Raw genomic sequence first — 53,592 nt, forward strand, 5'->3', positions numbered from 1 at the left:
CCCTTGCCCTCTCTTCTGGGAAAGTGCCAGTTTGGCAAGGGGAGAATGAGCATGTGAGGGCCATGTCAATCTGGCTTCAAATGCCAACTCTGCTCTTGAGTCTCCATTTCCTTATCTATAAAATGGGGATTTGAATAGTCATTGGGAGGTCATGGGCAGGAGGTGCAGATAGGGGTGAATTCTGTAAGATGATCTATATCAAGCGTGATATGTATAAAGTGCCCAGGACATAGTAGGTGCTCAATAAATGCTGGTCGGGTTGACATGGGAAGGCAGGACCTAGCTGGACTGTGGAAGCAAACAGATAATTACCAGATGCATTCAACAAACCTGTTATGTTCCAGGCCCTGAGCTGGGCACTGGGGCCTCAAATTAAAAATAAAGCAAAAACCAAACCAAACGCCATCCCCTCCCTTCCCTGAAGATGCTTGCCCAATACTGGAGACGCATCAACAGCCAGTTTCAAGTCAGTGTGAAGGGCGCTGGGAGACACAGAGAGAGGAAGTAGGGTGGAAAGGAAGGAACAGGGTTGCTAGTTACCAAAGGATAATTTTAGTCAAACGACTTTCCCTCTTTAAGATTCAGCTTCCCCATCCATAAAATGGGTGTAAAATAACCACCTTACTGGACTGCCGTCCACATTCAGGAGGTGTTAGACACGTACGTAGCCAAGCTCACCAAGCAGAAAGGACGATGATTCTGGTGCTGCCGCCCAGGAGGTGGTCCCTGGGCCCCTTTCTCCCCTTCTGAGCCTGCATTGGGAAGGGTCTGAGGATATGTGGGGTGACACTGCCTACTTTCAGGGCGGAGCCTGAGGTTTCCTCACTAAGAACCCGGTCCTGTGGACCGCTCAGATCTCAGGGTCAGGGTTTGGAGCTGGGACAGATCCTCTGGGATGCACTTGTCTATCTCCAGCCTGGGTTTGGGCATTCCTAGTGAGCACAGACCTGGGGAAGTAGCAGGGATGTACTGACCCTTAGCAGAGCCCATTCTGATGGGACAGGCATAGCCCCCTGCCCCAAGAGCTCCCATTCAGGGGGGGAAGGCCACATAGCAAGTCACCCTCTCAGCCTTTTCAGAATGTCAGAGCTGAAGACCTGTTAGAGATGTCTCTTGAGTCACCAGGAGCTTGGCCTGGAGGGACCCACTCAGAATCAGAAGGGTGAAATTGGTTGGCATCGGGGTAAACTGGAGCCCGCACACCGGCTGCAGGCCTTGCCAGTCAGAGTGTGACAGTGGGCTCAAGTCAGACAAGTCCCTGTCCCATCTCCACACTTCGGTGGGTCAGTTGCAAGCTCCTGGTGCAACCTTCCCTTTTCACAGATGGGGGAACTGAGACCAGAGCAAGGAAGTAGTTTTCTAGCTGTGAGACCTGGTGCAGACCCACTGCAGCCTTAGCTTTCACGTTTGTAAACAGGGACGAGTCGCCCTTCGGTACAGGGTTGGTATGAGGACAAAAGGTGATGAATGCGAAGGAATCAGCCCAGTGCCTGGCACAGAGACAAGCCTCCGCCAATGCTAGCTGTGATGACGAAGACGACGAGGATTAATCATTACTGATACAGCGAGGCCGCCCGGCGACTGAAGACTTTCTGGAGGAGGTGAGTGTTAACCGCTGGGACAATGGGTTTGGGGGATGGTGGAGAGAGGGGCGGGGCCCGGGCTGGCCCGGCCCAAGGGAAGGAACATGCAAATATATGCAAAGCGCGCAGGGGCTTTCGGGTCTGCAGTCGCGCCCCAAGGCCTCCACTGTTTCCATGGCGACGGAGGCCGCGGCCCCCAGGGCCTGGGACCCTTTTACGAGGCGCGGAGGCGGTTCCTGGCCGCGGGGAAGGGGCTTGGGCCCCGCCGTAAACCTCACGCGGCGACCCTCAAAGGCGGCACCTGCGGAGCCGGAAGCCGGGGGGACCCGGGTGCGAGACTTGGGGGGTTGGGGCTGACACTGGGGGAGGGGCCGCCCCGCCTCCCTTCCTGTTGTCGCCTGCTCGCGCCTCAACAAAGCGCTTCCCGCCCGGGACCCTGGGTTCACCCTGGCCGGCTCCCAGGGCAGGTGGGGCGCTCCGATCCCTGCCCCCCACCTCTCCCCCGGCCGGGCGCCCTCCCCGAGTGTCCTCCTGTCCCGCTGCTCTATTGTCCTGTGCGGCCCATCGCGCTGCGCTGCCTCCTCCCATCTCTCTCCTCCACGTGGCCTGGGCCCCTTCCTGGGCGCTTTTCTGGGCTGCGAGCATTTTCCGTCTCTCTGTGTCCCTGTCTCTCCGTGTCTGTCTGTCTCTGCCTGTCTCTTGTCTCTCAGCAGCAGGAAGAGGAGAGGGAGTGCTGATGGGCCCTTCGGGAGAGGGGGGATGGATGGCTCTAAGCAGGGATTTCCAGGGCTTGGGGTGCCTGGGCCCCCAACAGTGCTGGGCATCAGGCTGCTCTGAAGGAATCAGGAGATAAGAGTGGAAGCTGATATTTCTCAAATTATGTATTTATTTTCCAGTGAGCCATCTATGCATATGGTGACAAGTGCAAACAGTACTTAGGAAGAATACACAGTGAAGCAGCCACCCCTCCTCCTGCCCCCGTGAAGGTTCCCAGTCTACACACACACACACACACACACACACACACACACACACACACGCACGCACTTACGCAGTCACACACACGTTCACACGCAAGAGCTCCTCAAGGCAGGGCTGTGTCCAGGTCTCTGGTCCTGTGCTCAGCACAGGATCCGGCACAGCACATGCTGACGGTCATGGGTATCTACAGACATGACCACACACACACACCCTTACCCGGTGCTGGCTGAGGAACACTGGGGTGGGGGGGGCAACTAGGGAATGTGTGAATGGTAGCAAGAAAGGACAAGTGGCCTGTGGCATGATGGATGGGCTGGCGGACGGATGGATGGATGGGCTGGTGGACGGAGCTGCCAGGAGGTGGCTACCTGCCTGGGCAGGGCTGTCTGGGAAGTGACGGATGGGACACAGTGCTGAGAGGGGATGAGCGGGGGTGGGGGGGGAGGAAGAGTGGATGGATGGACAGACAGACTGACAGATGAAGGAGACAGCTGAGGGGGTGGAGGATGGATGGATGGGGGCCTGGATGAGTGATGAGAGACCCTGCTGAGAAAGGGGACAGGGTCTCGGTGGGGTGGCGTGGCAGAGCTGATGGACAGGACTGGGTGAGGATGGATTGCTCACTGCTGGGCTGGCGATAGGCAGATGACAGACAGATGGACTCGTGCACGGATGGGTGGGTGGGTGGACGGAAGGGGAGCTGGGAAGGACTGAGCAGGGCCCTGGTGGGACTGGTTGATTGAGATGGATGGACAGAGGGAAATAGGACAGGAAAGGGGAGTGGGGAGGGAGCCCCCATCCTTTCCCAAGGTGGCCCCTACAGAGGCCCCCCCGCCCCAGGAGACCTGGCTGTAAGGAAAGCAGATGTTTCAGGATTGTTGCTCGTGGGCACTCATGTGAGTGTGCATGGGCAGGGGTGTGTGTGTCTACACAGACGTGTGGGTGCTCTGGCACAACTGTGTTCCCAGCACTAGGCCTGGTGATGGGCGTGGGGCTAGGAGCCTGGAGTGCAGAGTCCCTCCCCTTCTCTCAGGGGCTGGATGGGGTCCTGGTGGGTTTATCCAGGGAGCATGGCTGCGAGGGCCAAGGGCAGATTTCCCGGTGAATGGGGCCTGTGTGTTGGTGCTGCAGGAGGGGAGGCGGGTAGGGTCAGATCAGGAGGTTCTCAGAGGCAGAAAACAAACAGAGCAGCTTCCCTTACCCCTTCCTTCCTTCTTCCTTCTGAGCCTCCACCCAGGCCAGCAGCCAAACTGTCAGGACACAGGAAGGGGCTGGCACATGGCAGGTACCATGCCAGCCTGGGGCCCCCGAATATAGTGTCAATGATAAAAATAATCCCAGCTGACATTTATGGAGAACTCGCTTTGTGCCAGGTTGTTCCCGCTTTCATGTCTCCCCCGCCAGATGGGTATTTTATTATTTTTATCCCCACTTGACTGAGAAGAAAAGCTCGGAGCAGGGAAATTCCTTATCCACGTCTCGCAGTAAGTGGTGGCCATGGGAACTTAGAAATGCACCTTCAGCCTCTGGCCAGCTACGGCTGGGTTTTCCTCTCCACATCTGCCCAGAGGACCCTGGTTGTCAGGCTAGACACTTTGGGCACGGTGCAGGAGGAGGCCAGGGCAGAGGAAAGACAGCAGGGAGCTCTGGAACCCCGCAGTGAGCACCAGGGCCATGCCCAACAGGCCTGGATTCAGGTCCTAGCTTTGGCACTTCCTGGTGAGACTTTGAGCAGGTCACTTCACCTATGTAACCTCAGCCTCAGTTTTGTTGTCTGTGAAATGGGGAAGAAGCCTCTGACAGGGGCAATGGTGAGGAAGAAATAAGAGAATGTAGGGAAAGCACCTGGAAGGTTGGAAGGCCCAGGGCCGCAGAGCAGGATTCTGGAACTCAGATAAGGCCTTTCCTGGGGTCCCCTGGACACCCGTCACCCCATCTGCTGCAGCAGTGGGAATCCCCCATTAGTCATCATCTCCGGAGTTTGTCCTGGACCTCTGGGCATGATGCCATGCTCTGTGCTTGGCATATGGTAACTTGTGCCATTGTCACACCCTTCTAAGAGGATGAGCTACTGTCATCTACCAACATACTGATGAGGAAAGCGAGGGAAAGAGCAAGTAGCCAGTCTGATCATGCGGTGTGAGTTCTCATCACCAGTCTGCCGGGAAGCCACCACATTGGCTCATTCAATTAACAAGTGTGCATGCCAGACTGGGGAGGGGCACCATGAACAAAGGAGGTAGCAACCCTGGCCCTCCTGGAGGTGGGGGGGTGGGGGTGGGGGACAGATGATAAACAACAAGGAAGGGAGGCAAGGAGTCCAGGGGTGGGGCGTGAAAATTTGGGAGGTAGGGCCAAAGCGATCCAGGCAGAGGGAACAGTAAGTGCAAGAGCCCTGAGGCAGGACTGCTCTATTTCTGTACTGCAAATTCGCTTATTCCAAAGGTCCTGATGAAACACCTTCCATGCTGATGACGGCCTTTGGGGGTTGCCATGGGAGGGCCAACAGGCACAAGAGAAGTGATTAACTGAGAAGGTGAGAGCACTAAGCCAAGAGTCAGGAGGCCAGGGTGCTAGTCCTCACACTCTGTGACCCCCACAAATCCCTTCCCCTCTCTGGGCCTCAGTGTCCTCCTAAGAAAAATCCAGGGAGTGGACTTCATCTCCTAAGGTTCCCCACCGGTCCCGTGGGGTGTGGGCATGAGGGATGGGTTTCAGAGCAAGGGCTTCGGAGACACTTCTGCCCCTTCCGTTTCCTGACCTTCAGCAAGCCACTCCAAGTTCTCCGAACCCGAAAGTTCCCTGCGGTGAAAGGGGGATGGAATCCGCACTTCTCAGAGGCTTGTGTGCCTGAGATGAGGCCATGCTGCAGCGCTGGGCACAGAGCCTGGCACGCAGTCAGGGCTCGACAGGTGGGCACTGCTTTTACTGAGATTTTTGCAAACACCTGGCTGAAGACTGGCACTCGGGACAGGGACAGGCCTGAGGTCCGGGCGGGTCGGGGAAGGGCGTGGGGGTCTAAGCTGAGTTGGGAGAGAGGAGGATGTGGCCGGATGGGGCAGGACAGTCGGAGCAGAAAGATGGGCGCCCCAGGGAGCCGGGGGCTGGAGGAAGGCTGCTGCTGGGCCGGGCGGGAGGGGTGCGGAAGCCGCCGCAGCGACCCGGTGGCGGTAGCCCCGCTGCGGGCCCAGGCGGAGGCCCCGCCCCGCCCGGAGGCTCCGCCCCTATCCAGGCCCCGCGGGCAGGATTTGCGCAGAACCCACTTCAAAGGCTCCCAGGAAGCGCGAGCGAGCCCCAAAGGAAGCGGCGCAGCCTCTAATCCGGCTTTGGGGGTGGGGGAAGCCCGGCAATTATTGGGGGCCTTCCTCCCGCGTTACCTCCCCTTAAAATCCGGGAGCTCACATGTAAGTCCCCCGTTCCCACCTCAAATCGCCCTATTTGAGGCGGGGGAATGAGGGCGGCGGGGGTGGGGAGGTGAGTCCGTAGCAAAACTGTTCAGGCAGGCTCACCCCAGAAACCTCACCTGAGAAGCTAAAAAGTCTCACTTTGCGGCTGCAGTTGGGGAATATGTTCTTCGGAAAAGATGGGCCCCAGTAACCACATGTGTGTGTATCCCACAAACATTTACTGAGCACCTACTGTATGCCCAACGCCATTGGGAATGGCAAGCTGGAATAAAACTGGGCCTCTGACCGGCAAGGCGCTCCCTGCCTAATGGGAGGGAATTAAAACACCCTGTGAGGGCTCTGGTTTGTTCCAGGGGGAAACTATTTATTTGGCCCCGAGGAGCCCAGACGGCTTTTCAGCAGTGACTTTTGATTATAAAGGTGGCAATAGCTAAGATTTAACGCACATTCACTGTGTGCCAGACACTGTGCAAAGGGCTTTAGATGCATGATCTCGTTTAATCCCAGCAGCAGCCCTGGAGGGTAGAAACCACTATTATGCTCATTTTACAGACCAAGTAGCTGAGGTCACACAGCTCCACTAAGGCCTCACAACTGGTTACATGGCAGAATCCAGGTCTGCTGGACCCATCATTCATTCATTCATTCATTCATTCATTCACCAAATCTGTTGTGGGCACACGCTATAGACCAGGCACTCTCCTACCCTTTGGGCCTCCGTTGTCCTGCGCTACACCAAGGTAGGTCTTGAAGAATGAGTAGGAGTTGCCCAGACGGAAGGGGCACCGAGGCAGGGTGCAGCTTGGACCTGAAAGCATGTGGTGTGTTCAAAAAGGAGCAGCAGACGGGGCTCTGGGGGAGACACACTTAACTGTTTAGTTCCGCCTCCGCCATGTACTAGTTGTGTAACTTTAGTCAAATTGGTTCTTTCTGACCCCCTCTTTCTTCCTCTGCAGAAATGGAGGCAATGTTAGTTTTTCTGTACAGGGCTAGTAGGGGGATTAAATGAGTCCACATAGGTGAGGTGGCCCTGCATATGGCAGGCTTGCAAGAAACGTGGAGGGGACTGATTTAGAATGTAACCATCACATGTGGCATCTACTGACCGGCTCCTGTGTACGGGGCACTGTTCCGGCTGGTGCCGGCAATGCAAAGGGGTGTCAGATTCGTCCCCTACCCTGGGGAGCTTTACAGTCTAGTTGGGAAGACAATTCACAGGCTCTGAAAGACAAGAATGAGTTCAGGCCGGGCGCGGTGGCTCACGCCTGTAATCCTAGCACACTGGAAGGCTGAGGCAAGAGGATTGCTTGAGCTCAGGAGTTCGAGACCAGCCTGAGCAAGAGCGAGACCCCATCTCTACTATAAATAGAAAGAAATTAGCCAAACATCTAAAAATAGAAAAAATTAGCCGGACATGGTGGCGCATGCCTGTAGTCCCAGCTACCTGGGAGGCTGAGGCAGGAGGATCTCTTGAGCCCAGGAGTTTGAGGTTGCTGTGAACTAGGCTGACGCCACGGCACTCTAGCCCAGGCAACAGAGTGAGACTCTGTCTCAAAAAAAAAAAAAAAGAATAAGTTCGGTTGGCTAAGACCAGGGTCCTGGTGGGCACGTAGCGTAGGGACTCCAGCGGCTCCAGGGAGGGCCTGATCCCTGGGGGCTTCCCTGAAGAGGTAGTATTTAGACATGAAGACCCCGGCTGCAGAGAGTGGGCACATCGTTCCAGCTTAGGGGAGCGTTCTCTGGGTTCTGTGGGATTCAGAGGCGGTGGATGAGAAAGGTACCCATGAGGGTGCGTGCCGGATCCAGACTGCCTGGGCTAGACTCCCAGCTCCAACTTTTACGAGCAAGTTCACTCCTCAGTGCCCACCTCAGGGCGCTGTCATGAGACTAAGGGGTCAGCATAGGCAAAGTCCTTAGAACCGGGCCCGGCACATAGTAAGCACTTTATAAGTGGTGGCTATAATTATTTTTTCTGATGCTCTTGGCTAAAGGCAGGTAGGGCGGGTGAAGCTACGGCTTCAACATTCATCTTTGGCGTCTGCTCGCCCCCAGCCCCGGCAGTGTCCTAGCAAAGTTGGGCACCTGGGCAGGCTGGTGGGCTGGAGGTGGGGATTAGCAGGTGAGGCAGCCACACGCAAACACACACTCAGGTTCCACCCAACCGTACTGGATGTCTTGCCTACCGCAGTGGCACTCAGGCCCTGAGGGCTCCTTGGGACCTTTATGGGGTAATTCCATCTCCATTAGGGCTGATTATGTCACTATAAATACCATGTTTCAGTGCCGCTTTGTAAAACTCACTGAAGAACTTTCCACGTTAGCATCCAGTCACCCAAAGCGGGAAGAACTCTGAATCAGGACAGGAAAAGAGGGAAGGGCGTGTCACCAGGTGGGTGACTAAAGACCAGGCAACTGTCCTCCCCTCCTGCCACCTCATATACCACTCCTTCCCACAGGCCTGTGCTCACGTCACTTGCTGCAGGTGAGTGACACCCTGTTCTGTGCTCTTGGCCCCCAGCTTGGGCACATATGGCCAGGCATATGACTCACTGCCTTCAGGGCCTGCCTGCACCCCTGCCATGTGCTTGGGTCCACCCTTTTGGGGCCACACATGGAAACCACACTTGCCACCCGAAAGACCAACCAACACTATATACGGAGACTTTCCTGCAACACAGAACTTGCCAACACCTTGAACTCATTAGTTCAATGAACTCAATAGTTCATTCATTCTGCACAGGTTTGCTGAGTGCCTATTGTGTATCTGGCAAACATCCCTGCCCTCCTGGAGTGTATCTTCCCCTGACACATCGAATATATGGATCCTGCAAATGACATCTAACACACATGTACAACCAGGCTCTTCCATACAACTTACATGGAGTCTTACACACACCACACAGTGTCCCTAGCCTAGAGGGTCCAATGCAACATGCAAAACGCTCATCCATACCACGTACTACACACAGGCCCCACTTATCCGTACACCCCACATGCCCATGCACAGAGCCCTGTGTACACCACATGTCCTGCCATCCGAGAAGCACTTCCTCTTGCTCAGTTGCGTGTGACCCAGTAACAGCTGAGATTTGATGGGTGCTTCCTGGAGTCCCGGCCCAAGTGGTTTACATACATGACCTTATTTGATTTTCATAATAACTTTCCAAAACAGGTTTTTACATCTGCCCAATGAGCAAACTGAGGCTCAGAGAAGTGAAATAACTTGTCCAGAAACTCACAGGCTGACTTCACAACCACTGTGAAGTATGGCACATTCACATACGCACTCATACACAAATCCTCTCACATCCATACACACACATGTTCATGCACACATACATCAACACTCTCATGTCTATACACACATACATCAATACTCTTCATGTCTATACACACATGCACAAACATGATCTCACACACTCACACATGCATTCCCTCCCATGGGCGCTTGCACACCACTCTCAGAAGACCAAGCCTCCCCTCCCATCATCTTGGTCAAAGGCCTTAATTAACCCCAACACCTGTAATTAACCCTTCCTCTCCTCCTCCAGGGGAGATGTCTGGACCCGCTTCCCAAGGGCAGGCACCAAGGCTGAGAGGCCAAGATGTCCACATCTGGCAGGGAGGACCCAGGTTGCTGAGTGAGCAGGTCCAGGGCAGTGGAGGGGAGGATGGGGTCAGAGAGAAGGTGGGCCTAGGAGGCCTGGGGCCTCCCAGGAAATCAGGCCTGCCACAGCTGCTCCTCCGGGACTGGCCATATGGTGATTGGGCAATAGGCAGCCGTGGGTGGCTGGGCAAGCCAGAGAGAGAATATTTCCCGTTTGTTTTACTAACACCAGCCGCTTCTGTCAGGAGGGAAGATGAGCTCACGTCTGAGGAACCTTTGGGAAGAGGCCCCTTGAAGGAGCAGGTGGGAGGCAGGTGTCCTCCAAAGGGTCAAGACGTACCAAATGATTCTGCCACGCCAGGGTCAGGGGCTAGGGACAATGACCTGCACAGTGGCCCCTTGCCCACCCTTCCCCAATATGGAGCAGTGGTTACAGCAGAAACCACCAGGATTCAAACCCTGCCTGTATTACCGGTGAGCTGTGCACCTTTGTGTGTGTTGTTTGAGCTCCTGGAACCTCAGTTTCCTCTTCTGTAAAATGGGGATAATGACACCTGCCTCTCAGATGAGAATGAAATGAGATAGTGTATGTCTGATCCCTTCCTTAGATTACAGTTGGCTTGGAGGTTTCTGAACCCAGACGCTGTCCTTGACCATCAAGATTTGGGCCACCCTTCAGAGGTTCCAGGAAGAGGAGCCTCTTTCTTCGCGGCTCCTCTCCCAGGCCTGCTGCTAAGGAGGCAACTGCTTCTTGGACCCCCAACCCATTTAAGCTCAGGCCTGCAGGCCAACGTTGAACTCAGTCTGGGAGGACAAAGAGTGAGAGTGGGAATGGCTCAGCGCAAAACCATCCCCTCTTGTGGGTGAGGATCCCGGGCTCAGAGGGTCCCAGGGAATAACCCTTAGGGGCGCTGGCGCTTTGAGGTGCTCAAACTCGGGAGGGCCTTGGGGGCGCCTGTGAGTCCAGAGGACTCAAGGTCCTTCCCAAACCCCTCCGGACTTTCCCTCCCTCCCCTCCGGGTGCCAGCCCGGCCCCTTTAAAGACATTCCGGAGGGCGTGGCTTTGGTGACGTCAGCGCGGGGCATGAATGAACAGGAGCCCGTTCTCACCCAACTTCCATTAAGGACTCGGGCGGGAGGGGCAGAAGTTGCGCGCGGACCGGCGGGCAGGAGCTGGTCACCGAGGCCAGCGTGCGGGCGTGCGGGAGCGGGCGCGGAGCTTCGGACCGAGAGCGAGGGGCGCGGCATGGAGCGCCGGGCAGCCCGCGCCTGGCTCGCCCTGCTGTGGGGCTGCGCGCTGGCCGCGGCCGCGGCGGCACAGGGCAAGGAAGGTGAGTGCGCGCGGCTGCCGCCCGGGTCGGACCCAGCCGGGCCGCCCGAGCCCGGGACCCCAGCGCCTCCCCGAGCCCGGCGCGCCTGGACGCGCGCAACTTTGGAGACCGACCCGGCGCCGCCTGGTCCAGGCGCGCTGGGGTCCGGAGGGCGTGCGGGCTGCGATCCGGACGAACCTGGGACACCCTCCCGGGGTTATGGGAGCTCCAGAGACGACTAGGGTTTCGGCTCCGGTGCGCGGGGCTCGGAGGCCGCAGAGAAGGGGACGCGGCGCACGCCACGCGGTTGCAGCCTCGACAGCGGCTCCGGGAACGCATCCCGGCGCGGGACGTGGGGGTCCCTTGGAGAAGGGGGTTCTGGGGGGCTTTCCGCGGGTTCAGCGTCTTAGCGACCTGAATTCACTAATTCACTTGCCCAAGTTTTGCAGAGAAGGTGTTTCTGCGGAGGCCCCGCATTTTGGGGAGGGGGCTCTTCGGCGGGCAGGGAGCCCCCTGCCGAGGCTCCTGCTCCCTGAGATTTTCTCCACGCCCCCCTTTGCCTCCCGTCCCCGGGGAGGGCGTGGGGGGAGGCTCGGGCCGGTCCTGCCCACGCGCGCCTTTCGCCTTCCCTAGCCGCCCTCCCGGCCTCCGGGGCAGGTTAGGGGCCGCGAGTGCGGACAGGAAGTCCCAAAGTCGAGCGTTCTGAGCAAGGGGTGACTCAGAACGAGGAAATGCGGCAGGTGGGGGCGCGGCCCGCCGAGGTGCGGAGCCGTCACCCCAGGGCCACCAGGGAGCCGGGGCACCCCGGGGGTGGGGGACTGAATCACCCTCCCCCGCCCAGCGTTCCCGGAGCCGCGCTGGCCGAGGGGCCGCTGACTTCGCTCAGGGCGGGGCGGGTGTGTGGCTGGGGGCGTCGCCCCTCAGCTAGGGTCGCGGGGAGGATGGGGGCTCCTGCCCTTGGCCGAGCCCTCCCTGTCCAACCAGCTGAGGCCGGCTTCGGTTTCCAACGGTGAGAACAAGCTTTCCCCCGGCTTCCGCAGGCTCCACGAGGGGGGAGTGGAGGAAACCTTGGGTGGGTGAGAAGTTTCCTTAAACCTTGATTTCTTTTTCCGCCTCCTAAACTGGTCGGAGGTATTGCTAGTCCATGTTGGGAGGAAAAGAGGCCAGAGCCGAGACCTTGGGGGGCGGAGGGTGTTGTTGGGGTGGCATCCTGTCCCAGTCCCTGGAGCAGACAGGCCCTCTGGTGCCAACCCGGAGCTCTGGTTGCAGGGAAGCGCGCATGGCAGGGGTTTCTGCGACCCTCAATACCACCCCCCATTTTTGGTCCTCCCCCTTCCTGTGGGGGACTGTGGTTGGAGAGAAGGGGAGAGACAGCTGGAATCACTGCAAGCCTTTCTCCTAGGCTGCCCACGGGGGAGGAGGGGGGATTAAGCGGTCGCTTTGCCGCTGCAGCCCTAGCCGCCAGCCCGCAAGCCTGAGCTGCCTTGTCCCATGTCCATCTGTCCCCAGCCAGTGTGATTATCTCAGACCCTATGCCCGTCCCCCCACGGGATGGAAGAGGAAAGACTTGTGTACTGGGTAGTAGAACAGTTTTGCTTAGGCTCCAAAAGTCCCTGTGAGTGACTCCCAGGGAAGTGTGCCTGGATGGGGGTGGCAGTGATGGCCCAGCTGGCAGCTGCAGGTTTCAGCTCCTGGGGTGTGTGGCTGGATGTGGTGGGTCTGCCTGGGGGTGGGTTGGGTGGCAGATAGGACACACATGCCCTTTCCACCCCTAACCTGGGTTGCTGCAAACTTCTCTTCTCCTTTCCTGCCCCCTCCCCCACCTGCCCTGCTGTATTTGGAGACTCAGGGGGAACCTGTTAGGTCCTCAACAGCTACTGAGTCTGCCCTCTTTTTACTAATGGGTAAATTGAGGGAGGCCTGAGCCCTCACCAGCCAAGGCCCTCTGCACAGAGAGGGTCAGACCTGAGCATCTGGCTTCTTGGGCTGCCAGAGTCAAGGGCCCCTGCCTTGTAGTTGGCTTCATAGAGGATTTTGGGAGGGGGGCATGCCTGGGCAGGGGCCTGGGGGTGGGCAGGGGGTGCTGAGCTGGGATGCTGCTGGGGGTGGACAGTGCCAGCAGGCCTGGGAAGTCCTTGGCTGCTTGATTCTGCAAAGGCCCAACCTGCCCTCTGTCCCCTATCTTTTTTCTCTCTTCATGTTTCCCCCCCACCGAGTCCTCACCTCCCCCTTTCTTTAGGTATTAGCTAGTAATGGTTAAAGAGGGTTGGAGGAGCAGGGAGGTGACAGTAGGGAGTGGGTGGTAGTCTTCCATTTGTGGCAGAAGCTGTAAAGCAATGTGGACCCATGGAGATGACATTTATGGTGGAACTTCAGGCAAAGAAGGAGGATTTTTCCAGGGATGGGCTGGTGAGGGGACAGAGGGCTCATGCATAGGCCTTCCCTTGCCCAGGCCTCTCAGTGAAGCCGTCTGGGGCATCTGAGGAGCTCCCAGGCTCCTACTCCTTGCGGGGAAGCAGGAGCCTCTGCCCTGGGAGAACTCAGGGAAAGAGCCGCACCCGCGTCGGGGCGGAGGGACCAGGGCTGGGCGCCTCCTGTTCCTGGTGGTTGGTTCTAGGGAATTTCCCGGGGAGGGGGCCGTGGCTAGAAGCCCCTGGGGGAGGCTCCTTCCTGTGTGAGGGCTCTTTTCTTCTCAGATTGAGCCCTGTGCTCCTTCCAGAGCCAGGCCCAGGCTGGAAGGGGAGGGCCTTCCTGGGAGGGGCTGGGGGAAATCCTCCATGCCAGGTTAACCCTTCAGAACCAGGAGGATGAGCCCCTCTTCAGGGGCACAGACCTCAGCTTCCTGCCACCCTGCCTGTCCCTGCCAGGGGTGTGTGTGCAGGACTGTGAGGAACACTCACCTTTGTCCTCCTACCCACCCTGCTAAAGCCAGGAGCCTCCAGATTCCTTCCTGTGTAGCCGGAACATTCCATTTACTAGTGGGGTTAGTGAGTTTTCCAAGCCGGGGCCCTGGGCATGTCCGAACAAATCCCTGCCCCCCTCCCCCAGTCACCTCCCCTATCCCCACAGCTTCTGCCATGGGGCCGGTGCCACATCGGATTTCCTTTTCTCTGTCTGGGCAGCTGGGCCCTTCCTAGAGAGATTTGGCCCAGGTCAGCGGTCAGGGTAGCAGCGCCTCACACCCAGGCTGGGGCCTTCAGCCCAGGGAGGGAGGCCATCTAACCTCGGGAGAGGGCTTCTAAGACCACCTTCAGAGCCCACCTCCATGTCCCCAAACCAAGCCATCCATCCCTGCTCCCAGCCTGCCTGGAGCTGCAGCCTTGCCCCTGCCTGGCCTTGAGGGATGCTGCTTCTTGAGGTCAGATTCCTCATGCTCCAGGGCTCAGAGGAAGCGATTACTTGGCCCCTTCCCTCGACACCTAGGACTTTATCCTCCAAATCTTGGGACCTTGCATAGGTTCTATGCCTCAGTTTCCCCACTCTTCTTCCCCTCCAAGGAAGGTAGTGCTTATTGGCAGCTACCTGGACTTTGCTTGGAAATGGAGGAGGGGCAGAACCTGTGGCCACTGAGCCTGGCAGAGGACCAGAAGTGGACCCATGGGAGATGCCTGAGGGCAGAGCGAGGTCTAGGGAAGCCCCTGGCAGTGTGTCCCTTCGCCAGGCTCCAGATGACTCTCTGAGGACCTTGTGGTCCTGGCACCTGGTCCCTCTGAGCCTGGAAAGTCCCCTGCAAGGGTTTCCATCCCTGGTTTCCCGGGAATCCCTGGTACCCCTGGCAGGGCAGTGGCCAGGGTGTGAGGGCAGGGGGCGGTGGAAGCGACTTTCCCAGGGAGGGGACCTTGCCAGCTGTGTGTATCTTTGGGCCCCTCTTAGAGGCCCCTGTGGGTTCAGGGCTTTATCCTGCCTGCTCTGTGGATTTTGTGGTGGGAAGATCAGTTTCCAGAGACCCCCCTTCCCCCCTCCCCTGGAGCTGTTCCCACCTGTTAACAGCGCTCTCTTCTTGGAGTGCGGGAGACACATGTGTACATACATGTGCATATGTGCGTGCTGCGCGGCCCGAGCAGGGTTGGGGTGTTCCATGCTGGGGGAATGGTGCAGAAGCAGATAGCAGCGTCCTTGGGCCACCGTCCCCAAGGCCCACGTGTGTGTGAAGTGCTGTGAGGGGACTTGTTCAAGGAAGCAGACGGGGCGGGGTGCTGCCACTTAATACCCCCCCGCTCGCCCCAGCACTCTGCCCAGCTGCCGTTCTCCCGCTGGGCTGAGCTCCCGGCCTGCCCTGCCCAGCTGGGGGCTGGCTGAGGGGGGCGGCGTGGCGGGAGACAGGAGGCCCAGTCCTGACCTCAACCTGCTGCGTGGCTTCGACTGGGTCCCACGCCTTCTCTGGGCCTCTGTTTCCCTATTTGTGGAGGGACGGTTTTCTTGGCTACGGTGACCCTGTGTAGTCAGGTCTCTCTCTGTCTGAGAGCTGAAAAGGCCATCAAGGCCTCTTGGGGTTCCAGGAGGGACTCCCACGGTTTCTGCCATGGTCCGACTCGTGGAGGCGCCCCCCAGCTCACCCGGCCCCCCTCCCGTCTCTCTTCCAGTTGTACTGTTGGACTTTGCTGCAGCTAAGGGGGAGCTCGGCTGGCTCACACACCCGTATGGCAAAGGGGTACGTAAGCTGTCAGGACGGGGCTGGGGTGGGAATGGGGCGGCTGGTCCCCTCCTGTGCAGATGGGGAAACTGAGACCCAGGGAGCGTGGGGCCTGGCTTCGATCCAGCAGCTCAGCCAGGGTTCACCCTGGGGCTGGCTGGGGGTGGGAAGGTGGGGAGGGCTGAGAGGCAGGAGGAGCTGGGGGGACGGCTGGAGGCCCTGGCAGAGTGGGAGCCTCGGTGCCCCAGAAGGGCCAATGGTCACAGGGACCTTCTGGCTCCCTCCACCCACCTCTTGGGAGGGAAGGGGTTAAAGACTCCCCCATCCTGAGGTCTCAGCCCAGGAGGTGAGGGGTGAAGGAGAGACAGGGCACAGGCAGGCCTGATCAAGTTCCTTCCTGCCGGGGCCCCTTTCCCGCTGCCCAGCTGTTGCTCCCCTTCCTGCTCCTTCCCACCCAGGGTTCCTCTCCTCCGACTGCCCTGCTGTGGCCAGGGCTGGTGGGCAGGGCCCTGGGGTCCTTCCCCAGCTCTGCATGTGACTCCTGTGTGATCTTGGAGAAGATACTGCTGCTCTCTGGGCTCGGTTTCTCCCTCTGTACAATGGGTCCTTGCCGATTTTGTCCTGGGGTCCTGAACTGGGGAGAGGGGTGTCTCCAGGGGGCTTCTTGGAATGGAACCCATAGCTGGCCAGATCTATGTGAGCCAGGTGCCTGTCTCTGGTCACTCTAGCTCTGGGCAGGCCTGGGATGTAGCTCTGAGCGGATTTCTAGGATCCGGGAATGTCCAGCTGGGAGGGAACACAGATTACCTCATCCAACCCAGTCATTATACAGAGTGGGAAACTGAGGCCCAAGGGCATACAGGGCCCTGGCCAATACCACACAGTGCAACACAGGCCTCTCTCCTCCTCTCCTCTGCTTTCATTTGTTCATTCGTTCAACAAATACTTCCCTGAGCATCTGCTCTGTTCCAGGTAGGCCCTGGGGATACAGAGGCGAACTAGATACAGTCCCTGCCCAAGGAGCTCAGAATCTAGTGTGGGAGCCAGACGTAGGCGTCCCCTGTGCCACGTGCTATGATTGCGGGGACATGAGACTGGGAGCCAGAGGGAGACACTTGGCCCAACCATGGCCCCACTTGGGAAGTTTTTCCAGAGAAGGCCAAGCTATGTTCCGAGGGAAGAACACACGTTGATCTGCTCCAAAGCCAAATCCTGAATGTTGGAGGATCAGCCATTGTTTTTGAATTAACCCTTCCCCTGCCACTCACAGGTATATGGACACCCGCATGCACAGTGAATAGCAACAATAATAATACCACGGCCGTATGGCTGTTACTTTCTGCCAACCACTGTGCTTGGCATTTGTAGACACTATGTCATTTATCCTCACAGCAAATCTACGAGGCAGGGGATCTTGCTCCCATTGTACAGATGGGGACATTGAGACTCAGAAAGCTTAAGTGACCTGGCTGAGGTCACACACAGCCCCCAGACTCCATCCCTTTGTAATATCAAGGTTCAGACATTGGGGCCAGAAAGACTAGGGGACAGATTCTGCCTCAGTTGCACCTCTCCGGGCCTCAGTTTCCTTCTGTGTAGAATGGGGAGAGCAAGAACTGGAATGCGTCTTCCTGATGCCCTACTCTGCCACCTGGGCCTCAGTTTCCCCCAGGGCACCTGCCCACGCTGACCTGTGGTTTCCCCACACAGTGGGACCTGATGCAGAACATCATGAACGACATGCCCATCTACATGTACACCGTGTGCAACGTGGTGTCTGGTGACCAGGACAACTGGCTCCGCACCAACTGGGTGTACCGCGGCGAGGCCGAGCGCATCTTCATCGAGCTCAAGTTTACCGTGCGCGACTGCAATAGCTTCCCCGGCGGTGCCAGCTCCTGCAAGGAGACCTTCAACCTCTACTATGCTGAGTCGGACGTGGACTACGGCACCAACTTCCAGAAGCGCCAGTTCACCAAGATTGACACCATTGCACCCGACGAGATCACCGTGAGCGGTGACTTCGAGGCGCGCCACGTGAAGCTGAACGTGGAGGAGCGCTCCGTGGGGCCACTCACCCGCAAGGGCTTCTACCTGGCCTTCCAGGACATTGGCGCCTGTGTGGCGCTGCTCTCTGTCCGCGTCTACTACAAGAAGTGCCCTGAGCTGCTGCAGGGCCTGGCCCGCTTCCCTGAGACCATCGCCGGCTCTGACGCACCCTCCCTGGCCACCGTGGCTGGCACTTGCGTGGACCATGCTGTGGTGCCACCGGGGGGCGAAGAGCCCCGCATGCACTGTGCAGTGGATGGCGAGTGGCTGGTGCCCATCGGGCAGTGCCTGTGCCAGGCGGGCTACGAGAAGGTGGAGGACACCTGCCAGGGTGAGTGACAGTTCCAGGTGGCAGGGAAGGGGTTCTGGGGCGGGAGGCGGCATTCCTGGGTTCCAGTCTCAGCTCGGCGACCGTGGGATCTTGGTAGGCTCATCCCTGCTCCGACATGCAGTGGTTCTGTGAAGGGACATGATAGCGCCTCCCTGGGCTTCGGTTTCCGTATTTATGACTGGATCCACTCCTTCATCTAGAAAAGTGAATAGAGAAACAGTATAGTGGGGAGGCTAAACTTGAGGACCCTACAACGAGAATGCCTGAATTCAAATCCCAGCTCTGCATTTAGCTGTGTGACTTTAGGCCCTTTCCTTAACCTCTCTGTGCCTGGGTTTGCTCATCCGTAAAATGAAGATGATTGTAGTGTCCATCTCACAGGGTGGTTGTGATAATCAAATGACTTAATGCTCGTAAAATGCTTAGGTCAGTGCCTGACACATAGTACTTTTAAGGGTAGCTGTTATTTTTGATTCATCCCACAGATGCGTCCTGAGTATCTACTATGCACCAGCACTGTGGACACGTGGTATAGTCCCAGGAGCTAGTTTCCTTTCTGTTAGCTCACTGTGTGCCCTTAGGCAAGTCACTTAACCTCTCTGGACCTCAGACTCTTTTGTACATGGAGGTGATTGAACTGGACTCAGAGTACTTTTGAAAAATGCCCGTGTTGGGGGAGAGGTGGAGGGAGCATCAGGGCCCGCCCCAGTTTACTGATCCACATTCTTCCATGGGGGCTTCTGCTGATGACAAACTGAGCCCAGAAAAGGGGCGGATTGAATCAGACTCTCGCTGGGAATGGGGCCTGGGCACGGCGAGCTCACGCTGAGGAGGCCGTGGCTTGGTGCGGCAGGGCCTGTGGCAGCGGAAATCTCCACAGCAACGTGGATTTTTCAATGGGTGACTTTTTCTGGAAATGGCCACGGGGCAGGGCATTTGTGGAATGCGGGCCGACCTTTGGAAGGCCAGCTCACCCCCTCTCTCTGGGAGCTTCTTTGCTGAGATAAGCGGGTGTTGAGAAATTGAGGGTTAGTCTCTGCAGTTGCACACGCCCGCCGGGCAACCTTGGGTGAATCCCAGCTCACCTCTGGCCGTAGGTTTCCTGTGAGCGAAATGAGAAAATTCAACACCAGCAGACTGTACACTTGGTTTTTAGCCGTGGATCCTGCAACCCATGAAGGGGTTGAGGTGTTGGAGGACCCTGAAGCCTTTGCCAATGGGCCCCACTTACCTCCCACAGCAAATCCTCAGAACCCTGCTTAACACAGTCTGTCAACCCCTGGATGAGAAGTTCCCTAAGAGGCTTCCTGGCCATAAGCCTGTGGTGTGGTCTCCGCTCTGACCCTTCCCATCACCCCCTTGTGCCCCCAGCTTCCCTGTGCGGAGTGAGCCCCTTCCCCAGGCAGCCCCTGCTTCTTCCCCAGGCGGCCCCTGCTTTAGGTGACCTCAAACGCACACTCCCAGTTTCAGACAATGACTGTGGGGTGGGGGGGGGCGAGGCAGCCCAGTGGGGCGAGCAGGCCCCTCCCACATGACATCCTCACACAAGAATGCGGGGGTGGGGGTGAGGGGCAGCTGAAAACTTTCCACAGGCTGGTGATTCAGGCCGTGCAGAGATAAGTGGACGGTTGGAATGGGGGGGGGTCTCTCCAGGAAGGGGGGCAGCCTTCCCTCCTCTGGAGATGGGGGTCAGGGTTCTGGCAGGCTTTGTTTGCAGAGGGCTGAGCAGTCCCCTCTTAGGAAGACTCAGCCCAGCAAGAGGACTAGTTTCTGAGAGCGAAACTTCTGACTTAGCTGGCGGGACCCTCTTGATTGCCAGCCGCCCATTTACTGCCCTGAGTTTTCCTCCTGGGGACCCCCACCCAAATTCCTTTCGGTGTGGGTGGGCACTGGTGTGTGAGATGCTGGGACCCCCAGCCTGGCTCGTCTTTATGTGTCCCTGATCATGATGCTCATGGAGATAATGACAATCACTGCCATGGACAAGTGCTTTCCCAGGGCACTGAGCTAAGCAAGTGCTTTAACCGGACGCTCTTGCTGAATTCGCGGCACTTTCTTTCAAAGCAGGGACTATTATCATACCATTTAACAGATGAAGATACTGAGGTTCAGAGAGGTGAAGAGACTTGCCTGGATTCACATGGCTAGGATGTGGCTGCATCAGAATTTTTTTTTTTTTTCTTTTTGAGGCAGGGTCACTCTGTCACCCAGGCTGGAGTGCAGTGGTGTGATCTAAGCTCACAGCAATCTCGAACGCCTGGGCTCAAGCATGCATCAGGATTTGAATCCAGAGGGTGCAGCAGCGCCCAGGCTGCAGGATGGGTCAGGAAATGGGGTGGGAAATGACCAGTTCCTTTGGAATCCCTGACTCAGCTCCTGGCCCTGGGATGGGCTCTCTGGGCAGCCCTGGGATGGCAGGTCCTGCTGCAGGGTGTTTTGGGCTCCATCAGAGGTAGGGGTGAGCGGGAGACCATTGCCAGGCACGTTGAGGGAGAACTGGAGGGAGGTGCGGGGTTTGTCAAAGACCCAGATTCTCCCACTGGGGCTTCTACGGATGACAAACTGAACCCAGAGAGGGGCCAGGCTACCCTGAGGTCACCCAGCACCTTGTCCGGTTTATTCCGAGAGTTTGTCCGTTTCTCTTCAGGGCTCTTTCCCCCGGAAGCCCGGAGCTCAGGAAAGAGTTAAGTGGGCAGCGGAAGGGAGGCACCTCCCAGGTGCTGTGCTGGACAGGTGGGCACGCTGCCCAGAGAGCTCCCGTGAGCTATGTCAGGAATGAGCCAGCTTCCCTCTGGGCCCCTGCCCCACCCCCCCGGGCCTGCCCCGGGGACAGTGGAGTCACTCAGGCTGACCGTCGTCCCCCCGGGGCTGCTTTGTCTCCCTGCTTGTCTCTGCTTCCTGCGCTGGCATCGGCAGCTGAGCTGGCGGGGCCCCGGCTGGCGCCTCGGCCGGCGGATGGCTGGCCAGGTGAGCAGGTGGCCAGCGGCCTTGGCCAGAGGCTGGGCCCAGCAGCTGGGAGGCCAGAGCTGGAGGCGGGGGCTGTGGGGGGCCCGGAATTCCCTCCCAAGAGGCTCTTGCTCCCTCGGGGCCCAGCTCCTTGGGGATATCCCCTCCCTACTCGAGTTTCATTATCCCCCAGGTCACAGGGACTCCCCATTCCAGGTACCATGATACACGTTTCATAAGTGGGGTTTCCTTCAGTCCTCACAAACAACCCAGAGAGGATGAGGACTTTTCCCCATTTTACAGATGAGGAAACGGGGGCCCAGAGAGGAAACAGTGACCAGTGACCAAAAGAACCAGGACCTGGCCTGAGGAGGGCAGTGTCCTGTCCCCAGTTGCCCCTGGCACGTATCCTTCCACCCACAAGCTGTGTGACCCCGGCAAGTCCGGCTGGGCCCCAGCCCCCTCACCTGTAAAACAAGTGGGTTGGACCAGTGTCTCTCAAGGACCCTGCCGACCTGGTGCCCAGAGTCTACCTCCTGTCACTTTCTGCTGGGGCTCAATCTGAGAACCTGGCAAGCTGTTGATCATGTGACTCACATGTGTGGCAAGGAGGGGATCCCAGTGCTGGCATCCCGAGCCCAGTGCTGGCATGGCCTAGCCCAGGGTCCATAGCTGACGGGGAAGTGTCCCCTGGGCAGGGGGTGGCCCTGGTCTGGGTGGTCTCTAGGCAAGGTGGCCTTGGGCTGTGGCAGGGGCTGCTGGCAGGTGTCCTGCCTTGTCAGGACATGGCCGATCCCCAGGCCAGGGCCCCTGTGAGCTGTTCACTGTGGCTCTCAGACTTGTCCCCTCCCTGGGGAATGCTACCAGGCCCTATTTCCATGGTGCTTCCTCGGTCTTGCCGGGTGGGGGGAACCACAGTGGCAGCACCCCTGGGTGGTGGCTCTGACCTCTGTTCCCTGCCCGCCTCGCCCTCAGCTCACACTGGGGGCAGACCTAGGTGCTGGCAGCTCTGCCAGCCCCTCCCTGCCTCGCCGGAGGTAAGTGGGTCCCCAGAACGGAAGGAAGGAGGCCAGGGAAAGCAAACAGAAGATAAAAGGCTGGTGCTAGGGAGGGAGCAGGAGCGGGGCTGGCGGGGAGCCGTGCTTATCTCGGCTTGGTGGAGGAATGTGCCCGCAGATAATTCCCCAGGGTGTGTGTGAAAGGGGCAGGGTGCTGGCAGCAGTCGGCGGCCGTGGAGACGGGCCGCCCTTCTGCAGGGCGACAGCCTGCTGTGGAGTGAGAAGCCACCAGGGTCTGGAGTTATCAGTCCCCTCATTTGCTGGGTCAATAGTTCACAGGCTGCTGTTCCCGGTCCGTCAGGGCCAGGAGACACAGTCCAGTCCGCACATCCTTGGGCTGAGGTGGCACCTGCGGTCGCTGGGCCAGGCTTAGGGAGGTGACTGGCCCCAGGTGAATTGCTGTTTGACCTCTTGACACCTGGGAGGTGGCTGGGCCTGGGGCAGATGGGCTCTGCTGGGGGCTGGACTTGCGTCAGAAGAGGGCGTCTGTCCCTGAGTCACTCTGTGCTGCCACCTGAGGGGCGGGCATCGGGAACTGGAAAAACTGGGGTGCAGCCCTAGGTGCAGCCACCGTGCCCCAGTTCCCCTGCTCGGAGTGGCCCGGGCCTGCCAGGCACCTGGGCCCAGAGGAGCCCTCCACAGGTGTGCCATGGGTGTGCCAAAGTCAGGCTCTCGTGCCAGGCAGGTGGGCGTCCCGGTCATGGGGTCTTCCTAGTCGCTGAAATGCTGCTCACTTCCGTGGCCCCAGAGAGTATGTTTAACGTGCACTTGGGAGGTTTGCCCTCCGCTCACTCATTCATTCACCTGTCCGTCCATGCATTCCACAGACTGCAGCTGAGCACCTACCTACTTCGCGCCTGACCCGTGCTGGGACACAGTTAAGTCAGACCCCAGCCCTGCTCCCCAGGAGCTACCAGCCTCGTAGGTGCAGAAATAATTTCAAATGGAGCCTGAAAGCCAGGCTGTGAACTCCCCTGGAGCTGAACGGTGTTTATCTGTCTCACCGTCCTGTCCCAGCACCCAGCGTGGTGCCAGACACGTAGGAAGTGCTCATTTCTATTTGGCAAACATAAGATTGAGTAATAGATGCCCTGATGGGGCACAGGGGGGTTAGGAGTTGGGCAGTCTGGGAGGGCTGTGTAGAGGAGCTTGAGGGGTTTTGAAGGATGCATAGGAGTTTCTGGTTGGCTAAGGGACAGTGGGTATTTGGTCTTTGTGGCTGTGTTTGAGTATGTGTGGCCCCTGTCCCCACTTGCCTGCCCAGAATGCAGGGAAATCCAACCAGGGAAAGTCAGGAAGACACGGGAGCTTGCTGGGGTCTTACTCACGAACTCCGGGCCCCCTGAGCACTTGCAAGCTCTGGCAGGGCCCCAGGGACAGCCCCCAGTGGCTCTGTGGTTGGAGGAGGGGTAGCAGAGCTGTCAGGCAAGCACTTGTCCTGTTGACGCTGCCTCTCCACTGTATTATCTGGCACATCCGCAGCGGAAATCTCTCCAAATTCCCTCTTTCCTGGCGGCAGCGGGCGGGCCACCTCCGGGCTCTGGGGCCAAAGAACCCATCTCTTGCCCCACTTCCTCCTCTTGGTATAGGGCTGAGGGGCTTGGGAACAACCACATGGTGGGGAGTCGGCACATTGTGGGGGTTTACAGGTGGCTAAAGCCTTCAGTGCACCCAAGTCTGAGCCGCAGGGCCTGTGGCCCGCTGCCCGGCCTGAGAGCTGGGCTGGGCAGGGCAGATGTGACCGTGGTTCCAGGGACCGGACCTGCCTCCCCTGAGCGCCCCAACTCTGCCAGGCCTGGACCACCTGGAGCCAGCGCTCACCCAGGGCTTAGGCCCCTTGGCAAGTTAGGGCATCTGGGGGACTTGAAACCCCAGGATAAGCCTGAACCAGCTTTCCAAAGCCTCATTTTTACTTGAAGATTTGGGGGCGGAGAGAGCTATTTTTGTACTATAGCAGATATGTTATGGGGAGGAATGCAAAATACACATGGATTTCTTAAATACAATGGGAGACTTGAAAGACATTTGGGGCTTGAGGGAGACCACCCAACCTCCTGGGCTGGAGTCTACACTTTTCTTCTCACAGACACGAATGTGCCCAGGTTGAGAAGATCCGTGTTGGGGGTTGGGGCAGACACACTGCTCCAGCTGCTCTGAAATTCGTCTTGGGATTTTCTGGCTGTTGAAGCAGGTCAGGACTCATTGTCTTCAGGCTTGTCTCAGAACACTGAATTCTCTTTGCTCTAAATTGAGGTGTTGCTAAGCACAGAGGTGGGAAGGGACAGAGGCTCAAAGTGAGGCATCTTCAGTCCAAGTTTTGGTTTCCTGTCTTAGTTGCTCGGACACCCTGGACGAGCTGCTTTGCCTCTGAGCATCTGTTTCTCCGCCTCCAAAGCGGAATGGGTGTTACTAGCACCCGCGCAGGACTGGTTTGCTGCAGGGACTAAATGAATGGCAAGTGCTGGGCCTGGGCCCTGCACACGGTAGGTGCTTATCGGAGGTCACTGTCACTAGGGCTCCAGGCTCTGCACAGAGCAGGAGTCGGTCCCTCCTCTGTCCTGCTGCGTGACCCTGGACGTGCCCTCTTCCCAGTGGCGCGGCGCCTGCCCGAGCTCCCGGGGCCTGTGTGGAGGGTCTGGCGAGGCAGCATGGGCCCAGGGCGGGAGAGAGGCCGTTTGTGTGGCCCTGGGGTCAAGGTGGGGAGGGGACAGGCATGCAGTCTGACTCCGTGGACAGAGTCATGAACAGGAAGTCACTGTCCAGGACCGTACAGAGCTGGTGTCCTTTGAGCCCTTGTCCCCGACTCCCAGTCCCTTTCCACACCTCTGGTCACACAGGCCTGGACAAAGAGGGTCTTGGCACCAGACTCCAGGCTTGAAGGTTAACAGACCTGGCTTGGTCAGAGGTTGGCTTGGGCCAGGGCACTTGAAATTGGCTTCCCTGGAGGGGGTTGTCCTCAGACCACCAGGGGCCAGGTTGCCCCTGGCTCTTTCAGGCAGCCTTTGTCCAAGAATTTTTCCTGACAGTGCAGATCTGACTTTGTCATTGTTTCCTACACCAGACCTTCAGTGGCTCTCCATTGCCCTCCCCCCGATAAAGTCTCATCTTCTTGGCCTGGCATTCAAGGCCTTTCTCAACTGCCTTATTGCCTGCTGTTCCCCCACATTTGTGCCCACAAAGCCACTAACACTTTCTGTGTTAATCATGTGCTTTCTCATTCCTAACTCCCTCTCCTGGTATTTCTGCCCTGCTGAACTCCTACGCAGCCTCTAAACCCTAGCTGAAATGTCCTCTCTGTGACTCCGCTGGCCAAGGTTGTTTCCCCTTCTCCCTTTCCCACCCCTTCGTTGTAGACCTGGTCAGATGCTCAGCTCCCTGACCTTTGTCCATGGCCTTTGTATTCATCTCAGTGCAGGCCCAGCAAGGGGCCAGGCACGGGGTAGAGGATCAGTGAGTGTTTGATGAACGTGGCACTGAGGTAGGAGGTATCTGAGGATCCTCTCCTCAGAATATGCTAAAGAGGGTAATGGTAGGTTGTAGGGGGAGGTCAATAGGAGACCCCAACCCACCCTGGCCAATTTAGTAGCTGCCCAAGCCTAAGACAGCCCTGCACATTGGGCCTTGTGTCTGGGCAGCTTCCTGCCTGTGGGTCCAGGAAGGGGCTTGGGGCAGAGGCAGGATAGGGTGGTGGGAGGAAGAGTGCCTCCCACCGGACACCCACCGGAGTCAGGTGCCTGAGCCCCAGCCGGCCAGGACAGGACCGGCCACTGGGGGAGGAAGAGCCACATCCTGGCTGCCCTTGTGAGCGGCGGAAATGACTAGGCCCTGGAAGCAGAGCCAGAGAAAATGCTGGGGGCCTGGCCTTTCCTGCTTTCTGGTCGGCCAGCCCCGGAACGGGAAGGCGGGCGGGTCCTCGGGTTGCAGAGGTGGGGGGGCACCCGCAGGGGTGGCACCCTGAGCCGGTGAGGCCGGCTGGGAATCGGGGTGGTGGTGATAGTCACCAAACAAACACTGTCAAGGAGACGCAGCCATGGCCCTGGGCAGCTCACAGCCGCCCAGATGGGGACCCGACAGTCTGGTCTGCGCAGATTCGAGGCGATAAGGCAGGCGGGCAGCGAGCTCAGTGCTGAGCCGCCCGCGATAGGGTTCTTAGGAAGCTGGAAGGCGAGACGTGGCCTTGAACGCCAGGCGCAGGGGCGTGGGGCGCCTTGCGAGAGCAGCGGGAGTGGTGCGAAGGCGTGTAGCGTGAGGGCGAGGCACTTCCCGGTGCCCAGCGCACGCCGCTGCTTGCCACGCATTTCCTCAGCACGAGACGTTTCCCCGATGAGAAAACAGGCGCACAGGGGCTTATCGACTCGCCGGGGCTGGGGGTGCCCCCGTGAGGGTGTGTGGCACAGTCGGTGGGGGTGGGAGCAGATTGAACCGATGTCCCTGTGTCCTGTCTGTCCCGCCAGCCTGCTCGCCTGGGCTCTTTAAGTTCGAGGCGTCTGAGAGCCCCTGCCTGGAGTGCCCTGCCCACACGCTGCCGTCCCCCGAGGGTGCCACCTCCTGCGAGTGTGAGGAAGGCTACTTCCGGGCACCTCAGGACCTGCTGTCGATGCCCTGCACGCGTGAGTCTTGCCATGGGTCAGGGAGGGGTGACCGAGGGTGACATGTCCAGGGCCACCTGGGTCCAGTGGAGCACTGACCTCTGCCCCCTGTGCAGGCCCACCCTCTGCCCCGCACTACCTCACGGCCGTGGGCATGGGCGCCAAAGTGGAGCTACGCTGGACACCCCCCCAGGACAACGGGGGCCGTGAAGACATCATCTATAGCGTCACCTGCGAACAGTGCTGGCCTGAGTCCGGGGAGTGTGGGCCCTGTGAGGCCAGCGTGCACTACTCAGAGCCACCGCACGCGCTGACCCGCACCAGCGTGACCGTCAGTGACCTGGAGCCCCACATGAACTACACCTTCGCCGTAGAGGCCCGCAACGGGGTCTCGGGCCTGGTGACGAGCCGCAGCTTCCGCACCGCCAGTGTCAGCATCAATCAGACAGGTGAGGCTGGGGGTGGCGTCCGCGCCCTGTGTGGCCTGCCCAGGGAGGACTTAAAGAGGACAGCCACCCGGGCTCAGCTGTGTTCAGAGAGAGGCAATAGAGCATGTGGTTAAAAGTGTAGTCTCTGGGCTGGGCCCAGTGGCTCACGCCTGTAATCCCAGCACTCTGGGGGCCGAGGCGGGAGGATCGCTTGAGTCCAGAAGTTCAAGACCAGCCTGAGCAAGAAGGAGACCCCGTCTCCACTAAAAATAGAAACAATTAGCCAGGGATGGTGGCGGCGCCTGTAGTCCCAGCTACTGGGGAGGCTGAGGTAGGAGGATTGCTTGAGCCCAGCAGTTTGAGGTTGCAGTGAGCTATGATGACACCACTGCACCCTCGCTGGGGTGACAGAGCAAGATTCTGTCTGAAAAAAAAATATAGTGTAGTCTCTGGGGCCACTTCTGAATACTGTAACTGTGGTCACAAGTTATTTAACCTCTCTGGGCCTTAGTTTTCTCCCCTATAAAGTGGGGGCAATAATCGAGAAGATGTGAAGTATTATATATCAGGTTCTTAGAACAGGGCCTGGCCCATAGAAGGGATTCAGCAAGAGTCAGCTGTTGCCTTATTTTTATTATCTATGGAATTGTAAATACTCATGGGGCACTGCTGATGTGCCAGCCACTGTGGTGGGGCCGGGGCGAGGTCTCGGGGCTCTGTGCTCTGGAGCTGGAAGTTTAGGATCCCAGGTTGGGGTCCAAAGAGCTGGGGCTGTGGGGGACTGGCTCTGGGTCTGCTTGTGACCCCTCCCCCACCCACTGTCCTGCCCAGAGCCCCCCAAGGTGAGGCTGGAGGGCCGCAGCACCACCTCGCTGAGCGTCGCCTGGAGCATCCCGCTACTGCAGCAGAGCCGCGTGTGGAAGTACGAGGTCACCTACCGCAAGAAGGTAACTCCCAGAGGGCCAGGTCATGTGGCGGGCTGGGCACCACACAGCCGTCTGAACACACTCCCTTCTGCAGATGGGGAAACTGAGGCATGGGGTCTCCCAGAGAGTTACAGCCCGGCAGAGATTTGTAGGAGAGAAGGCACTGGGTTCTGGATCTTGGAAGGCTCAGTCAGGGTGGGGACAAGAAGCAGGGTCTTTGAGTCCTGGGTCATGTGTCCTGGGTCATCAGGCATTTATGCATTTGCTGGTTCTGCCCTCGAGTGAGTCACTTCACCTCTCAGCCTCAGTTTCCTCAGTCTCCTCTGTAAGGAGGGCCTCAAGTTTGCCGACTTAGGCGAGCCGTCCTGCTAGCTGGGGTGGCCAAGCCGAGGCCCCGCCTGCTCTCCTCATTGCCTGCTCCCCTGCCCGCCCGCCACCCACAGGGGGACTCCAACAGCTACAACGTGCGCCGCACTGAGGGCTTCTCCGTGACCCTGGATGACCTGGCTCCAGACACCACTTACCTAGTCCAGGTTCAGGCGCTGACGCAGGAGGGCCAGGGGGCCGGCAGCAAGGTGCACGAGTTCCAGACGCTATGTGAGTTGGGGGACCGGGGCCCTTTTTGAAACTGAGCAGTTGAGACATCCTGGGAGGAGGAAGTAGATTAGAGGACCTAGAAGTGTGTGGGCTGGCCCAAGCCTGGGCAGAGGGAAGGATCGGGGGCGGAGGGCGCAGGACCGGGGACATGGATTCACGGCAGTGTCACGTGGAGGAAGGGTGGGGACTCTGGCACTGGCAGACCCACCCAAGTTCAAATCCGTACCATAGAAAGGGCCAGCACTTCGAGTCCCAGCCACCTGGGAACACCTGCTGGGAGATCCCTGGGCAGGTCTCAGTGTCCAGCTGTGAAGTGGGGGTGAGCTTCCTCATGAGTCTTCACAAGTGCAAGCGCCTGGCACGTAGTTGAGACCCAGGTGCCCCTAAGGTGGGCCTTGGGTGCAATGGGGGTGTTGCTGTGATTTTGGGGGGGGCTCCCTTGTCATCCGCTGGTCTCCCCCACAGCCCTGGAAGGATCTAGCAACATGGCAGTGATTGGCGGGGTGGCCGTCTGCGTCGTCTTCCTTCTGGTGCTGGCCGGAATCGGCTTCTTCATCCACTGCAGGTTCGTCAGGGGCTCCAGACCGCTGGCGCGGGACACAGAAGCGCAGGAACCTCGGTTTCCTCATCTGCACAGTGGGGCTGGCGGTGATCTAATGTAATCCAGTCTCTGGTCTGGTCTAATCCCTGCCTCCGGACAGCAGGAAGATATAATGAGAGCCTGGTGCCATGCCTGGCACGCGGTGGGGGCCTGGGACGTGGTGGTCATCGTCTCTGCTCTTGTTATGAGCAGTGTGACCACACTTCCTCTGCACGCGCAGGCAGGAAGCCCTCAGTACAGCTCCTTAAGGGGCCGCACAGGGCGCAGACCCCCAGGAGTGAGCCCTCGCTCACTTCCTCTGTGCCTCTGCCCTGGCGGTGGTGCTGAGCTCGCCAGCCACCCTCAGGACCAGAGCAGGCCCAGGGCTCCCTCGGCCAGAGTGGGCCTGGCTGACCTCCCTGTGTGTTGGTTCCCCACGGGGTTCTTGCAGGAGGAAGAAGCTACGAGCCCGCCAGTCCTCGGAGGACGTTTACTTTTCCAAGTCAGGTGAGGCGCAGCCCCTGCTCCTGGCCCAGCCTGGGCCCTGCTTCCCCAGGGCCTCCCTAGTTGTGGTGCACGTGGGGGCAGCCCGGGCATTCCCGGGGCACTGGCGGTGGGCCTAGAGGCTTCCGTAGGCAGCTCTAAGGGGCTCAGCCAGAGGGTTTGTGTCCCCCTGCCTGGTCCCTGAGGTCCCTGGTCGTGTGACCTCATCCTCCCTTCCTAGGGCAACCCCTCAGAGGGGCCCCTCCTGAACTGTCTGTGACCCCACCCTTTCCCTCTTCCAGAACAACTAAAGCCCCTGAAGACATATGTGGACCCCCACACATACGAGGACCCCAATCAGGCTGTGCTCAAGTTCACCACCGAGATCCATCCGTCCTGTGTCACTCGGCAGAAGGTGATCGGAGCAGGTGAGGCTGGCGCGCCTGCTGGGGGAGGCAGGTGGTGGGCCCTACAGGTGGGAGAGCCGGCACCCGGGCTGACTGGGGCGCCCCCCTTGACTTGGCCTGCCCGCAGGAGAGTTCGGGGAGGTGTACAAGGGTACACTGAAGATGTCCTCAGGGAAGAAGGACGTCCCCGTGGCCATCAAGACGCTGAAAGCCGGCTACACGGAGAAGCAGCGGGTGGACTTCCTCAGCGAGGCGAGCATCATGGGACAGTTTAGCCACCACAACATCATCCGCCTGGAGGGCGTCGTCTCCAAATGTGAGCCCTGGGAGACCCTCGGGCCTGACCACATGGGGGTGGAGAGGGGCTGCCTGCCCGGGCCACCTGGCGGGGCTCCGTCCATGGCTGTGCCCCCCTCTCCCGCACACCCGGGCCTGCCTCCCTCTCACCTGTCCTCCTCCCACAGACAAGCCTATGATGATCATCACCGAATACATGGAGAATGGGGCCCTGGACAAGTTCCTTCGGGTGAGGACGTGGGCCGTGGTGGGCAGGAGTGCGGGGGTGGGGGGCCGGCATGCCCAGGGGTGCCCCAGTGGGCTCAGGCCGGCTGGCGGCTGAGGGTCTGTGCCCTGGCAGGAGAAGGACGGCGAGTTCAGCGTGCTGCAGCTGGTGGGCATGTTGAGGGGCATCGCGGCCGGCATGAAGTACCTGGCCAACATGAACTACGTGCACCGCGACCTGGCCGCCCGCAACATCCTCGTCAACAGCAACCTGGTCTGCAAGGTGTCTGACTTCGGCCTGTCCCGGGTACTGGAGGACGACCCTGAGGCCACCTACACCACCAGTGTGAGTGAGGGAGGGGCTGTCAGTGCTGAGGGTGGGGGCTTTGAGGGGGAAGCAGCCTTCACCCTGCCCGGGGCCTCTCACCTGCACACCTGGGCGTGGACCGCAGGAGGCAAGAGCACCTGTAGGAGCACGGGGAGGGCCCCTGAGGCCTGGCCGTGACGGTGCTGGGGCCAGCCGGGGGAGACCGTGGTGACTGGGCCCGGGTCCCCCGCAGGGCGGCAAGATCCCAATCCGCTGGACAGCCCCGGAGGCCATTTCCTACCGCAAGTTCACCTCGGCCAGCGACGTGTGGAGCTATGGCATTGTCATGTGGGAAGTGATGACGTATGGGGAGCGGCCCTACTGGGAGCTGTCGAACCACGAGGTGGGTCCGCTGGCCCTACCCAGGCCTGCCTGGGCCTGAACTTAAACGCTTTACGCATTCCCAAACCCCAGGGCCGGCCAGAGAAGTGTTTTAAGGTCTAATCTTCATCTGGTAGAGACCATTCTCGGGTTCATTCAGTAAATGTTTATGGAGGACCTACTACGTGCCCAGCCGTGCTCTGGGGCCCAGACCCCAGTCCCTGCTTACAGCTTAGAGAGTGCAGAAGCAAGGAAACAAGGAGTGGGGTAGGCATGCGTATCTGTGTGTACATGTGTGCACACGTGTGTGTACGTGTGTGTGTGTATATATGTGTGTGTGTCTGTGCCTGGTGCCTCAGCCAGCCTGGTGGCCGGGGAGGCTTCCCCGAGGAGGTCACGTCTCTGCTGAGACCAAGGATACAATAGGTGGCCAGCTGCAGGTGAAGAGAAGGAGGGGGCGGAGCGGCAGGAGGGAGGCTGGGGGCAGGGTGCAGAGCTTGGCTGTCACCTGGGTGCCCTGTAAAGAGTCCCTTCCTCCACGGAACTCTGGGGACAGCCCTAGAGCACTTGCCCTTTGGGTAGCTCTGCAGGTCGTGCATCAAGAAAGGCCCATCCTGTCTGCCTCCGGGATGTTTCTGTTTCCCTTCCCTCCCCTGCCACCTCCACGTGCTGGGCCCCAGGGGCCTGGCTGCATGAGGTCTCGGTGGCCTCCCGCCACGGCACCCCTGACCATCGTGCCCCCCAGGTGATGAAAGCCATCAACGAGGGCTTCCGGCTCCCCACACCCATGGACTGCCCCTCCGCCATCTACCAGCTCATGATGCAGTGCTGGCAGCAGGAGCGCGCCCGCCGCCCCAAGTTCGCCGACATCGTCAGCATCCTGGACAAGCTCATTCGCGCCCCCGACTCCCTCAAGACCCTGGCGGACTTCGACCCCCGGTGAGTTCTGCGCCCTCTGCCCTCAGCGACCCCCAGCTTCCCTCCCACAGACTCCTGCCACATGGTCAAGTAGCCAGCCAGGGGCAGCTGGCAGGGGTGGCACTCAGAGGTCACACATGAGCTTTACTCAGACCATATGGGCCTCGGGAACCCTAACAGAAGCGACCAGCGTGTGTGGTCAGTGCGGCAGGCACCACGCTCTGCACTTGACACGTTTTAACTCATGTGAATAACCTACGAGATGGAGCCTAAAAATATACCCATTTTGTGGGCGAGAAAACTGAGACAGAGTAATTCCATCTGACGTGGCTGGCAAGTGGCCAGGCTGGGATTGTGACCCCAGGACCCCAAATGTCTGCTGGTAGCATTTCGTGATTTGGTGGTCCTTGGTGGTGGTCTTGTTAGCAGGAGCCAAGGGGCAGTAGGAGTTGCAGACACCGAGTGCTCCCGAGTGCCAGCCTGTCTCACTGGGCCCTGCCTGACTTGGCCTCCCTATTGCCCACAAGAAGAAACTGAGGCACGGGGCAGCTGAGTGAATTGCCCAGGATAGGGAGCGGCAGGCTCGGGTTGCAAGGGGGCCGGGGGCTGCCACCCCTCACCTGGTTCCTGTTGCAGGGTGTCCATCCGGCTGCCCAGCACCAGCGGCTCGGAGGGGGTGCCCTTCCGCACGGTGTCCGAGTGGCTGGAGTCCATCAAGATGCAGCAGTACACGGAGCACTTCATGGCAGCTGGCTACACGGCCATCGAGAAGGTGGTGCAGATGACCAACGAGTGAGTCGGACCCCAGCCCGGCCCCGCCAGAGGCAGCCTCTGACCCCCCAACCTGCCCTCCCAGAGCTCCCTGCTTTGCTCTGTCTCTCTCTTCTGGGGTGAGGGGGTCCCCTAGAAGGGAAGGGCAGAGCCAGGCTGGCAGCTGCAGTTCTGGGCGCCCACTCTCCCGGGCACCCCCTCCCCTTCCTGCACGTCTTTCCAGAGTGGGAAATGATAGCAATTGTAACCGCGACGGGAGCTACCGTTTATCCAGGGCCGACTATGTGCCGGCTCTGTGCTCAAGCGCTTTGAATCAGTCCTCGTGAGAACCTGGCAGGCCAGGTCCTGTTATGTCCCCGCTGGACAGGTGAGAAACAGGTGCAGAGCAGTGTGGTGACCTGCCCAGGGTCCCGTAGCCGCTGTGGGCAGAGGAGGATCCCAGTTCTGGTCAGTCAGGGTCCAGAGCTCAGGGGACATCGGTCGTTAGTGCAGAAACTGAGGCTGAGGGGTGACCTGGCTTGGATGAGGTCGCACAGCCAGTAGAGCAGCATTCCTCTCCGGGAGGCCAAGGAGAGAGTCCCCAGCCAGCCCCTCCCAGGCACCTCTCTCCCTGGGGTTGACCCTCGGCCCTGCCAGAAGTCCCACTTGCCCTCTGCAGGTCCTGGGTTTGGCCCTTTGTCAGGCTGCCCCGTGGGAGCTCTTCTGTCTTTCCCAGCTCCAGGGTGGATGGGGACCTTTCCCGGCACAGCCTTGGCAGAGACACCTCCTCTTGTCCCAAGGAGAAGACATTATCCTCTTAGCCTTTTGTGCTTCTAAAAATAGCGATGGATCCCAATAGCCCAGCTTGTGCAGGGTCCAAGGTCTTGGCAGGAACAGGCCGGGAGGTTTTGGGAACCACATGCCTGGAGGCGACAAGCTGGGCCCTCCCCCGGTTCCGGGTCACAGAAGTTCTGGGATTTGGGCCTGTGCATGGACGCTCTCTGGGGCCTCTGGAAGCTGGTCAGCTGGGCTCCTGACCCGCAGGCCAAGGCCACAACCCCCCTCAGGGGACAGCGGCAATGGGAATCGGAGGCATGACGTGGAGCCGGGAGACAGGTCCCAGATCTCTCTTGCTGCCCGTCTGTGGCAGGGTCACAGGCTCACGCTCTACATTCACACCTGGGTTCAGGTCCCACATCTGCCGCTTCCTAGCAGGTGACATTGATGAAATTAGGTCCAACTTTGAGCCTTGGTTTCCGTTTCCCATTGCGGGGATGGCATGGGTGCGACGCGGTTAACACACCTGGTACGCAGTAGGGGCTTAATCCGCACTGCTCCCCTCTTTTCCTGCACCCCTTCACTTTCCTCCTGTGGCCCATGGGCAAATCCTGGGGTTCCCTTGCTCCCTCTTTTTCCCTGGGAGCCTGGACCAGCACCCTCGCTCCTGCAGGGGCTCCCACCAAGGACAACACGGCTTCTTTGCTGGTGGCCAGAGCCGAGGGCAGGCAGAAGCGCTTATAGGAAACACATGTTCTCAGAGGCTTCCCGAAATAGCCCGGGGTGCTCGTGGCCAATTCCTTTCCCACGAGCAGGGACAGGGCTGCCCGGGATGGATGGGAGCTGTGTGTGTGCCGGAGAGTGTGTTGTTTTGAAAGGGCCTGGATAAAGGCAGGAAGTCATTCAGGGCTCCCTCCTCCTCCCACTGGCCCACTGGCGTGACTCACACCACCACGGCCTCCTCCTTCCCCTCCGACTCTCTACAAATAAATGGGATCTCAAAGCAATTTTGTAAACCTTCAGCCTGTGCCTGCACATGCCACGGATCCCAACGAGAGGCTCGGAGCCGGTCGCAGGAGAATCCACCCCTTTCCCGAGGGGATCAGGATTTAGGCTTCCACGTCCCACCCCCTCCCCTTCCTGGCCTCTTTGACCCCTCCCAGGGGACTAGCCCTTGCTCCCCTGTGGGAGCACAGCCACCGTCTCTTCCCAGCCTGAGCACTCACCATGCTATCTTAGAGTCACTTGGGTTTCTAGAAACACTAGACTAGTGGTCTGAAGTATTTTTTGAGGGGCTAATGAAGGGGTGGATGTCACACCCCAGAAAACCACTCAGTACACCACCAGGCCCTGTCCGGTGTCAGGACGACAGCGTCCCGTGTGGGGGTCAAGGGCACAAGTTGATGGGCCCTGTGGTTTCACGTGCTAGCACAGGCTCGGCGCTGGAGGAAGGTTTGCTGGGTGAACGAATGATCCGACACGCGAGGCTCCGAGAGCCCTTTCTCACTCCCCTCTCCTTGCATGCATGGGCTGCACACAGTAGGTGCTCACTGAGCCCTTTCTCACTCCCCTCTCCTTGCATGCATGGGCTGCACACAGTAGGTGCTCACTGAGCCCTTTCTCACTCCCCTCTCCTTGTATGCATGGGCTGCACTCAGTAGGTGCTCACTGAGCCCTTTCTCACTCCCCTCTCCTTGCATGCAGGGCCGGTGCACACAGTAGGTGCTCGCTGGGTACGTGGACTTCCTGGGGCCAGGGCTGGCACTGTGAGTGCAGGAGAAGGACCAGACGGTGCAAAGGGGGCTTCAGTGTTGTGTTCCCACTCCTGTGAGGGGATGTGATGAGGGTGGCTGCCCTGCATCCCTGAGGGGAAACTGAGGCTGGGGCCAGAACAAGCGTGGGATGGTCTGCAATAGGCCACAGGCCCTGGCTGGCCTGGGACCCTCATCCCAGTGTGCTGCCATTTGTGCTCAGGAAGGAAGGGGAAGGTTTAGGGGGCTTCGTGTTAAAAGAGGAGGGGGTGGGGATAGGCTGCTTGGGAGCATGGAATGGAAGCCTCCTGTTTACACATGAAGAAACTGAGGCATAGAGACAGGACCTGACCACCCGAGCTTTGACATGAGGTCAGGGACTGGAATTCAGCCTTCTCCCACCCACCCCAGGACTTTGGCCTCATAAACAGGCCTCAGAAGCAAACTCAGCTTCCACCCCGCGAGATTAACCACTCCGCTCTGGGAGAGGAGTCTCACGATGGCTCAGTCCCCACCGTGGCATGCATTCATTCACTCTTTCAGCAGACTCTCCCCGAGGACCTGCTGTGTGCCAGGCCTATCCTGGTCCCTGGGAGGGGTGGGGACGAGCTGGGGTGGAAGAGCCCAGGCACCGAGGTCTCAGCGCTTGTCCTGGGGCGCACATAACCCACCGGTTCTTAAACCCTATGTCAGGGTCTTGGGGGACCCAATCGCATGCAGACACCCCGCCTTGGGAACATCAAGTTTAGTGGGTCTGGGGTTGAGCGGGATCCTGCCCTTTCAGTAAGTGCCTCCTGCCTTGGTGGCCTGAGTGCCCATCCGGGCCTTGATTTGCGACTCTGGGTGTAGGGGCAACACTGCTGCTTTTTCAGCGCCCCCAGCTGTGTAGTTAGAAAGGCCACTTGGGTGGTAGCTTAGGAAGTTCTCCCACGTGTCCAACTTCTGGTATTCCTGCTGCCGTGGGAGCGGCCAGCCCCTCCTGGGGGTCCGGAGCCGCCCCCACTCCCCACTCACCTGGGCCTGCCCTTCCCTGCTGGGCAGTTCGCTGCTGCCACGGGCTCCCGGAGCCTGTGGGAAAGTCATGTCTCCAGAATTGCACATGGGAGCTGGCACCGTATAATTAGCTCCGCTTACAGCCAAGAGACGGCCCATAAAAACCGAGGTGTTTTCATGGGTCTGGGCTGGTGGGTGAGGATGGTAGAGGAGGAAAACTCCCAAGGTGAGCAATAAATACCCTGCTCCTGGGTTCCTGGGAGCAGAAGTGGTTTTATGAGGGGCTGGAGGGGCCTGGGGAGGGAAAGCCTGGGGGGTGGGGGCTGTACCTCACAGGGTGGGAGGGGGGGCCTCGGGCTCCTGGGCACGGCTGTCTCTTGCTGGTACCGATGCTGCCTTCCCCCTCGGCTGCTGGTTTGTGAGGCCTCCCAGCCTCCACTGGGCTACACTGTCTCTTTTACCTGTGCGGAAATTGAGCTTCCCACAAGGGGAGACACCTGCCTCAGGTGACCGTCCCTGGATCTGGTGGCAAGCTCCTCCCATTAGAGATTTGTGGAGTGTTAATCCTTGACAGGTCCCTCCCCAGTTACCCGCCCTGGGAGCTTGGAGGGAGTGAGGGTGAAACGAGGCAACGGATGAGGAGAGGGGCTTCAAGGATGGGGAGAGGGGCTTCAAGCGATGCCCCTGGAGAGTCTCTGGATTGCGTGGGGAGGAGGCCTTGGCTTGGGGGCATTAGCGACAGACTGGGGATGGGGGAAGGGGGGGCATTTGTTCACAGCTGGTTTGATTTCCAGCTCTTCCACCTACTGGCTGTGTGACCTTGGGCAAATCACTTTACCTCTCTGAGCCTCAGTTCTCTAATGTGCAAAATGGGGGTAGAAAGAGCACCTGCCTCACAGATAACTGCAAAGATTTAAGAACCCCAAAACTTCTCACAGAGTCAGGGCTTCTGTCATTTTCCTGACTCTGTCGATGGCAAGCCGGCTTAGCATGTGGCTCCCCTCTCTCGCCCCGCAGGTCCTCAAGGCCCCCTCTGCTTCCTCCCCCAGCTGTCCCCCATGCCTGGCCACTGCCCCCCAGCCTTGACTGTCCTGCTGTCCCTCCCCACCCGCAGTGACATCAAGAGGATCGGAGTGCGGCTGCCCGGCCACCAGAAGCGCATCGCCTACAGCCTGCTGGGGCTCAGGGACCAGGTGAACACCGTGGGCATCCCCATCTGAGCCCGGCAGGGCCTCGCGCCCCCTCCGCCGAGAATACTTGAAGAAACAGAGTGGCCTTCCTGCCAGCGCTGCACTGGGCCACCAGGGACCTTATTTATTTCTTGACGCCCCCTGAGGCCTCTGCTGGGGGGTCTTGGACCACACCCTGGACCGAACTGAGCAGACGCTCAGGGAGCCGGGGCCCGGACCCTCTTCCCCCACGAAGGACAGCGGCGAGCACTTAGCGGGCACCGCCACGTTCCCAGCAACTCTGGGGCAGGAGCCCCACCCAGGTCTTGGGACAGACACGCAGGACGTTTCTAAACTGACCTCCCTTCGCCGTCTCCCGCAAGAGACCATCCGGGAGAAGGGGGCTTGGCCCAGGGCCCGTGCACAGGGTACCTCAAGGCCCCCACTGTAAGAGGGCAGACTTTGAACTTGACTAGGTGAGACCCAAAGTGGTCCTCGTCCCTCTAGTGCCTTCCTCAGACCCCCAGGCCCCGTCCTCAGCCCTAACTGGCCCCTAACTGGCCAAACTGTTGCTTTCCTGGGGCCCTCGCAGGACGCTTGGTTGTGTTGAGGTTTTTTTTAATATATATTTTATACTTTGTGGAGAGAATGTGTGTGTGGCGGGGGGGCCCCGCCAGGGCTGGGGGCAGAGGATGGCCTGTGTCAGACATTCCTAGGCGGGGGGCAGGGGTGCGGGGGGCCGGTGCTGCAGCAGGTCCCTGCCCGCTCCCCAGTCCGCCCTATCTCTCGGCCCTGTAGACAACATTTACATTCGATCAGTGTTAATGACTTTGTTTTGTGGGGTATTTTTTTCGAACCTTAATTTATTATTATTTTTTTTTATATTTATTGTTAGAAAATGACTTATTTCTGCTCTTGAATAAAGTTGCAGATGGTTCAGGCTGATCTTGGCTTTTAGTCTTGGGAGCAACAGTGGGTTCTGAGAGGCCTCCGGGGTGGGAGTTGGGGGTGGAGAGCGCCCCTGGCCCCTGAGTGTTTAACCAGAGCTGCTTGCGCAAGGCAGACGCGTCATGTAACCCTGGAAGCAGGGGCGGGTGGGAGGTGGGCAGGGATCCAGGGGACAGGCCCCACCAAGCCCAGCCTCTGTGGCCAGCAGGTCTCGATCACCTTTGATCTCTGGAGGCAGGAGAACAGCAAGAGTAGCCACCAGCCTCCCTCCCACATGACAAAATAGATTGTTCACCCATCTGTGGAAGGCTCTGCAGTTGACAAAAGCTTTTTACAGGTTTTGGCTTGTTGGAGCCTCAGCACTCTGTTATGAGTTTTGGGGGCGGTCCCATTTTACAGAACAGGAAAACTGAGGCTGAACCCAATGACTGGGCTTACTCAAGGCCACACAGCGAGTTAGGGGCAGAGGCCAGAAGTGAAAGCAGGGCTGGGAATCCCGAGATGCTTTTCTCATAAATAAGGAAGACGGCGGCTCGGAGATGTGCGGTGGTTGCCCAAAGTCACACGACAGAGGCCTAGAGGGAAGCCAGAGTCCCAATTTCACACCCAAGCCTTCACTATACCAGCTTGCTGCCTAGAGTTATTCACAGTGGAAGTTAGGAAAGTGGTGAACCAGGTGAGCAGAGAGGATCTGGGGCCCAGGAGGAAGGCTTCCTGGAGGAGGTGACCCAGAGCTGAGACCTCAGGGACTAGCAGGAATTAACCACTGAAGCAGCAGGAGGGGCCGATGCAGGTAGGGTGAGATGCGGGGGTGTGAAACCACATGGTTGTGCAAGGGAACCACAAGCAATTTGGTGTTACTAAGGCATGACGTGGTTTGCTGGAGAGGTCTCCAGGGCGTTGTAAGGCAGGACCAGGAGAGGGGATTTCATTTGAGGGAAATAGGGAGCCACTGAAGGTTTAAGCAGGGTGTGGCGTAACTGTTGTCACTGGTAGAGGCAGGCCGGGAATTCGGGCCTCCTGACTCCCAGCCTGGAGCTGTGGTGAGATGGGAGGGAGACGCTGGCAAAGGCAGAAGGGTGCCAGCTTGCCCTGGGGACTCCAGGCCGGCCTGCCTTGCCCCAAGCCCCTGCTGCTGCAGGAGAGCTGGCTCCCTCTGGGTCCCGCCCAGGCCCCCTGAGCAGCAGTGAGACACGCCCGCGTCTGCTAGGGCTGAGGCTGGGGGAGGTGAGGGCACACCTGCCCAGGCCTTCCTCCTGTTAGCGCTAGGCCTCCTGGGTGTGCTGGGCACGGTGGCTGAGTCAGGCCTTGCTGGTGCCTGATGCTGGCCTGGCCTGGCCCAGGTGACCACCACGGAGTTGTGGCTGGGCTATGGCTACTGTCACCATCACTGACGAAGCTGTCGGTCCAGCAGGGGCTGAGCCTGCAGCTTGCAAACCCACAACAGTCTGTGCTTCGAGGGCATACTGAGGCCAGGCCTGAGTCCTGTTTCCAAAGCAGCCCAGCCACCCAGTGGCCCCACGGATGAGCAGGAATGGACACAGGAAGTGGCTCAGCAAGGGGGGAGGTAACTCCAGGTGCTCTGCTCCCGAGATCCCTGAAAGACACAGGGCCCTTCTCAGGGCGTGTGAGGTTGCACGGGCCTGTGTGCCCTAGACAGGGGTCCGGTGCTCAAAGGCCAGTGGGCAGCTGTCTGCAGTCTCCAGTGGACCCCACAACTGGCAGGAGGGGACACTTTATTTATTTAATTTTTTTTTGAGACAGAGTCTCACTCTTTTGCCCAGGCTAGAGTGAGTGCCGTGGCATCAGCCTAGCTCACAGCAACCTCACTCCTGGGCTCAAGCGATCCTCCTGCCTCAGCCTCCCGAGTAGCTGGGACTACAGGCATGCACCACCATGCCTGGCTAATTTTTTCTATATATTTTTAGTTGGCCGATTAATTTCTTTCTATTTTTAGTAGAGACGGGGTCTCACTCTTCTTGCTCAGGCTGGTCTCGAACTCCTAAGCTCAAACAATCCGCCCGCCTCGGCCTCCCAGAGTGCTAGGATTACAGGCGTGAGCCACCGCACCCGGCCGTGGGACACTTCATTTTTAAATTAAAGCAAACCCGGATCTGTCTCCTAGAGGGCCTAGATGCACCTGTGTAGCAATAAGCTCACCCAGCCCAAGCCCTTTGGGTCTTGGTTCCTAAAAACCATTCCCCAATAAAAGGGACCAGAGCGTTTTAGAGAAATGGCCGATTCTAGGGCTGAGGCAGGGAACATACAAGATCTTGTATGTTCTTGTATCTTGCATCTTGTAATGTCAGAGAGTGAGGAAGCGCTCAAAAACTTAACAGGCGGGGCTGTGTCAGACAGACACAGGAGCCGACCAGCAAGGGCTCCCAGCGGCCAAAGCTGGAACAAGTTGAGCAACAAAAAACAAATAACAAATTAGACCATAATCCAAAGTATAAAACACACTCGAGTCCATGCTGATATAAATAAACGGATAAATCAATGACGTAAACTAGACAAATCTTCCCAACTGCCGAATTTCAAGAAATTCCCGTGGATTCTCCACGCCCAGCAGGTGACGCTGACTTTCCTGCCACCTTGAGCGTGGACTGGTCACCCCTCCGAAGAAAGGAGGTGTGGAAGTATAGAAAGGGTTAAAAAAAAAGAAAAAGGAAAGGTGACTTTACAGAGGAGAAACCTGGCAGACACCACCGTAACCAAGCGATCAAAGTCTATCATCAGTGAGAGAACAAAACCACCAGCCCAGAGCACAGGACATTCAGCTGGAGTCCAAGACCGGGCGTCAGCAAACACTTACACGGGGTTCGCTGGGCACCGCCCACCGTTCTAGGTGCTTCGCCTGTGTGTACTCATTTAATCCTTCCAACGGCCCTTCAAGGTGGGCACTGTCATTCTCCCATCCTGCAGGTTTGAACACTGAGGCGAGGAGGTTATGTAACTCACAGAGCCACTCTCTCTCCTCTGCCGTCGTGGCCACCTCTCTAGATAAGGTCTGAGAAGCTCTCGTTCTGGGGAAACAGGTGTTATAACCTGCCCACGGTCCCCAAATGCCACAGTGCCCCACGCTCTGTCTCTTCTCTCAGTGGTGGCTGCCTGCTCTGTGCCAGGCCGGGTACTGGGCCGTGGAGATGGACGTGCCACCCCTGCTCTCATGGAGCTCTTGGTCTGGTGGGGACAACAGTAGTGATAGAGTGGGACCCAGACTAGGAGGGGGCAGAGCTGGGTGTTACAGGAGCCAGAGCGGGGAACCTGACTCAGCCTGGAAGACCTGGGCAGGCTTCCTGGAGGAGGAGCCATACAGCTGAGGCCAAGTCCAAGCGGAGTCCAACCAGGTAAGGGGAAAGTGTTCCAGGAGAGCCTGGCCCTCCCCTGACTCCAGACCTCTGAGGGTGGGGTCTGAGTCTCCCCTCCAACACTTGGGCCCCATGTGACCAGGACAAACCTCCTTCGCCTCCAACACCACCCTAGCCCTTGGCTGTCACACCATGAGCAGCCTGATGATACCACTTGTTCCCACTCCAAGCAGAACCTTCATCTCTGACCTCAATCTTCTCAGCTGGGACGTGGGCCTGTTGCCCTCTCTGGGCTCTCAGCTGCAGGGGACTTGGCGGCCCTTCAATGCACCCAGCGAAGCCCAGAAGGAGGGAAGGCAGCAATTACAGGGTGTTGGGTCTGGGTAGCAAGTTAAAACAGTGTGCGGCACCAGGCTGAGATTTCTAACTCATTAGCAAATCCTAGAGGATGCAAACTCTCGGCCCCTCCTCCCCACTCAGGCCCCCTCAGCTCCAGCTGTGGCCTGGGGCCTAAGCTGGGGCCTGGGGCACAACGGATGCTGCTGGAACAGAGGGTAGATTAGTGTGCTCGTGAGGCCTGGAGTCCTCAGCCTGGCTCGCTGAGCCTTTGGCCACGCTGCGCGTCATGCCTGATGGCCTCCTCCTCAGAACAGCGTCTGGCACCCAGTGAGCCCTCAGTAAGTGTTTGCTCAATAAACAAATGAGGGGGACAGGGGCTGGGCTTTGGGGACCCGAGGGCCCAGGGGAGCTGGGGTCCTAGCGCCCACTGGCTGGCCGGGAGGAACGTGCAAGCAGGGGAGGAGGAGCAACCAAGCATGTCCGAAGACCTACTATGTGTCAGGGACCACACCAAGCCTGAGGCCTACCTTGTCTTATTGAAGGACCACAACGACCCTTGTGTGTGGGCTTATACCCATTTCACAGATGGGGACCTGAGGCTCAGTGAGGTTGCAGTAATGAGACGAAGGGCCCACAGCCGGGAGGTGACAGAGTGGGATCTGAGACAAGGGCTGGCTCATCCCACTGCCTGTTGCTGAGTGACACTTGGGGACTGTGGGGGTTCGTCTCAGGAAGCAGTGGGGAGACCCTGACTTGGCTGAGTGCCCTGGGCATGTCTCTCGCTGTCGCTGGGGCTCAGGTCGTCCATCTGTAGTGAGGTGGGCTCGAGGCAGAATGTCCTGGCTGGGAGGCGGGGTGCCCCCACACGGGCCCACACCCCCACTCCCGGCGCCCTCTCCCCAGGAGGCCCAGGAGCAGGCCACGCTCCAGCCCTCTAGGTCTGGCTTTGCAATCCAAGCCTTGTCAGCCAGTCTCTGTCGGCAGAACCAGACCCGGTTTCTGGGAAGCTGCAGCCACATCCCACCTCTGCCAGGGGAGGGGGCCCCCTTTCTCCCGCTGGGCCTGGTCCCCATTTCAGCAGCCTCATCACATTCCCCAGTGGCCTCACGGCCTGACAGACCGACGCAGTTTCCACACTGGTCTGGCAGGGCCCAGAGGCTGCCTGACCAGGCCTCCTGCCGGGCGGAGGGGCCCTCCCCCAGGACCAGGCCTGACACGCTTCCCCCAAGCCCTGCACCCCTCCCCGTACCCCGACTCTATCCGGGCTCCCCAGACTGGGCCTCCATTCTCCGTCTGAGCCCTCGCCCGTCCCCCCACGCATCTCCCCTGTTATTTCTGCCTGCGGAAACTGCACCCTCCCTGCCAGACCCTACTCAAATCCCCCGCCCCGTCCTCCAAGAGACCTTTGCAGAGCCTCCTCTGCTGCCACCGGTGGGGACACACCAGCCCCTCCACCCCCATGCTCCTGTCTTGGCTACGGATCGCAGCGGGGGCTCCGATGGTGCTCAGAGGTGTGTCTGAGCTGACCCTCTCCTCTGAGCAGTGTGTGTGTGTGTGTGCGCGCGTGAGTATGTGAAAGAGAGATAAAACGGCAATAGCCAACAATTACTGGGCACGTGGCATGCCCCGTGCTGATCAAACTGCTTCCCATGGGTTAATTCATTCAGTCTTCCCAACGACTCTATCAGCTGGTGCTACTGCTGTCCCATGGGCCGGGGGACCGGGGCTGTATATCCCATTCATCCAAGACAGTTCTGGCTTAGGCCTGTTGTCCTAGTGTAATTAGTAATAGTGTCCCCTTTCGCCTTCTGTCCATATTTGGACAATAATTTATCTGGTCACCTGACCACAAGGCACAGAGAAGTGAGGGGCTTGCCACAGCCAGCAAGTGGCAGAGTCAGGATTCGAACCTGGTCCCTTGCCCCAGCGCTGAGCTTCAAACTGTTGCTGGACTTCCAGGGAGCGCGCCTGGGCCCCCTCATGTGCCCCTCTCCACCCGCCTCTCATTTCACATTCCTGAGAGCCTACTAAGTGCCACTCACTGCCTGGAGCCCTTCCTCACGCCCTTGGCGTGACTTTATAGCTCATTCCTCACATCCTCGGAGAGGGTGACCCTAACACCCGCCTTGCAGGCGCCCCGCCCCCACCACCTTTCCTTCATGCCACTTCTGACTCTGCCGGTGCGGTGCGGGCTCTCCTGCCGCAGCACTTACTGTCATCGAACCCTGTCTCCTGCTTGGTGGAGGCAGCCCCAGGAGGGTGGGGACAGGCCGGCTTTCTGTCCTCTCGGACCTCCAGACCCGACACCAGGCGGGTGCCCCACATATTTGATGAAGGAATCAGTGGGATCAGTGAATGGTGCTTGGTGCTGGGGGGAGAGCAAGGAGGGGGCGGCCCAGGTGGTGGCCTCAGAGGCCTCCCAGGAAACATTCAGAACACACAAAAGAGAGATGCTGTGATATGACAACATGGGGACTTCGGGACCAGAGAAAGAGCAATGTGCTCAGCCTGGGGAAGAGTCAGGGGAGGCTTCCTGGAGGTGGTGTCTGAGCTGAGACTTGAAGGATGAGGAAGGATGTTGGAGGTGGGGGGAACAGCAGGAGGGAGGCTCAGAAGCTGAAGAAAGGCCAGTCTGGCTGAAGGCAGAGGGCAGGGGCCCGGTGGCGGTGGCGGGGAGGGTCAAGGCTGGGGGTGGGGCGGGGTCTGAACCTGGAGGGCCTTGTTGCCAATCAATGGTTCTTAACTGATGGGGGACGGGGAGATAGGCAAGAAAACCACAATTTGGGTTGTTTTTCAAAACTGCACTGCCCCTCAGTGAGAGAATTGTCTAAGTGTTGACTCACACCAAAGAAAAGTCCATTTATTTGCCTGCCCTTCCTGGGGTTGCAGCCAATGCCCGCCTGGCCCTGCTGGCCTGCTCTTCAGAGCCACTCCCAGGGCTCAGCCACCGAGGAGGATGGAGGACGCAGGTGTCCCAGCCCCGCCCCCATGACCCCCTCCCAGCCATCTGTCCCGCCCCTGCGCTGGGCGTCTGGGAAGGTCCATTGTGGCGGCCTCTGACATCACAGCGGGGGGCAGCGTGATGTCACAGGGCCCCATTGTGGCCGCACAGGGGTGTGCCCCCACCAGAGGCCCACTCCCCACCCCTGGACTCCAATCCTATTAAGCACGGGCTGTGACAAAGGAGGGGGCTTTGTGTTGTAGCCATGTCTGAGGGAGGGATGGCAAGAGGCTGTGCATTCCAGAGCCCGCCCCCACCCCGGGCCTCCAGGGCAGACTGGAGGCCCCGCTGCCACCCCAGGGCTGTCTCCACGCCACCTCCCTCTGCAAGGGGGACAACAGAGATAAAGGAGGTCCAGGCCCCGAGCCTCCTGCCTGTCTCAGTCTAGGGCCAGATCCTGACGGCACAGTCTGCAGGCAGGGTCTGATGACGGGGGTGCCCTGGGGGCCTCCTGGGGCCATGGAGGCAGAGTCAGTGGAGCCAGAGAGGCCCAAACTCTGAAAGACAGGTCTGGGGGAAGCAACCTCAGGGCACAGATGGGGGACAGAGGCCTGGAAAGGGACAGGACTTGTCACCCAGTGCACCAGTGAGCACTTATTAAACACCTGTTGAGAACTCTGTTGGACTATGCCAGGGTCATGTGATCTCACAACCCTGGAAGGTGGTGGCTGGCACCAGCCCTGGCCGCCCGGGACACGTACTCAGAGAGGGAGGCCTAGCTTCGGGACAGCCTGATGGCCCCTTCTCCCAGGCTTTGGGGTCAGAAGCCTGACCTGCACTAAATTGTGTGCCCTCCCTTTGCCGAGCCTTCATTTACTCATCTGTAAAATGGGCCCAACAACACTCCTGTCACAGGATTGTTGTGGAGACTGGATGAGACAGTGTGAGCCTCCAGGATGTTGCTTCAGGTCCTCGGCCACCCCTTGCCCCTCCCCCAGCCGGGGTGGGGGTATTTCCATAGTCCTGACACCATCTCTCCTTGCTCTCCTTGGGCTCCAGTGCTCAGCCAAGCTGCCCCCCACCCAGGCTGGTGTCTGCACCCTTGGTTGGACCTCTCTGGGCCCCAGGCTGGGAGGAGGACGCAACTGACCAGGGACACCCAGGTCGGGGCAGGCAGCAACTTCAGGAGAGGCCTTGGCACACCCCACCACCACAGTGTGGGTTTCTCCGGCCTTGGCGGAGTGCCCAGGCATGCAAGGAGGCTGGGGGCGGCTCAGTTTCGGGCAACAAAGCCCCCTTTCTCCCCAGCTCGAGGAATGCCTGGCACCCCTTCTCGCCCCTGCCTTGATCCGTATCTGCTACCTGGACCCAGGCCCCAGTGTTCACTTGGGGGGACTCAGGCTGGAGCCCCGGAGGCAGCCCTGGCCCTTTACAGGGTGTGAGTTCCAGCCCCGCTCCTCCGTGACGACCCCGCCCACCTTCACATGCCCCCCCCCCCAACGTGCACACACGCGCGGCACACACACACACGCACATCCACAAACACATGCACGCTCATGCACACCCACAAAGCATGCACATACATGCACACAAATGCACAAACACATGCACACCCACAAACACACGTACACAGTCATGCACATACATGCACACACAAACACTCACACCCACAAACACGTGCACACACATGAACATGTGCACACACTAACACATAAATGTACATGCACACACACAAACACATGCACACAGACCCCCAACCCCCAAACAGCCCAGCCCTCGGGTTGCAGCCCTAAGCCCCATCCAGAATCCAAAACGTCCCCAGCTGGCTGTGAGAAAGGCCGCAGAGCGCCACGAGGGCAGTGCCCTGCCTCACCTTGGCTGTTCTAAATATTCTAACTCAACAAAGCAAAATGTCACAGCCCACCCATACCTGCCCCCAGTTTTTGTCGGTATTGGCTTGTGACATCCCAGAGTCTGCCACCCTGACTCTGCCCAAGCCCCTCATTTTCACCAAGCAGGGTGCGGAGGCCCAGAAAGGGCAGGGGTGGCCCCAGGCCACGGAGCCTGGCAGGACGAGGACTGGGTGTGAGGAGGGATGGTGAGGGCCACACAGTGCTCTGGTCCCCAGCCCCGGGCGGGAGGAGCACTCGCCTCCCTGGTGATGCTGCACCCTTTGAACAGATGAGAACACCGAGGCCCCAGGAGGAGAGGCCCAAGGTTACCCAGTGAGGGGCTCCGGCCTTGGGCCCTGTGGGTAGAGGGGGTAGATGGCCTTGAGCCACCAGGTCTCCTCCCGGGCACCACAGACCAGCACAGCACAGCCCCCAGCCTTGCCTGGGATGAGCTGCTGCCCTGATCTTGACCCCCGGGTGGGACCTGCCCCTCCTGGGCAGACTCTGCCCAGACACCTCAGGAATGCAGGGCGGGGACCCAGCGTAGATGGGGCCTAGGGTTTGGGGGTGCACAGAACAACAAAGCCACAGAGCTCTCCCCACACCCCCAGGGGGGACCACAGGTGGCAGAGAGAGGCCCTTGGGGAGGCTCAGGCATGTGTCCCCGTGTGCTGTGCGACCCTTGGTATGCAGCTGGCCATCTCTGGTTTCCTGGGTTGCAAAATGGAGTTCCAGAGCCGGGGCTCGGAGGCATTTGAGCTGCTGAAGCTCTGAGGTTGGGACTCCTGGCAGAGGGCAGGCAGGAGTGGGGGCCAGCCCCGTCGGGCTCCTCCCTCTGCCTCCTCCCGCAGCCTCAGGAATCGCCTTAATTACAGCGTCAGCCTTGCTGTGCTTCCTGCCATAAACCCAGGAATCTAAATTAGAAGGCAGGAGGCCGGCCCCCCTTCCCTCCGACCCCCCAAGTCTGCCGGGAAATTCTCCTGGAGACAGGCCGCCAGCAGGGGCTAACCTCAGAGGTGCCCAGGGCCCAGACAGGGAGGCCTGAGAGGCTGTCCCCAGAACCCTCATTCCTGTCACTGCCCAGCACCCACTCCGTGTCAGCAACACTGCAAGACTGGCATAAGGATTCCTGTTTACAGAGGAGGAAACTGAGGCACATGCCCACGGTCTTCCGGGGTGATGGTGGCTGAGCTGGCTGGACCCAGGTCTCTGGCTCCCAGCTAGGGCTGGCCACCTTTGCAGAAGGCAGAGGGATGTGTGGGGGACAGAGGAGATGGCCCGTCTACCTGGGGAGATGGCCCTGACCCATGAGTCCCCCCTCAGCTCCAGGGAAAGGTGGGAGGGAGGTGGTTGGGGGGTGGGCAGGGTGCATTCTGAGCTGGCCTCCCATGGGGCTTTGCTCCCCCGTGCCCTGGGACCTGGCTAGCTAGGCCAGGGCTGCTCTGGGCTGGCGTGGGACAGGGCGGCCTCAGATCCCGGCACGAACCCGGCTGGAGAGCTGTGTGTGACGGAGCATGTGAGAGTGTGTGTTTGCACCCTCGTGTGTGTGTAAGTTTGTTCCCATGTGTATTTGTGTGTGTCTGTGCATTTTTGTGTGACCCTGTGAGCTTATGCCCCTGTGGATTCGCGTGTGACCGCCAGTGTGTGCATGTGCGTGCGCGTGTGGTGGGGAGGTGAGGTCATCTGGGCAGAAGGGAACTGAGCGTGTCCAAACCACTGGAGCCACTGGGGGAGAGAGGCAGACTCCGGGAGGGGGCAGGGGTGACGGAAGCCTGGAAGGCTGAGAGGGAACGAGACCAAGGCGGGGAGGAGAGAGAGGCGCAGGACGGAGGTGGGGGGCAGACAGACGGGGCATGGAGGATGTCGGGCAGTGGCAAGGAGGCAATGACAGGCCCACGAAATGCCCTGAGAGAGGCTGCTTGAGAAAGAGGGTTCCACAGATGGGGGGTGCTCCGTGGAGGGGCGGGTCTTCCCACTCAGTCCTGAGTGGAGGACTGAGGACCCTTTATGGCTGCTTTTCCTTCTGGTCGGTGGGTCTAGGCAGTTTTTGGAGGACCTGTACGGTGCATCCCAGGGCTGGGCCTGCCTGAGGAACGGAGGCTCAGTGGAGAACCCAGGTGGTCCCGGGATGCGGAGTGGGGGGATCCCTGGGGAGTGCAGGAGGGCCTGTCAGACGGAGCAGCTGCACCATGGAGGCCAGTGCAGAGCCCGGCCCGGGCAAGGCCAGGGCAGGGGCCGGCTGTGCACTCTCCCAGCCCCACTGGCCTCATGACCCGCCCGCGCCACCACCTCCCACATTCTCCCTGACCCAGTGGTTTTCAACCAGAGGCAATTTTACCCTCTCCCTGCCCCAACCCAGGGGACATTTGGCTCCATCTGGAGACGTTTTTGTTTGTAACAATTTGGTGTGTGTGGGGAAGGGGACAGTGCTACTGGCATCTATCTAGAGTAGAGTCTGGGGAAGCTGCTAAATATCCTACAACAAAGAATTTTCCAGCATACTCACTTTCGGTTCCCAGAGGCACATTCGTTTCCGCCTCAGGGCCTTTGCACTTGCGGTTACCCTTGCCCGGAATGCTCTTTGCCCCAAATCATCACACAGCTGCTTCCTTCTCCGCTTTTTTTTTTTTCTTTTGAGAATCTGCTCACATGTCACTTCCTCAGAGCGGTTTTCCCTGACCACCCCCACCCGTCCTGCATGCTCTGTCACAAACCTCTGATTATTTCCTTCCCAGCACTTATCCCCAAATCATGAGGATCTTGTTTATTTGGATTCTCATTTATAGCTCGTCTACCCCTCTCTTGGCTCTGAGCTCCATGAGGACTTTGTTGGCCACTGAGTACTATGTGACAAGACTGAGAGCTCAGAACAGTGGGGATGTGTGGCTTAGAACTTTTTGCATGTTAACTGATCTCAGCCCTTTGAGGTAGGCACTGTAGTTGTGCCCATTTCACAGATGGGGAAACTGAGGCTCGGGAGCATCAAGTGACGTGCCCAAAGTGACACAGCTCATCAATGCGTGAGCTGGGATTTAAATCCAGGCAGGCTGACGCCAGCACTCATGCCCTTGCCCACTGCATGACAGCCTCTTTGTAAATGAGAATTGAATGTGCATCTGTCTTGGTCACCAGGAAGCATGTCCCAGCAACCCAGGTCCCCATCTCTCTCTCTGTCTGAGAAAGCCTCCCTGCACTCCCAGGTCTGGAGCGTACTGTCCTCAGAGCTGTGGCTTCCAGGAGGAAGGAAAGGGGCCCTCTCCACTCCAGGTCAGCGGGGAGATAAGGCCCTTCTTGGCAAATTCCTACAATGAGGAGACTCGGGGTTCCTCATCGCCGGGAGCCCCAGGTCTTAGTCACCACAGTGGGGCCACAACCACACTGTTGACTCTCCTGGGCCCTAGATATGCCAGCTTGTGACAGCCCTGCCCTCCTCCAGACCCAGAGCTGGGCGGGAGGCACCTGCCTGGGGACAGGGAGGGGCATACCCCTTCCTCATGCCCCCCTGGGATAGTGAGGGCTTAGCCCTGCACTGGGGACCCTGAGTCACTAAGGAGGGCCCCCCACAGCTGGCAGCCCCTAATAAGGAACTGCAACCAGGAGGCAGGGTCACAGCTGAGACACCAGGAAGATGTGGGTGCAGGCCGGGGCACCCTTGCCTTCGAGGTAGGGAGGAACTTGGAAGTCTGCCCAGAGTCCCGGCCAGGAGGCCCCGGCCAGTCCAGAGCCCACTGACTGCCCCTTCCGTACCCTCTGCCCCCTGCCAGGCACGGCCTCCCCCGGACTATCCCACCAGCTGCACAGTCCTGTCCCAGTCTCCCCAGAACTTCTTTCCCTGTGCCTGTCCCCTCCCCCAACATCCGTGGCTCCAATCAAGTGACAGTCCAGGCCTGGGATCTGTCAGGGAAGTCCTAATTCTCATCCATTCGTTTACCCGTCCGTTCCAGTGCGGGGTTAAGGCGGAGGCTAGATCCGCATGGCTACGTCACTGTTTTGCTTCACCACTCACTGGCTGTGTGACTCTGGGCAAATCTCTTCATCTCTCTGAGCCCCGGTTTTGCAACAGTAAAAAGGGCAAGATCGATAGATGTTTAGGAGGCTGCACAGGGAGGAGGCACGTAGTGTCGAGCGCAACGCCCACTTGCGGTGCGTGCTCCATCCACGGGAGCTGCTTTTGTTTGCATTTTCTACAAAGACTCCCTGAGGCCTCCAGACATGCGGAAGAAGGGCCTCTCGTGTCTAGAGAACCAGGTTGTGACGGCCAGCAACAACCCCAGCCCACGCAGGACCTGACTCTGAGGGCCTCGTGAGGGGAGGGGCCTGGAAGGCCCGAGTCCTGGGTCCCCACCCTGGCTTTGCTGCTGGGTGGTCCTGTGACCTGGGCAAGTCCTCCCCCGTCGGGTCTCAGGCTCACCCTCTGAACAGTGATGGGTCGGTTTGGTGGTCTCAGAGAAGCAGGACTGTGGAGACTGCCTGGGTTCGAGGCCTGCCTCTACCACTTACCACCTGTGCCCTCTCTCCGTCTCAGGGTTCATCTGTAAAATGGAACAGTAATAGTACCGGCCTATAGGAACACCAAGAGGAAGGAGTGAGTTAATCCGTCCACTTAGAACAAGCACCACAGATGTTAGCCATTACTATTACTAGCTGACACTATCTCTGAGGATCTGGTTTTTATTGAGATATAACTCACATACCATAATATTCACCCTTTAAAAAACATACTTTGGTGTTTTTTTAAAATATCCTATTTACAAAGTTGTGCAGCCATCACCATGGTGTAATTTCAGAACGTGTTCGCCACCCTATACCTCTCAGTCACACCCATTCTCTGCCCCTCGCTCCTGGCACCGCTAATCTACTTTTGTCTCTAAGATCTGCCAATTCCGGACATTTCACAGAAATGGCATATCCAGTCTGTGGCCTTTGGGGACAGGCTTCTTCCACTCAGCCTAATGTTTTCAAGTTCACTTGCGATGTGGCACTTTCAGTACTTCATTCCTCTTTTATAGCTAAGTAATATTCCATTGCACGGCTTGTCAACAGAAAACCGAAGTAACAGGCACTAGACCTTAGAGAAATCCGAGCCAGGTCTGAGGGAACACAAACTCAGTGTAGACCGAGAACGTGTCCCAGAGTAGGCGACGTGAGACACGGTGTGTATACATTTCCTTACACACGGCGAGGAGGCGGGAGATGCGGGGAGTGAAGCAACAGTTCCATTCTTGTGGCGCGGCCGGGGCTCCGCCACGCTGCGCGGAAGATAAGGTGACCCTGCGCTGGCCGGGGCGGGAGAGAGGGCAGGCGTCTCGGGGTCTGGGGCAGGGTCGGACGGAGGGCGGCGGATTCCGTCCTGTCTTTGTCCCACATCTGATAAGCAGGTTTATAACCAGCGCCTGTCAGCGAAACGTTCGACGAGCTCCAGCTACATGGGCGAGAGGTCAGCTGTCGATTACAGCCTGGATCTCATTACCCACGTGCCCAGCGGCAGCCACTGTGGGCCGCTGCTAAAATTTCTTTTGAATCTTCCTGTTTTTCTGACAGGATACGCCGTATTTTATCTAGCATTCATCAGTGTGTGGACATTTGAGTTGCTTCCACGTTGGGGCTGTTTGCTGTGAACACCACGTATCAGTTTGTGTACATTCGCTTTTCATTCTCTGGGGTATTCCTAGGAGTGGAATTGCTGGATCACGTGGTAACTTCATGTGTAGCTTTTTGAGGAACTGCCAAACTGTTTTCCAAAGCGGCGGCGCCATTTTAGGTTCCCACCAGCAACGTAAAAGGGTTCCCATTTCTCCACACCCTTGACCACACTTCTTGTTGTCTGTCTTTTGGGTTGTAACCATCTTAGTGTGTGTGAAGTGGGATCTCACAGTGGTTTTGATTTGTGTTTTCCTAATAACTAATGGTAAGTGTCTTAGCTCAGGTTACTACAACCAAAATGTAGACTGGGCAGCTTAAACAACAGAAATCTATTTCTCACACTTCTAGAAGTGTCCGAGATCAAGGTGCCAATGTGGTTGGAGTCTGATGAGGGCTCTCTTCCCAGTTCACAGTCGGCCGTCTTCTTGTTGTCTCACAAGCTCTTGCGTATGTTCTTATAAGGGCACCAAAGCCATCGGTGAGGGCTCCGCCTTCATGATCTAATCACCCTCCAAAGGCCCCCACCGCCTAATCCCATCCCGTTGGGGGTTAGAATTTCAACATATGAATTTGGTGGAGAAGGGGCACAATTCAGTCTGAGACACTGTAAAATATATATTTGGTCTTCGACCCTGTTTCCTGGCACACAACTCCTAAAATCCTCACAATTCCGAAGTGTTGTCTTTTTGCATGCCAATAAATTGACTGCTGGCTGGCTGCCTCTCGGTAGCTTTAGGGTTGGGGCTGGTCACCAGAAAGGCCAAGGCAGGGTTAGAGGGTTGGGACTTTCAGCTCCACCCCCCAACCTTTGGGCAGGATAGAGGGACTGATGTTAAATTGATCCCCAGTGACCAGTGGTTTAATCAATGGTGCCTATGTAATGAAGTCTTCACGAAAACCCAAAAGGAGAACTTCCGGATAGCTGCACATGCGGAGATTCCCGCAAGGTGGTGCACCCAGGGAGGGCGTGGAAGCTGCGCCCCTTCCCCCACACTTCACGCCACACATCTCTTCACCTGTATCCTTTGTAATATCCTTTATGATAAACCAGTTGGC

At 58.7% G+C, this 53,592-nt stretch overlaps 1 protein-coding gene across 1 annotated transcript; it reads left to right on the plus strand.

Moving 5' to 3' along the window:
- The first annotated feature begins 10,664 nt into the window (after positions 1 to 10,664).
- EPHA2 (EPH receptor A2) lies at positions 10,665 to 38,401 on the plus strand. The gene is made up of 17 exons (XM_012662637.1): positions 10,665 to 10,909; positions 15,472 to 15,539; positions 17,232 to 17,901; positions 26,360 to 26,515; positions 26,611 to 26,943; positions 27,754 to 27,869; positions 28,292 to 28,445; positions 28,911 to 29,010; positions 29,477 to 29,532; positions 29,811 to 29,936; positions 30,043 to 30,231; positions 30,380 to 30,441; positions 30,553 to 30,762; positions 30,977 to 31,126; positions 31,850 to 32,043; positions 32,659 to 32,814; positions 37,408 to 38,401. Exons 1-17 carry the CDS (start codon positions 10,825 to 10,827, stop codon positions 37,511 to 37,513), a joined length of 2,931 nt encoding a protein of 976 aa, XP_012518091.1. The 5' UTR covers positions 10,665 to 10,824; the 3' UTR covers positions 37,514 to 38,401.
- The last annotated feature ends 15,191 nt before the right edge of the window (positions 38,402 to 53,592 follow it).

Source organism: Propithecus coquereli, unplaced genomic scaffold (assembly GCF_000956105.1).
Source record: "Propithecus coquereli isolate 6110/MARCELLA unplaced genomic scaffold, Pcoq_1.0 Scaffold77, whole genome shotgun sequence".
NCBI lineage: Eukaryota > Metazoa > Chordata > Mammalia > Primates > Indriidae > Propithecus > Propithecus coquereli.

What these genes read in the sequence shown, in the direction of transcription:
- EPHA2 (XM_012662637.1), top strand. Translation starts at nt 10,825, where the DNA reads ATGGAGCGCCGGGCAGCCCGCGCCTGGCTCGCCCTGCTGTGGGGCTGC. An exon ending in GGTGGAGGACACCTGCCAGG is followed by an intron (nt 17,902 to 26,359) that starts GTGAGTGACAGT and finishes CTGTCCCGCCAG; the next exon opens with CCTGCTCGCCTGGGCTCTTT. An exon ending in GGAGGGCGTCGTCTCCAAAT is followed by an intron (nt 30,232 to 30,379) that starts GTGAGCCCTGGG and finishes CTCCTCCCACAG; the next exon opens with ACAAGCCTATGATGATCATC.